The 60,948-nt window shown below is 45.6% G+C and overlaps 1 protein-coding gene across 4 annotated transcripts; it reads right to left on the reverse strand.

The window, feature by feature from the left end:
- Window positions 1-19,403: 19,403 nt before the first annotated feature.
- On the reverse strand, window positions 19,404-60,402 carry ARHGAP40 (Rho GTPase activating protein 40). 4 transcript variants are annotated; one of them, XM_062589003.1, is made up of 15 exons: window positions 60,330-60,402; window positions 36,532-36,734; window positions 32,374-32,594; window positions 29,288-29,363; window positions 28,155-28,306; window positions 27,387-27,552; window positions 26,942-27,033; window positions 26,741-26,818; window positions 26,324-26,483; window positions 25,470-25,552; window positions 24,845-25,051; window positions 24,625-24,765; window positions 22,733-22,893; window positions 21,624-21,679; window positions 19,404-20,699 (listed from the first exon to the last, which is right to left on the reverse strand). In XM_062589003.1, exons 2-15 carry the CDS (start codon window positions 36,710-36,712, stop codon window positions 20,593-20,595), a joined length of 1,881 nt encoding a protein of 626 aa, XP_062444987.1. In that variant the 5' UTR covers window positions 36,713-36,734; window positions 60,330-60,402; the 3' UTR covers window positions 19,404-20,592. The 4 variants fall into 4 exon arrangements, with proteins under 4 accessions (XP_062444987.1, XP_062444988.1, XP_062444986.1 ...); XM_062589004.1 differs by lacking the exon at window positions 60,330-60,402 and adding an exon at window positions 60,186-60,260; XM_062589002.1 differs by lacking the exon at window positions 60,330-60,402 and adding an exon at window positions 45,910-46,159 and having other exon boundaries at window positions 28,155-28,303.
- Between the last annotated feature and the right edge of the window lie 546 nt (window positions 60,403-60,948).

Raw genomic sequence — 60,948 nt, forward strand, 5'->3', positions numbered from 1 at the left:
TAATAACCTCAATTACAGCCCAGGCTCTCTGGGGGGAAAAGATGATGCCTTTGTTTATCTGAATCCCAACGTGAAAGCAAAGGTTGTTTTCTGTCCGCAGGGGCGTACGTTGTACAGGCAGCAGAGAAATAAGCAGTCCACGTAAGGGAGAGAAAGGGCAACCGTAATTTTTTTTTTCCCCAAATCCACCTTAGATGCTGGCAGCTTTAAGGTTCAGTAGATTCAGGCTCCTTTAAGCTCCTGATCATTTTAATTTGTCTGTCAGAAGAAAACACGTTGCCTGAAAGGCGACTGCAAGTATTTTGGTGCTCTGCCTGCCCCAGGCTCGGCTCCCGGGCCCTCACTGCAAAAATGGGTCTTCTGGCTTTTTAAAGAAGGTTGGAGCTATTCTGTATTAATGTGTGGGGCCTGGTTATCAAAATATTTGTTTTCTAGATATATTACTTACACAGAGATGTTTGGAAGAAATGGGCAGAAAGAAAAAAAAACAGTTCAGCAGAGCCATATCTCAGGGAATATCTGAGACTTAATCAACGGTATTGGACTTCTTGCAATTTTCCACTTCAGTCACCAAGCTAAAACTACATGTGGATGCGATTGGGAAGACTCCTGAAAACACAAAGGGAATCTGGAAGGATCCATTGGATAAACTGCTGCCTTTTTCATCAGACAAATTATGCAGGGGCCAGAAAAATAGAAGACGTGCAGAAGTGAGGTCTGTCTACATCACCATGAAAAAAAAAAAAAACTACAATAGACCTCACAGAAGACGACTGCTATTATAAAATCCTGTGTCACATTTTAAGCACTGTTCCTGCTGATGAAATGAGCAGTGCTTCTGTTTCCGCTTGGTTTACCTCTGTGTGTCACTGGACACGGAGCCCTGCAGGCTCTGCAATTCAGACAGATCTGCCAGATGGTCCATAAAGATGGGCCCACACTGTAGTTTTTATGGCGGTGGCTTCCTTTGCCACAGCTTCACTTTCTTTTTATATGAGACACCGTATAAATAAGACTTCTAAGGTATATAAATTCCCTTACGGAGTAGAGGCAATCAGTCAGCACTTACGACATATCACAAGTCAAGATATGCACCATATATACACAGATGAGAAACAAAAGTCAAGATATGCACTGTACACATACAGATGAGAAACAAAAATCTTGCTCATCTACAGGGGAATAAATCTGAAAAGATTTCTAATAATTCCCAGTTCCCACTCGCCAGATACAGTGAGGAGCGTATATACCTGCAGATGCAGGTATATACACAGCTTCTTCCCGGCATAAGTCAACAGAAACATACAGTGCAGCATATTTTTGGCAGCTTAACATGCAAAGGGTTATGGAACATGTTACCCACGTGCATTAGATCACATCTACACAAATTGACCAAAATCTGTCACTCCTCGCAGAAAACAAGTATACCGAGGTTATGTTGTCAGTGTGTTTTGTCTACGGAAAAAACAGAATCTAACAAGCAATATAACAGCTCAAGCTAGATATCCCTGCCTCAAATCTCTTCTTGGCTAAGAAAGCTGTGCAATTTAACCTTTGCCTGATTTTACACATGACTGGCTCTTAAAAAAATTACAGCAAAAGAATTGTGAAAAAAAAGGAGCAAGGAGTTATTGTAGCTTTGACCTTGCTTGCTTGCATTAAGTAACAAGACATGAAAGCGTAGAAGCTGGGGTCCAGCACAGCCACTAAACCTCACCTTGGGTAGACACTGATTTTTACTAGCCATAAAGGCACATTGGAAACATCCTGGGAAGCAGCTGCACCGGACCAATACGAGAAGGTAGGTGCCATTGCCTCACCTTCCTGCAGAAATGAACACTACCCAGCCCTAGGTCCTGACTACATGGCTCGGCGCTGCATTTCACACGGTGCCTGGCGTCCTCATAGCCAAGCACGAGGACTTACAGCTGGAGGTTGCGCCTGCATGTATTGCCTGATTTTTCAGTTGACCTTCACGGAAACATCAAACAGACACCTGGATTTATCAGACAAACCCTCCCTAGACACCTTCTCCCAACCCAGGACCCAAGCCCTCTTCAGCATTCACAGAATGTCCGGCAGGAACATTTGCCATTTCTACTGCTTTCGGCATGGTGATGACAAGCGTAATATTAATGGCCAAGCAGCAGAAGAAACGGAATGATGAGCGGCAGCAGAAAGGGTAAAAGACAAGCTGAGTTTTTTTGGTTTTTTTTTTTTTTTTTCTCCTGAGTTACTGAACTGAAACTTTTGAGTTGGCTTAAACGCAGGGTCAGTTTATAGGCAATCCAAGGAAACGTCAAGGCTGACACAGGCATGGAGAGTAGTGCTTCTGGCACATGTTAGCTACTCCAAAATAGCTATGCAGGTGATAGGCCAAATAAGAATTTTGACTATATTCCTGCAGAAGATACAATTCTCACCAAAGTACCTTTAGTCTTGCCCTTTGTTGAGGAATCACCCCTTGCTGAGAAAGAGCTGACCAAAGCCTGGAAAACTATGTCCCCCCATAACTCTGAATTTAAATCGTTCTGCCTTAAAAATCAAGTTGAGCTGAATGTCAATGAAATGACTCTATGAGCATATTAAAACTCTGCTTCATTTTTTTTTAAGCTTAGGGAAATTACAGACAGTAAAGGATTTTTTTTTCTATAAGACGAGGAGAAAAGAAATAAGAGGGAGCAATGTGGCTGCTGTTGATGTTTCTCAGAGATCTGTGGCTTGGGGTTGATTAGCAATTGACAGTGTCATTTCTGTGTCAGGAAAGATAAGCCAGGAGCAGAACACTGCAGGCAACTGATAGCAGCAATTCCCAGATCAAGGCTTGGGGGTCTCGAGATGGGGAGCATCTTAGGAAAGATTTCCTGGAGAAAATGCCTTGTGCCACCAAAGTGGCCTGAAATTTGTGAAAGGTGCTTTAAGACTACTAAATAAAAACGCTTTGTAAAAGTTTTGTCATCACCTCTACAGAAAACAATTATGTTTTAAACGGAAAGCAGTATTTTAAGTTCAAAAAATTAATTTTCAAATTTAATTTATGTTTGCCAAATAACAGCAGCAGCAACAATTGCTTTAGTGTGAAGTTTTAAAGTAAAATTAGGTAATTTATTTGTACATTCACAGTATTTTCTTTGCATGCAAGACTACTAGTGATTAGACTCCAGTAAGGCATCTCCTTTCTGGCCCTTTCAGGGTTCAGTGCATGGCACCCCGAAGTACCCAAGTCACCCAGGGGAAGTAAGGAATCACCTTGACCTGTTGCAAGCGAGGTATCACCATTTCCTTAGGGGGCCAGAGTACAGGCAGATGGTCACCAGATAAGTATGGTCAGGCCCCTATATCTTTTTGAGTTTCTTTCAAAGGGATTTGTACGTGTTATTTTATTACAGTCTATAGAATTCAACAAGTTTTGATGCCCCTTTGTACACTCCCACAAAGATTGTATAATTGGAACAGACCAAAAGATGCAAAAGAAATATTATTAACCTATTTTATACACAGTATCAGAGATGCTGAGAGAGTCAGTGACACATTCAAGGCTGTAACTCATTTACGATAAAACGAAACAAACTCATAACTCCTCCGTGTCAGACCTACCCCTGAGGCTCTCTGCCCCCTTGCTCTGTGGCCCCTTTCTACTGGGCCCAAGATACGGAGAAGCTCATGGTATCCTGGAGCTATTTCCAGATTAGGTTTCTTTCTCTTCCTTTGCCTTGGTATTTTTGAGCTTTTCAAGGAAAGAAGCAGTGCCAAAAATACTCCAGAACTAGCTCCAGAGCAGAGGCCCCAACCCAGTGTCACAGACCTGCAAACCAGGGTAACTCAGAGAGGGAGGACCAGCCGCAGGACGTGCAGCTCTCCTCCTGGGCACCACCAGCAAAGAGACCAGGGCAGGAACCCAAGCAGCTTCTCTGTCCTGCAAAGTGCTACAAAACCTTAATCATCAATGAAAACCACGGGACAGAGAGTTTTCAAGCACCAAGCAGGACCAATTTCCCCCAGCAAGCTGGACACTGGAGGAGCTTTGCACTTTAGGCAGAGCACCAAGCCCATTTCTGTGTAATAACCTTATGATTTAGATATCTAGCCTAGGCCAATGAGGGAACAGCAGCAGCAATCACTGCATTTTCACCCATCCAACCTCGCATAGAAACCCTTCTGTAATTCCCCTTTCCTAGCACATTATCTTTAATCACAGGCATAATAGAGATTCAATTTGAGCCCTCAGCTGCATTTTGTTCCCCGTTATTCACAGTGCTGTATTTTCCTCAGCAATAAACAATTTTCCCCTGCTCCATTTTGCATTGATCTTGCCTCAATGTTCAAAGAGAGTCTTTTAAGGTTTTTAAAGCCCTACATGGAAGCTCCTGGACGGTAATGAAGACTGAAACCCAGGGCTTTTACCCAGAAAATTGGATTGCACAAAGCAACTGCCAGGAGAGCACCCACTTTCTTTGTTCCCTTTCAGATAACATCCCTGGAAATTTGACAATTTTGCCAACACTGTTTTCATCCAAAAGCCCAGATCTCACCATCAAGGGCAGCTCCCACATGTGCACTGGCTGTTTGGTCAGATGTCCAGTCTATTCCACTTCCAGAGGAGAGTGTTCACTAAAACATTTCATTACCAGGTCTGTGCTTTACCTCTGTCCTCTGATACCTTCTCCTGTACCTTCTGAACAAATTTTCTCTTTAAGCAGTTTCAGTAGTTTCAAATAGTTAAAAAGAGAGTTACCAAAACATGAAATTAATTCTGCCTATGTAAATACACAGCCTTCCCTTAATTGACTCTTTAAATGCACCTGTGTCGAGGCAGGCACCACAGTGATGTATCAGCTTGAAAGACTGAAAGGTCTGTTCCCCCCTAGAGGCATCTGGGCTAACATTTCATAAATTACAATCATGTTTTCCTTTTCTGTTAATATTTTCATTCCAAAGGTCATTTAAACACACAGACACAAAACAGAGGAATGCAATGGAAGCTGTTTGCTTCCAAATCTTGGAAATCAGAGTCACTGCGTTAGCAATAAGAATACCAAATTCTACTACGATGATATATCTGACTAGCAGCCAGTGCACTCACCTGCGAAAAGCTTCAGTCTTCAGATATGTGCATGTGTGAACATTGAGGTCATGGAAGCAGGTGCAAGTCACTGCTCTACATGTTCATTTGTCTACTGAAAACACCAGATGATCTTTTTTTTTGAACCTGGCAACTTCAGTTCAACACCTTCATCCTACACTAAGGCAAGTGACCTTCAAAGAGTGGCCTGTGAAAGCCAGTACCTGCAGTCGCTGCAGCTCCTGCGGGTCACACAGCCATCTCCTCTTCCCTGGCGAGAGGAAAGACTAGGTGAAACAGTGGCCTCAGGGCAGGGCCAAAACAAGGACCAAAAGTTAGGGAGATCCCAATTTGCTTTACTGCCCCCATACAAACTGGTGTCTCCAACAAGGGATGATGGATCTCAAGCCAGCAAAACCAGGCATTCCCTAAGTAGAATCTGGATGAAGAGAATGTTATTTGTACGCACATCTGAAAGCTTTGGGAGAGGGATCCATGAATGGTTAATTCTCTTTCTTAAATGTGTAAGGAACATAACATTATGTCTTCCTAATATCATATTAGGCTGAGAAGGTTTATGTGCCCCATCCTAGAGGGTGTCAGGGACTTAATATTAATTAAATAGAAAATTTAAGGTTATTGCTCATAATCACAGCTGCGATCTGAATTATTGCTTGGTGATATTCCACTTTTGCTCGCTTGCTGCTTTTGATTGATTATTTGCATTTGCTGCTTTATAACGTGCATGTATTGCTTCCAACAGTGGCCTCTTTTTTGATTCTAACCACATTACACTCCCTGGTCAGATGATGGATTGGACTTCTGAGCATACCATAAACACCAGGCCATTCTTGCTAGCATGATATGTATCTATATTCCATATTCACTCTTCAGTGTATCCTGTATTCAATCATCCCTATATTCATTTCTCCTGATATTATTATTATTAGCCTTGGGGAACTTGTTTTATAGGCTATTTAGTTTGAATTAAGCATGTATGTCAGTCATTTCTTGTTTCTAGAAGAACACAGATGATAAATGATAGGGTTTATGCCTAGATTCAGCCTTTGGACTAGTTTACGTCTTTACCTACATGTAAGTATTATTACTATTAATAAAACAACTGCTAATTTCTTTCTCAAAACCTTCCATGTACACATTTTCGCAGGCTTTTTGATAGCCCATTTGGAAATTGCTTTATTATTTCTAGCAACTTTCTTGTTTAATCATCTTAAAAGGAAAAGGTCTTTTGCCATTTTTTGCCCTGGAGTACTCATCACCTCCCACCTCTTAAAAATAAATCCTAGGATTAACCAAGACGTTGATTATACTTTAGTCGTGTTCCACCTTCATTTCAAGCTGTCTATATATTGAGAACTTCTTGATATAAATATATTTTTTAATTAACATTAAAAAATATATGGTCATCTGTGAATAAGTGAATGTGTATACACTTATCCTGGATAAATGTCCTGCCATTCTTTCATCTGTCTTGAACAAAATCAAATTCATGTAGTGTTAATGCAAACTGACGTGCACACAGAGCCAAATGATCACATGTGCAAGTTATGACCAATTTGGCTGTTACTATCTTTGGAAACAGGCATGTTCCTGAACCAAGGAAAATCAGGAGTAAACATACTGCTTTAAGTGACAGGACATCAGACCCACGTTGACTGGGCATTACCTTACTGCTAAATACCTTTAGATTACAAACTCTTTCTTAGTAGACATGCCAAGGCCAAACTAACCAATTTCTCATGTAGAGCTGCATTTTTCTCCAGTTTCAGAAAGGTTTGCCCCCAGGTTTCTGATTCACAAGCATTGCATTGAGTATTTCACTGATAGATTGCATGCAGGAGTGGCGGACACTAAGAGCTTCAGCAGAAAACAAGGCTTCTACCTTACCTGGGCACAACAAAAGGAATACGTCTAGCTCAAATTTAAAATAGACAGATACCAAAAGTTACACCAGAAATCCGTAGCAAGATTTTTTGGTCTGTTGTTAAACAACCAGGAGTTCATTTCACCTGCAAGCGGCTCTTGAACAGTTAAGATAGCTTTTCAAAACACAGTCTGAATCTTGCAGACATTACCCCATTCTCTTCTTGAAGCAGCTTTTTTAGGTTTAAATGCTTTATCCTTTCCCTACCAAAGGAAACTTGGTACCAAGTTTGGTACCAAAAAGTGGATCTCAGATGACATGATACTCAAATCATTCCCCATCATCTCCACTCGTTTACCTCCCACAGAAGACTCATAAAATGTCTCTGGGGTTGTCTTAAGTAAGTGGCATCCTTTGTGACCGAGGCAAACACGCTATTGCCAGCCTTCCCCCCCCTTTGGAGGAAGGGTGAGTCACCAATTGCTATTTTTGGCTTGAAGACTACAGATTCCTCTAATACTGAAAGCAGAAGGGTCACGTTGCAGGCAAGTAGCGTGGGGAAAATCACCCCTCTGCTCTTACCGTGCTGACTGCTCTGAACTCAGAGATTTCTCTTCATTGTGATTCATACAAAGTTTTCCAAAGCGCTACGCACGCTTTTTTGTGGGGCTTTCTGCTTTGAATTTCCAACTCATACTAAAACCACAGTGACGCATTCACAGCACACCCACTTTTGAGAGGCATTTACTGCAATATGACAGTCCTCTGACTTAACGCAGTCCAAGTCTGCTTGCTTTTGCGACACACAACTGGAGAAAGCTGCACATCACCCAGCCACCGCTCTGCAGAAATAGAAGTGAGCAGCCTAATGCCAAAAAGCTGATTACGAAACTATTTTGACCCATCTGCACTGAAAGATTAGAAGCTGCCAAATGATTATCATCATGGAAATGGGTTCTCTAGCAAGGTAAAGACTAGAAACAGCTGGGACTAAGACATAAGAGATAAGAGCTATTAAAACTGGCAGACTATCTGCTTTCTGTCCCATTTTGCATAACTCTCTATTCTATCTACCTGCCCAGAGATTCTGCTTTTCAGGGAAGGAAGACTGAAATGAGATACAAATTTTCAGGTAAAAGTTGTCTTCAATATTCAGTATGCAGTAGGCAAGCTAGTTGGGAAGGAAAAGCAGACAAAGAAATCTCATCCCTCCAAATCTGTGTTGAAAGCAAAACACCTGCGAGCCAAAATATGAACAGAAAAGAAAAATAAAAGCACCCACAGCTGGAGGCTATGCTTGAAAACATTACAATCAATCTAGATGACTGTCCTTGTTCTCTGTGACCCTGTAAATAGCAGTATCTACAGACTTCTAAGCAGAATGAATCCAGACACGCTGGCAGTGTGCCTTTAAATCTAAGGAATTAGAAAAGAAGCTGTGAGCAATTCATGCTCCCGGCCACCTGATGTAAGAGTTGGAGGGTATCCCTTCACGGCACACTGCGATTCAACCCTTTGACTGTGCTGCAGACTCAGTCACTGCCCCTGCAGCCAAACTCATCAAGCGGTGACTCAGAGATGGCTTTGAGAGCTGAGACTTCCCCTATGGTAGAAGAGCCTCAGGACTAGGCATAACACCATCATTCCTGTTGATCCTTGCTAGCGCAAGTAAAAAAAAAAAAATAAAAATAAAATCCTTTAGCAACTGAAGAAGCAAAATTTGTCAGTGTGTATTCCACCTGTACCCTGCTGTAGGCGTTCATGCACATGCCTGTACCCCCACCCACAGACGGGTGCATGCACAACAGCATGCACCGAGCGGGAGCAACGGAGGCCGTGCAAGCTGTAGATGGATGATGTTCCCGTCTCATTAGCCTGCCAGCTGCAGCACTCTCTGATGGCACAGATATTGCCAAGAGTCCTGATTCACTCAGCCATAGAGGTCACATGCTTTAGGATGGGGAGAAGGAGGAGGAAGAGGCGGGTAAGGTATTATGTTTATGCCTGACCTCTCTTAGCAGGTCAGGGCTTAGGGGGTTGTTTCTTTACAGATCCAGGTCTCGATCTCAGAAACAGACTTACTGAGATGCTACAGCATGGAGAAATAACTATTTTTAGGTGCACAAGTCTACAGTGTAATCACATACCAAATGTCCCAGGCAGACGGCTGTCCAATAAACAAACCGTTACTTGTGATAACACAGATTAAAGGCATGAGCAGGCAGTGACGGACCTACATAGAATTCCTCGTTAGCTCTTTTGGACATACTTTTGGATTTGCTCGTACCATTATCCGTGTGACTACCAAAGAAAGCGCCTCCCCATCACTCCAGCGTCACCGCATCCACCACTGGAGCCTCTGTTTCAAGCAAAAAAGCCTAGACATAAGTTCATTAAGAGGCCCCAGATTTTGGTGCAGCCGTTTCTGTGAAGATGGGGAAGGGGAAGGTTTTCCTGGGAAGCCTGTTCAGAAACATGACCCAGCAGGGGGAGCACGTTCACAGGCCCTGTGCACCACCCACACGCATACACACTCACCCCCCCACCTCCCCACACACATGCACGGGGGTGTTTGAAGCTGCATGATGTGTTATGGAGCTTCTACAAAGCAAGTTTGTTCTCTCGGCACAGCCCGAGCAAGGAGCGGAGTGGTTAAGCACAAGGTCCAGAAGTACATCAGCTCTGGAAGAAAGTCATCCTTCCTCATCCTTCTCTGTGCCTATGGTTCCCTCCAGGTGGTACCGGTAGGTCTTAACGTCCACATATTCCTGAACCACCTCACGAGGATCTTCCCTGACACGCAGGCGGCTCTAACAGGCATGTTTGAATTCTCCGGAATTACTGGGATGTGATGAGTGTTGTCCTCAGGGCTGGGAAACACATCTACAGGGTACTGCCCAGGACCGGCAGGCTCCACTTACAGGCTTTATTTAAAGTACACAGAGACAGAAAACACCTCAGGAATTCCTGCAGATTCACAGTGTGAATTTTCTAATAAGGGAGCACTCAAAAATATTGTGGAAAAAGTTAGGACTCTTAAATAAATATTCATGCTGGGCACCTGATTTATAAATCCAAACAAAAAAGCAGGCGCAGAACCATCTCACCTCCCTGCCTAATCACAGCAAAATCTCTCAGCTGGGTTTGGAACAAATGACAGAGACAATCTACCCACTTAATTATCCACAGATGTTATCCAACAGATATGTCTTAAATATTAGCGAGGTAGATAGTATTTTAATTAAGCTTAATATTTTGATTAGGAAGGAACAATCTACAGTACTTCATACGCTGTACAGAAGAGGGGTGTTATCTTCCTTTACTAAGCAATAATTTGAAAGGAAATTTCATAAATGGAAGCCAGTTTCTCCATTCCTGCATACTAACGATAATCTGGCTGTTCCCATTTTGAATCTAATTTGCATTCTGAAACTGTTGTCCTAGACAGAGCAGACACAGAAGACAAGACCTTCCTGAGCTGGATGCCACAAAATTTCCATAAGCGATGCAGGATCCAAAGCAGAGGAATTCATCTTAGCACTTCAGCATCCCAGGCTTCAGGGAGATCATAAAAACACCAGCATCTGGGCTTGAATATCCATAGACGGAAGCAGAAGATAGGTGAATGTCGTTATGCGTTCCCAGCTGACCTGCTCAGTGTCCCACATGGCTTGTAAAAGGCATTTTCAAACAACGGTATTACTCACTTTGTTTCCTAAAAGATACTGATTTCCAATATTTTATTAAGTGCTTTGAAACACGCTGTGATTCATGTCTTTATTGCTTGAATGGGTCTTAGGTCTCAGGTGCAAAGGACTGCCTGGGGCTACATGCCTGTCTCTACAAGGAACACTATTAAAGGAAAAATCCAGACTAATGCTCAGAGGGACAATTCTACTGTTAAGGAAATACAAAACTATTTGGATGAGAGAGGAGCAGAATTTTCTCTTTTTTTCCATACACAGCTCAAAACTTGCACTTGCAACTGACAGTTCAGCAAGGAAATATTGATTATAAAAAGATTCAGTTCCTCAAATGAGTCATTAATTTGGTAGAGCTAAAGCCACACTACTCTCTGCACCCTGGATTGAACTGCATATGTTCTTTTCTTCAAAACAAGCTCTCTGCCATACAGAATCTACCACCCTAGCTTATTTATTATTGACCCATCACAGTTTGGAAACATAGCTTAAAATAAATGAGCCTGAATGACACTGGCTTCAGAGTTATTAAACTGCCTGGCATTGAGGAAATTGCTTTTCATAACCATCCTGAGCTCTTACGGTTTTTTCTTGAAGTATTTAATACAGTGAGAGTCCAAGTTAATCTGAATCAGTCTGAAAACTGAATTGCTAAAGAGAAGGGAAGATGTATTATTGTTCAATGTTGAAAGGCTAAAGTTAAAGGACAGAGTGGAGAAAAGAAAGGAGCTTCACAGTGTACAAATAATATTCTTCCTACTTACTGTCACTTGGAGAACTAGTTAGCCTATGAAGGAAAAGGCCTCTGTTCTTTTTCAGCAGGTGCGAATGCACAGAGGATGCTCGTTTCAGGTCTCTTCTACTTTGGCTCCAGAGAACCACTGCCAATACCAGCACCTTTCCGGTGGGATCTGCAGACACACGCAATACAAGTGTTAATAGCGGATCCTCCCACCAAAAAAGAGAGATAGTGATTTCCATGGGTTTTCATATTACCATACACAGCCTCTGAAGTACAATAAAGCCATGCAGTTGCTAATTCCCTGCTAAGTCTCTTCCCGTGGTTGCGCTCAGATGCCCCATTTCTGCACTAGCACTCTGCTCGGCACTCAGAAAAGATGCAGAGCAGGAGCCCCAAATCCACACATATTTAACAAGGATGCCCAAGTGCCAGGGAGAAGTTTCTTCTACCCCATAGCCACTATTAGCTGATGAAGCCTGAAAAAGCTCTCTGTGTGTGAAACAGCTACACAGCAGCAGTACAGGGAGGTGATGGGTTGGCCTGTCCTACCTGCACTCCTGGCAACCCTGCTTCCCAGTGTCGTGACTTGTTTTCACTGTGTAACCAGGCTCCTCAGAATAACCCTGGATGGTCTCTTTTTACCCAGAACCTCATGTTCTTGGATTCAAGAGAAATGGGTTGGTGAATCTATTTTGCCATCTGGGCCCCTGGGTCACATCTGATGCTCCTTAGCAGCCTCAGAGGTGCTGAGAGTTGGAAGGGGCTCTGAGGCCTGATCACTTCTGGTCACCCAGGCTGACACGGAGATGCGGCAGCAGAGCAAAACCCATCTGTGCTTTCGTCTCCAAGTGGAGAACAGAGGAGGAGGAGGGTGTCACACCGGTCACCCTCTGCACCGTAACGCTCAACGCAACGGAACCCAGCACATGCTTTTACATCAGGTTGGAAAGGAGAAACAAAATTTCCAATCCTCATCCCATACTGAGCCCCAGTAGGAGTGAGAGATCGAAACCAGTGGTTGAAAACACGAACAAAACCTAAATTGTCTCAAACTCATTTAAGTATCGAGAATGCACCAGCATGATGCTAAAAAGAGGCCAGCGCTCCCTGGCATCGCGTTTGGAAGTAAAACCTGAGTGCGCCTTGCATCAGTAACGGATCCTTATCTGCCATGGCTCCAAACTGAGGAAAGGGAGCATTTCTCTCTCCTGGCGGAGAGCAATCTGAGTTGCCGCACGACCCTGGCCGCATCGTGCTGGGGGCTTTATCTGCTGCCCACCTGGCGTGGCACAACGGGAAGTGACAGAGGGGATCAGGGAGGAGCGGCAGAGCATCCAGCAGGCAAGACTTCAGCAACGGAGGAGGGCTATGTGCCACGGGAGACGCCACGCTGCCGGCCCTGACGGACATCCTCCGGTGCCCGCTTATTCCTCACCCCTGTTACCCTTATTGCTCCACGATGGCTGGCCGTGGGGCTGTGGGATATAGAGAGAGCAAGAATAAATCTCTGAATCAGTGTCAGAAAAGAGGGATGGGGCAAATGTGATGCTTCAGGTTGAGCAGTCCCAGTTCCTCTCCCCTACTCTTGCAGAGTTTTTTTTTTTTTTTCTCCAAATCTGACCAAAATTTTCTTATGCAGCATTGTTAAACACATCCCTCTTCTACCAGATGACTACATACACCAAAGAGAAACAGCCCTGGCAAAGCAGCCCTGCTTTCTCCCATATACATCTTTGCCCTCCCATAAGGCAAGCAGAAAAGGCTGAGGCAGGCACGTTGTGTCACTGCCATGGGGTGCATCCCGTGGTCACTGCCAGAGCTGCTCTTCAAGGAGACATTCACGTGGACACTCCTCTTTCTCCAGGAGGGTGCTTGGTTGCCCTCCCCACCTTTGCATCGCTGCCTGGAGCCAGTTTCTTCTTCTGCAGCAGAGCCACTCTTTTCCAGACGGTTTGTTCTGCAGGAGAGCGGGACACAACAGAGTTGAGAGCGTCTCCTTGAGCCTCCTGTTTCTTGCCTCCTGTGAAGGGGTCACCTTAGTAATAGACGTGCATCTGCCACACAATCCTGCAATGACCAGCCATCAGGGACTGGCTGAGGTGAAGAGGCAATACGAGCTTGCCAAAGTACAGGAACTTGCCTCAAAAACTTAAATGGAGGCAAATCCCTCTAGCTGAAGGCTTTCTAGACAGCACAAGCATCTGTGGCTTTAAGCACTGGGTTTTGTTAGGAAACTACTAACTCAGAGCACATACTCAAAGCCCAGTGACTATTCCATGCCTATTTTCCATTTCAGCATGCTCACAACAGGTCCGATGCAGCTCAAGATGAGCCATCGTGAGGCAGGAGTCCACGCCGAAACCTGGCGCAGAGCTGTACCTCCAGAACAGTCACACCAACTCCTTTCCTGCAGGAGGAGCAGATTAAATAGGAAGGGAGCTCAGGTCAAAAGGGGTATGAAGAGCTGCAACTCAGGGGTGAGGAAGGACAGGGCGGGCAAATATAGAACAGCCATACGGCTTGGTCTTGCTGTCACCGAAGCCGAGCTCTGCAAACAGCCAGAGCTACAACAGAGCGCAGCACCCGAGGAACCCCACCCAGCAGGGCCTGAGGCTTCCGTCCTGCTACAATAACCCATCTGGCTGCTCACCAGCCCTAGCTCTGCTTTGCTTGGTTGAGCTGAAGCAATAACAGCACGAGTGCTCTTTGTTGGAGACAAAATTATCTAACAAGAGACAATTATGTGACATTACCATTAAAAGCAGTGCATGAAAAGCTTTAAGGCTGCATATCCCAGACTCTGCAAATCCCTTTCTCTACCTTTGCACTAAATAGGTCTCATTTAGCCCATTTGTTCTGTCCCAGGCAGGCAGAGGCAAAGCAGAGTTGATCGATTGGCTAATTACAGTAATTTTATCTTAAACACAGACAGCTGAGTGTTTGTCAAGTCACAGATTCGCCTGTTAGTGAGAGACCTCCCCCCAGCTAAATAATTAGGGATAATAGTAAGTGGCTCATAATAAATGCAACACACAAGAGCGCGCTCCACGAGCACAGCACAGGATCAGGAGGGCTGTTAGGGAACCCCCAGGTCTGTTTCTCCTTTCCAAGAAAACAGTGCAATACCTGTAATTGTCTCTCTTGAAATCAGGAGCCAGCTCTGCTGGTTTGTTATAAGCAAAATGCAATTATGCTACTTTTGGACTGCCTCTTATGTCCGGAGAATGGCTCACCACAGAGTCCTCAGCACAGGTGAGAGCAGCTTTCTCAGCTTGCTTTGACCAGACTCACACAAAGAGTGGAGATAAAGGTAGCACAGGGAGGTTATGTACACATAATCCCACTCCTCGCTCTTTCTAAAGCCCTAGGTAAACCTCAAAGTATCCTGTCCGGACAGGTACCTAGGGTCTTTCTCCTATATCCAACAATTTCTGATTACAATTCGGGGAAAAAAAAATCCCTCCCAAACTTCTCCTCCCCCCCCCCCCAAAAAAAAACCCATAAACCAGATTTAATTTGCATATGCTTAGATTAGATCTTAGCTAGACCAGATTACAGCCTGACTGCCACAGTCTGCAGCTGTACTACTGCTTACACAGTGAGAGCTGGGCCCAGAATTTAAATCTGCTCATACAGACAAAGGTTTTCTCCTATGAATAATCCCTGTGTTAGTCTACATACAACCTTGTCTGGGATTGACCTAAATCATCTACAGCAGAGAAGTAGGTTCTCTTCACCTTCATCAGAAAGATAAAGACCCTGCGCCAACAAGACAACATCAGTCCTTGGGGCTCCCAGCACCCACCCTGTGCACCAGAGATGCTGGGCTACCAGTGCTGCAGGTGCTTCCTCGCCTTAATCTAAGTACACGTGAGATTTTTGGTTCCCATCACATGGAGCAACACCAAGCACACACAGGCCTGAAGGCTTACATCCTCACTGCACAGGAAGGGCAGGATGGGGAAAGCTAAAGGCTACGGAAAACAGCTCTTGGTTTTTAATCAGGAAAGGAAACGGAACTGCTGTAACACATCATTGTAGCCTGCTGAGAACAGGACTTGGGAGAAGTGAGGAGAGGACAGAGAGCCCACGGACACCCTCATACCTTTCCTATTCTGCTAGGATTAATCTGCCTTTAGCAGGTGAGGTCACCTGCCTTCCCCTAGATGCTGAGGACCAGGAGAGGGACAGTTAGCACAAAGCAGGTTCAAGAGAGGGAAAACTTTTTGTCAGTGTAACAAGGATATAAAAAAAAAATCAGTTTGTAGGATGATGGCTAGGGAAACTATGGGAACTGTGGCCAAAGCAGTCAGTGCAGCTGTGCATTTTTTTTTTTCCCACCCTCTACTAAGAGACCATAGTTCAAGAGCTGAAATTACATTATTCTTTCCCCAAGTAGAAAGGAAGCTGGGAAGCAAATAAACCCTTATGGTAGAAAGGATGTGCCTGTAGAGTTTTCCCTCAGCCCCATACTTTCACAGAAGGCCATCAGGACACCAGAGATCTGTGCAGGGGGGAGAGGTGGAGGCACACATCCACCCTCGTCATGGTCCTGCTAGAAATGCATGATGCTCCTAGGAGATCTAGGGAGACTAAGGTGGGCTTTTTGGTGGAAGAAGCCAAACTGCATTTACGTATATTCATGTTGGACGTGACCTTGCACACTGCTCGCCCAGCCTCAGCAGGGCTGCACCTGCAGCCGTCACCTCTAAGAGCAACCAGCCTTGCACAGAACCAGAGACTGCCATTCCCAGAGATCTCAGCGAGCAGGCAGAAACACGCATGTCATTTGCCTTATTTTCCGATAGATAAATAGAGGGTACGCTAGGGGAAAGAAACAATTTTAAGTCAAATGCAACATTTGTTTGTTTGCAACAGCACCGAGTCATTTACTCGCTCTGCTCTAGGAAGCGTGTTTAGTTGTTTTCCTGTTGTGCCTCGCTCCAAGTACTGAAGTATCATCTCTCTTCCTTTAAAGACCTCATATTTCCGTACAGACTTTTCCTGAAGCAAATTATTTGTTTTTAAACTACGTGCTATTTAAGGCAGTGTCACTTCATCCCCAAATGTGTTTAACCAGCATCTGCAATATTCTTTTATGCTATTTCCTGTTATCACAGCACAACTGACTTGAAGTTTATACAGAATAAATACTGGCTTTGGCTCTGAGCAGAGGAGATAGCAGTATAATGATCAATCAAAAAAAGCCCTGGGGGATGGAAGAGATTAGCACTTTGATACTGCCGAAGATGAATGGGTGCAATGAGTTTGATAAGCTGGTGTTTTCCTCTGATAATTGCTCCGAAAAGCTTTCCAAGGCCCCTTGGATCCTCCCCCTGCTTCCCTTTTGTTTCAGGATAGGGCAGCAAGTTCAGCATCACAATCCTGGATAGGCTGCTACTGCTTTTAAATAAATAGCGGTGGATTTATGCCATATTTCATCACCTAGTATTGAACAATAAATCAGTCATTTAGCTACAGTTTCAGACTGGATTCCTGTTATTCTTCGACAACAGTAGTCCTTCTAGCTGTATGCAACCCCAAGCTGTGCTTGGAGTGAACAAGGGTGGACTGCTTAAGGGACTAGGACATCCTCTTTTCCTTAAGCTGGTATCTTTAACGTACCCTCTTTATCCTTCAGCAGTCACTAGCCCTTGGGTGCCCTCGATCAGACCCTTTCCCATCAGCAGAGACTCGTGGGAAAAAACAGGACCTAAAACCAGCTCCCCCGATCTTCCTTCGGGCTTCCTAAACCAGCCCCTAACCTCCTGCTCTTCCTTCTCCCCCGACATTGCTCTTTCATAGCTATCTTGCACGCTCGTCCAACGGGGACTTTCACTGGAGCCATAATTTCACTGGAGCCATAACATGAAATGCCGTTGTCAGGTTCACTTAGACTCCAGGAACATCCCCCTCCTCAGACCTAAGGAGACAAATCCTGCAGGCCTGTGGTCCTGGATGCCACGCTGTTCACGGTCCCGCCCGTCCTCAGCCAACAACAACACAGGAGCCAAGAGCTTTCATTGTATTTTTTATTGTTTCATTGATTAAATGGATTTTAAATACAGCATTAAAAATCTGTAAAAAATAGTTATTAAAAGCCAGCATTCAAAAGCAGGTTGCACATCAGTGACACTGTTCCAAATTCATCCTTGCATTTTGGTACAAAGTTAGGAAAGATAAAAATTTTTAAAAAAGCATATTCACCTTCTGGACAGAGATGATTGTTTTACCTTTCCTTTCAAAAGGGAGAACAGATACTTGTCTCAGAAGATTCTCCCACCAGCATTGTTTTTCACAGCACTGATTCACATTGTTTGGTGCTCTAAAAAAACCCCTCAGGTCTGTTGTTCACAGAAGCAGTGATGTAGCGTTTCCCCCTCATATGTACTGAGGTCAATGTACTTAAAAATAAAATTTAAAATTTTATTTTTAAAACAATTTCAATATCATGTAACTTGCATTTCATCCCTACAAAACTAAAAAAAAGAAAAAGCATCTTTGAGCAGGAACAGCTCCTTCTTTCTCTCCCACTGATTTTTTTTCTAATGATACTCTTGTATATTTAAAAAAAAAAAAAAAAAAAAAAAAAAAAAAAAAAAACTAAGTATCCCATTTCTGGCATTCACTCTTTGCTAAGCTCCATCACTGCAACAAAGATTTTCAGGAGTGATTAGTGAATAGGTACCTTCAATTTTTAATGCCCAATTTTAGAGCAGCTTGATCTTTAGAGAGACACAGCACACGCATCCTCAACAAAAACAGTCAGGCCCTTTTTGGCACTGTTTAAGCCCTATAAAACAGAGGCATGCCAGCAAGTCTTGACATTGGGGTTCTGGATTAGCTGTTCAGTTTTTTTTTTTTTTTTTTTTCTCCCTTCAAGTTGCTATCATGCCCCTGAAAAAGACAGCTGTGAAGATGACCCCTTGCATCAGTGCATCTGCACCATCACAGTCAAACCGGAGACAGGCTGTAACACGCACAACGTTTCCAGACATGAGCGTCACACTCGCCGTATTCACAACGGGTTAGAAAGAACACAGATGGCCACCTGCTTCTCAAGGACCTTAGGCACCCAGGGCTGAACCACACGGACGGACACGGAGAGCTACGTATCAGCCGGGGGAAGACGGGAAAAAACAACAAAAACCCCCCAAAACACAGAGAAGACAGTTCAGACTGCAGTGGAAACAAGTTCAGTCAAACAAAAGAAATAATACTGGCGATTGCCACTAGTTCAGCTAGGACTCGGCAAATGAAATACTTTGAATACACGCGTGTGGGGCCGCCCTGCTTCCGCCACGTGACGACAAGCATCCGACGGCGTTCAGAAACGCCTCCAGGGACGCCGCCCCCCGGCCGCGCCGCGGGACCCTCGCGCGAGCCGTCACGGCGCGGCCACGGAGGGGAGCGGGGCTCCCGCGCCGCCCCTTGGGCCGCGCCGCGGGACCCTCGCGCGAGCCGTCACGGCGCGGCCACGGAGGGGAGCGGGGCTCCCGTGCCGCCCCCCGGCCGCGCCGCGGGACCCTCGCGCGAGCCGTCACGGCGCGGCCACGGAGGGGAGCGGGGCTCCCGTGCCGCCCCTTGGGCCGCGCCGCGGGACCCTCGCGCGAGCCGTCACGGCGCGGCCACGGAGGGGAGCGGGGCTCCCGTGCCGCCCCCCGGCCGCACTGCGGGACCCTCGCGCGAGCCGTCACGGCGCGGCCACGGAGGGGAGCGGGGCTCCCGTGCCGCCCCTTGGGCCGCGCCGCGGGACCCTCGCACGAGCCGTCACGGTGCGGCCACGGAGGGGAGCGGGGCTCCCGTGCCGCCCCCCGGCCGCGCCGCGGGACCCTCGCGCGAGCCGTCACGGCGCGGCCACGGAGGGGAGCGGGGCTCCCGTGCCGCCCCCCGGCCGCGCCGCGGGACCCTCGCGCGAGCCGTCACGGCGCGGCCACGGAGGGGAGCGGGGCTCCCGCGCCGCCCCCCGGCCGCACCGCGGGACCCTCGCGCGAGCCGTCACGGCGCGGCCACGGAGGGGAGCGGGGCTCCCGTGCCGCCCCTTGGGCCGCGCCGCGGGACCCTCGCGCGAGCCGTCACGGCGCGGCCACGGAGGGGAGCGGGGCTCCCGTGCCGTCCCTTGGGCCGCGCCGCGGGACCCTCGCGCGAGCCGTCACGGCGCGGCCACGGAGGGGAGCGGGGCTCCCGTGCCGCCCCTTGGGCCGCGCCGCGGGACCCTCGCGCGAGCCGTCACGGCGCGGCCACGGAGGGGAGCGGGGCTCCCGCGCTGCCCCTTGGGCCGCGCCGCGGGACCCTCGCGCGAGCGCGCGGCTCGGCACCCGCCGCCGCGAGCCGCCGCACACGCTCCCGCGCGCCGACCTCCTCGTTTCGGCCGGACGCGGCTCGGTGTTTGTTCTGGTCGATGTTTTTAATCGGACGCTTTCACACAGAGCCCTCCGGAAAGGAGTTTCGTTCGTGTGGCCAGGTCTGACTAGCAACCTCCGATTAGAGTCTTTCCTCAGTTATCCCTTCTTACATTGGTTTTGTAAAAATAATCGCCAGCAAAAAGCACGCTTGCCTCGCCCTCATCGACGGTAAGCCGGGCGGCCGCGCGTCGCCAGCGGCACTGCACGGGACAGGCCCCGCTTTTCAAACGCCGCGTTTGAAAGAAGGCGGAGGCGGCTTCCCTCCATCACGGACAGCAAAACTGTTTTTGCTGGACACTGTGTGTGTTGCGCGGGCGTATTTGACTGCCCCCATTAATTACAGGATGCCAGCTTCGCACCACATCCGGCCTCTTACACGCATCCTCCTTCATTCTTCAGAGGAAACTGCAGTATCTGAAGAGCAAAACTCACAGCTTACTCTGGTGATGCACAGCAGTCAGCAGAGGATCTTACCGAGGACGCCTTCAGTACCGCTTCGGCGTTCGACTGTCTCTCCTCCAAAACACGGATGAAAGGGCAAATCCAGAAGGAACAGATGTGTTCTACGATTTTCAAGTTTCTCCTCTCACCTTCCATCCTTATTGCCCAATTCCTGCAGCTTTGTTTGCAGTTTTTTAGTTTTTTTTTTTCTTTTTAAATAATCACACCCTTCGCAAATTCTGCCACGTAATGATAATTTTTGCTGGTTACCAACTCTGCTCTTAACACGCAGGCAAGTCTCTGTAGCGTCTCTTTTGCCTTCCAAATCCAAACGCTTTGTTTCGCTCATGCTTCCCTTAAAACATCCGAGGATAAGATGGGTTTTGCTTAATTATCCATTCAGCATGGGGATTGACATGGTACAGGTCTAAGAGGTAAGTGTCTGGGTCCAGGCAGTGCTCACCTATCAAAACAGAAATTCAGACTGAGGATAAAAGAAACACTGTTTTTCCTCACAGTTTTTCCTAAAACTGGTATTTGTTCACATCCATTTCAATATTACCATCATTCAGACATTTTTCTGCCAATCTGAAAAAAAAATGTCAAAATAAACGTTTTTAAGATCATAAGATCAAACTTTGACCTTTGTAAAATAAAAAATTTAAAAAACACTTTAATACCTAATAACTTTAACCCAGAAACTTTAGCACTCAAAGACAGTTATGGCATATGTTAGTGTTCAAAACCAGTAGAAGAGAGTGAACTGTTTCCATTCAGAAGGACATTTTCTTCTGTTGATACTATGAGAAATACCAAGAGGCATCCAAACTGCTCAAGTTGCTGATGGTTTACAGCCACAGCAGGGCATAAGGATTCATTTCCATTTTCAGACCCCCTGCTCCATTCTGGTGCTACGATCATATAACTTCAGCCTCCTCCTCATTTGATGGCATTACCTTACTTCACAAGAGGAAAGTAGTGACTAATTAAGATCATCTTGTTTGACCAGATGGTTTAAGAAATTTCCACCCACCAAAAAGCATTATATGTCTCTGATCAAGAATTTGGGACGCTGAAGTTTCCACCCTCCTTGAGAGGCTTCTTCTGAATACAATCCAAAAGTGTGCAACACTAATGCAAGTTCAAGCTTCAACCTTCCCACACATTTGCCCTATAAAAGCTTTGCAGTGATGGCAGACTACATGGACAGCACACAGGTGGTTTGGCAGATGCTGTTCACTGTGGGTGAGGTTAACCCAAGCTTTTTGATTTTTCTTCTAATTTTCAGGATTCCCTCCAAATCTGAACCTCCTTATAATTCCCTAACATGAATTAGACAAAAGTACTGGACAGTAAATTCTTTATATCTGTTATCACCTAGCCTTACCAATGTTGCCTCCCACTTCATACAGGAACAGGTTTGTAGACTCCACAGAGTTGTTGCTGCAGAAAGAAAACACATTAAAGCTGACAGATCTGTCAGAGGGAGGTCTGGCGGTTTTGTCACTTGCTTCTAAAGAAGTCACTCATGGTTTGGAGGCCAGCAGTAGTCAAGGAAGCTACAGGCTACAGCACAGCAACCTTGCTGATCCTCCTGCACAGGAAAACTGTTGGAACCGCCACCAAAATTGCAGGGGGCAGGGGAGGAAGCAAGGCAGATATTCCTCACTACTAGTGAGGTGCACACTGTATGTGGACACTAACTTCTCAGCAAGAAGACAAATGGCACAAATATCATATACCAAAGTAAATACCAAAGTCCATTGAAAGCCCCTTTCCTCCGGGCTGATGCCTGCTCAGGTGAAGCTCATCTGCAGGAAGAGCTCAGCAGCTGTAGCGGCCTGTCAGTGGGATGCTAGCTCCCAGCTGACCCACATTCAGCCAACTGCACATCCTCCCTCCACCTCTGAGCATCTCCCACATTCAGCAGAGGCATTAACACCCCATCTACTGAATACCTACATGTATGCAAAGGGGTAGGGGGAGAGAGTTTTTTTCAGTTTGAGGGGGTTTTATTGTTGTTTTGAGGGTTTTTTTTCCCCAAGTAAACATTGGGCAGAGGAGCTAACTTGGGAACCCCCTACTTTACACAGGCATGTTGGAAATGCTGCTCCAGGAAAGTAGTTTGTACAGGTAGTGATGTTTTCCCTCTAGGAGGGGGAGGAAGACTTTGTTTTCCAGGGCAGTGTTATTTCACTTTCCCTTCCCTTCAGGAAGGCTTTGGGCTTACTGCTAGAGTTCACCTGTCTTCCAGCAGACCAGAGACTAGCAAATTCCTGACAGCCTGGGTACAAGGATGGAGCTGCTCAGCTGAGCTAGTGTTTCCTTGCTCCACCCAATGCGCTGTTTCCAAAGTTGCAAACAGAGAGGTGGAGGACTGCCTCCTCCTTGCTCCCTGTGCCACCACCTCAGCTCCGCCACAACACAGAAAACACACAGCAGCAACACCGTTTTGTGGGTTGTCTGCCTGTTTTAATAGCAGGGAGAACCACTTACCACTTGAGGAGGCTGACGGTATTGACAATGTTCCAACCGTTCTGGCAGAGGTTCTTCTGAAACTGCCTCAGGACATCAGCAACTCTGGTTGCGTTGTTCAAATGCACCTCGAGCGAGTCCTTCAGGAGGAGAGAAGCGTGGACTTTCACGATCTTGGAAGGCTGAGCAAGAAAGGCAAAGCGGCAAAAAGGACAACGCGCTTAAATTTAGACAGACTCCCTGGTATCAACTAAAATATCACATTTCAAATTAGATTGGAGAGCGTAAAGAACCAAACTGCTGCTCAGAGACTTGTGTTTGTTTCTTACTCCACACATGCTACGCGGTGGAAGGGTTATAAAAGCATCAGGGTGAACATTATAAACAAATCAAGTGTGCCTCAGCACTGTGCTTGGGGCGAAAAGCACCGATCTTCACCAGAGCGTGCGTTGGTGCTCCCTGCTGTTCACACGCGGCACTGGCACTAGGAAGAGGAACACAAGCTTCAAGGAAACCAGGATTTGTCAAAATAAATTTCAACACACTGTTTTTGCACAAGTCTGACCAGCGCTTCCAGAATTCATTTAAAGAACATAAGAAATTTAGACAGTTAAATTGTATTATACACACTACCAAAAATTTTAGAACCAGAGGTCGTTTTGAAATGGAAGAACTGGAATATTAGAGAACAGAGTTCCAGTACTGTTTGTCAAAACTATTTTCATTAACCCTAAAAGGACACTTTCAGAATTCTTGTGAAGAATTTGAACTAATTTACTCCAAACTGGAACAAGTCAATTTTGCAAACCCAAATCCTCTGCAACAAAACGGCGCTCAGCCCCACCGAGACTGTTCGAACAGGGCTACCAGTGCCTCACAACTACTGAGGCATCTATTCCACTGCATAAGCGGCAACTGTCCTCTCCAAAACGACAGCACCTCCTCAAGTGTAACATGCAGCCTCAATGAGGCAAGGTTTAGGCAGGCATCACCTCAGTAGCCCAGCCTGCACGGGAAGGAGGGGAACACACTGGCTCGTGAGAACTTAGACTGCAGACCTGAAGAAGAGTCTAAGTCCTCAATGTATTACTTCTGCCTGCAGATTTCTTCTTGCTCATATCCCTGGATCATCCCAGCTGCACCACCACCGTTATATCCTACTTTAAACTCAGTACTGTATAACATACCCTAGCCACTACAAACCTTCACCAATTCAGTTAAAAGCAAACTGAAAAAAGCAAATAAATCAGAATGACCCCAAGAATATTCTCCCAGCTTTAACCCTCAAACAAATCTGGTACTAGCTGCTGTTAAACATCTGTTAGCACCAATATGAAAAAGATGGAATAGCACTTTTTCATTTATTAGGGAAGTTATTTAACTCATATTGAGTGAGGAGAACCTTGTTCTCAAACCCTCCCACACAGATCAGCAGCATTATGGAGGGAAGAAAAAAAAAAAAAAAAAAAACACCACCTTTTACACTACTGTAAGTCTAAAATATCTCTTTGGAGTTCCTGCTGAAAGCAAGTCTGCCTTTATCACAGCAGACACATCTGTCCAAATACACCAGACATCTACAGTCATGCAAAATCCACCCTTAGCACAAGGTGATGACATGCATTTCTGGTCCTGTTTCCCTCCCTTTCCTCCCACAAGCATGCGGCATCTTAACCACATATTCTGCTGTCTGAAAAGTATTTAGTGCACTGGGTGTTGGGATCAATTTTTTTTTTGCCACAAACTAGCAAGAGGAGTTTGGGAAGCTTCCTCTCGTGGTTCTGTAGACGTTCTGCCTCTTGCTTTATAAGAGGTAACACTGCTTGGACTTTCAAGTTCTCACGAAGGGACTTATAAGGAGAAAGTGCTCGACCCTGCTATGAGAGGGCCCAGTGTTTCAAGCCCTAACTTACCTCTGCCTGGTTCTTTTCCACCTTGTCTTTATCAGCATGAATCTTCCGCAACAAATTTTTTATTCGCTTGTCACAGAACTGGTACCTTTTGCTATTGCTCTCATTCAGTTTTCTGACTTGAGCTACCAAAAAGGAGGAGACCTGGACAAGGGAGAAAATAGAAATTAAAACAAATTGGGCAGAAATGAGTACCATACAACAAAACCCCTGTGCAACTCACCGTCCAGAGCAGATCCTGGTAATGGATCATCATCCGCACGACATCAGCTGCCCCCTCCGCCAGCTGTTTCTCCTTCCCCTCCGGGATCTTGTTCGGCAGCCCCTTGTGCATGAACAGGTTCGGGGCCATGACTGTGGAAACGTTCCAGAGGTTCATCTTGTTGTTGTTCTCCCTGGCAACCACTTTGCTGAGAAATTCAAGTAGAGCCTAAGGTGGAGGAAGAGATTGGACTTTAAGATATTCATTACCAGTAATACTCAGAAAAACTAGCGCGGTATTTACTGGAGAGACCACCTGATTAGCATCATTTCTAGATATCGAGGAGCAAATCCTGTATTCCAGTCAGGAAGTGCTGTGGTCAAGTTCTAATCTCATAAGGACAGCCAGCGCTTACAGCTCACACTCACTGCCCAGGCTTGGGATTTGCCTACTCCCCCTATAATGAGTTTCCATTCTGAAGTCAGTAAAAAAGGAAAAAAAACTCCACAAAACAAAAAAACCCCACCACAAATAACACGATTTACATTAATTATACCTCTCTTTACAAAAGCCATTAAGAGTTCCTTGAATAAAACCATGGAAGGATACTGTGTTTTTCTAGTTAATCAAAAATAGGTACAATTACCTTTAAAGTGTTTCTGTTGGGCTCTGGCAGAATCAGAATAAGGAGGTTTAGGGCTTGCAATCTTTGCTTCAGGTCTGGAATATCTATCAAGAAAGAACATGACAGAGGGTTGAAACCTCCGATGCTGCTCTTGGAGAATGGGACTCGCATTCCCAAGTCACGTATATTGCGAGCAGGGGGAAAGGCGATAGGTTATTGTAGTGTTTGTCATCTAAGATTTGAGACCTTGCTTTATAGAAGTAGCCAAGCTCATAGACATCTTCTGATGCCTGTTACATGTGTTTCAGAAGACTGATTTGTTTTAGTGAACACAGTCTACCAGCAAGTTTGGTGCCCTTGAAGGGCATTGAGAGATTCCCATCACATTTCTTGCACAAAGAGCTGTGGGCTCAAACAATTAGCTTAACACATTCAAAGCCATCGATTGAGACACAAGCCTCAAAATAAAGCGTCTGCAGAACGCTACATCACCTGGGACGGGCTGAGACCACAAACCCTGGCAACATGCCACAGCTCAGCATGCACGTGGTTATTTATCAAACCGTCCAGTTCATGGTGGCAACCGTGCAGCCAAATGACAGAATATATAATTCAAGACTCCAGGACAGTGTTTCTATACCGTTTTTTTTTTTTTTTTTAAATATAACCTATTCTTGGAGACTAAGACTCAGATTGGTGCACTACAGCATTTATTACACTCAGCACAGCCAGTCTGACCTGCTAAAATTTGTATCTTGCTCTGTATTCCCATCAGATCACAACACACCTAGACAGGAGAACCCAAAACCAGCAGAACTTTTTAAGAAAAGCATAAACCAGGCAACTGATACTAAGCAGCCAAAACAGGGACTCACTTTGTACAGCAGCAAAAGCAGGAAGATACTCTGCTGTCAGCAACGGAGCAGGCAGCTCTCTTATGAATCTTTTCAGTAGCCCAGATACATCATTCTGATGAACTTCATCCCAGCGAAAAAGACCAGTATAGAAGTCACTTTCCAGTTTCCGCTCTAGACTCTATGTTAAAAAAGAAATTTATTATGTTTTAAGGAGAAAATACACTGGGAATTCTATAGCTGAGTATTAGAGAGCAAACCATCAAGTGAAAAGATTGCAGAGTCTCTCCCAGATCCTCTGACTTCCCAGCAATGGACATTTCTAATTGTACTGGGAAAGCAGACAAGATAATTCAGTTTAAACCCAGTCTAGGTACTGGATCAGCAACACGCTCACTGCCTCCGACGATTTTTTTAACACTACCAGAGAGCTCATACCTTGATTCTGGTCTGGGACCCAGAAACTCTCAAAATGCCCTCAGTTTCAAGTCCTCTCTTTTCCAGACATGACAGCAACTATTAAAAGGGCAAAAAGAATTTAGATATCCTGATCAGAAGTCAGCCCTTCCTTATCACAGCCTCCAAAGCCTTCCCGGCTTTGAGGATCAGAAGTGCAAATAAAATCATTAGGGAACTTACTGCCTGGAGTAACAGAGGGACCTTGGTGCTGGGGAGCAGTTTTTGGTCATTTTCCAACAGAGTGTTGAGTGGAACTCCAAAGAGTCTTTTCTCTGCAACAGAAATAACATATGCTCTAAGTCTGTACCACCATTTATGCAGGTGTCAGGGATATCTCCACCACTACAGCCTAAGACTGCACTTTTTGTAAGCACAGACACTGCAGAAAGAGGAAGAGATGCTCCTACGACAGTTAGGAGGACAAGTACACTTCATAGCTGGACATAAATGTGGCACTAGGTCTTGACGTTACAACCCAGTAACTTCTACATTAAGTTCTGATTAAGGAAAAACACCTGTCACAAGGTTTCTTACAGACCTTCTCTGTTCCTACATTTTAAGTTCAGACCTACGAGAATGTCACAATTTAAAAAAGGCACGAAAATTACAACGATGCACAACAAACCTGTTGTTTTCAGTTTTACTGCCTTGTTTCTCTTCAGCTCAAATCCTAGAACATCACAGAGAGCCGTTAGTTCAATAAGGGCCAATGTGGGAATCTTCTTCATGTCCTGAGCAGATAGATCTCCAATCCTGGTCACTCCTAGTCTGCCCTTGGAAATCTTAAATTTCTAAAGAAAAACACACAAAAAGTTTTTGTGCAAGTAACACTACTGACCCTTTTCTTTCTCAAGCTAATTTGCATCCTTATCACTCCTTGCCACTACCCAGGCATCTGTTCATTCTCCTGTTTCAGCAGGAAACAAATGCCCAAACTATTCCTACTCCTACCCAATTCACAGTTGGAGAAATGTACCCTGCTTCCAACATTACTTTTGTAGTCATATCAAGACTCTTAAGTTAAAGACAGTCAGATGTCCACCTTAATCTATTTGAACTTTAGAAGTCCCAGCACATTTGTGGAGAAAACCATCAGCATCACAAGTCCAGTTATTCTCCTCTTTTCAGTGGAAATTGCCCAGATATTAGAATCACTAGTTTCCTACAGAAATACTTGCTCTCTTCTATCCTCAGTTATCCTTGCTCATCACTGCACTGAAAACAGCTTTGCCTGTCTAAAAATATCTGCCTCCTATAGACCTGTTGTGACACTATCCAGAGAGGATCTCAAGTTTCCAGGATTTGGATACGTAACTGAATCAAACTTCCACTTCTCCTCTAGACAAGAGGGGAGCCAGTAGGCTTGAATCGGAAAAATTCCTTCTGAGCTTACAGTTAGGGCATTTCCATCCTTTATCCTCCTAGATTCAGACAGGAACGATCCTTTGAGCAGAATAGCTGCCTGCTCCGAGTAGGCAACGTCCATGTTGAATGCTTCCTCTTTCCCAGGGTTTCGAACCATACAGGAGTAATCCTGGGTTTCTGCTACACAGGAAAAAAACATCTCTAAGTTTAAGAAGCCAGAAAGAACGAAGCATAGAAAATAAGCAAGCTAAAAGAACAGTTGTGATACAAATTGGAGGACCACCATTTTAAAAGAGATCACATTAACATGTGAGAGGGTTGTTGTCATAGCACAGTCCTGTAGCTGAACAACAGGGTAAGATTAACTCAAAGTTGTAATGCTACAGCTCCTGTCACCAAGATCAGTAGTAAGATGTGTACAGCCTCTAATTTAAGGGCATACCTATGGCTAACTTCTCTCTATACAGCTGCTTAAGGTGTTTACATGATTTCACTGTGCTTTGTCAGTGATTTATTTGCATCTTCTAATCGCTTTCCTGAAGAGGTATGTGAGTGGCAACTCCTAACACTACTAGACACAGGAAAAAGTCTACTGAACCTACAGCTGAGGATACGCATGTATTTAAAATCCACAAGCAAGGCCTTCCCTGACAGCAGCACCATACCACATGTTACATCACGGTAACGCAGTCTTTGCAGAGCCTTTAATACCGGTGCTGGAGCTGTTCGAGCTCAGAGCCTGGATTAGCAGAGCTCCCTTCTGCGCTCCAGTCCTGCTTCACGACCGCCGGGTTGAGAAATCACTGCAAGGCCTTTATTTGTGTGCTTATCGTTTCATGTAACGCAATAAAGCAGGCTTTCAAATGCACCTCAGAGTCAACAACTGAAGTATAAACATGCACTGCCCTCTTCCCTCTGGATTAAAGATCCATTATATCATGAACGACCCTATGTGTTCCTCTTAAACATGCATCGCCCTTCCAACTAGCTTCTAATCCCCTGCAGAATTGTCATATGGAAAATGATGCAGGTATTAATGTTGTCGCAGTAAGTGTAGGCTTGTGTGCAGACCATGAAAATGTGGTAAGATGCTCTTTCTTAGAGTATGCTTCTTTCCTTAATCTAAGAGGAACCCACTGTACATTAAAACTTCCTGCTTACGTTTCTGCACATTTGCAGTCTGTAGATTGTGCCATAACTGATCTGGTCTGGAGTCCTCTTTCTTTGCCACTGTTTCCTGAAAAATAAACCAGGACACATTTAGCTACACAGAGCAAAACAAAAGTTACTGCAAGCCAACCTGATTTTGGCAGAAGAACACACCTGAGAACATTGGCTGTTAGCACAAGAAAACACTGCTCAAGTTCAGGGCTACACGACTGCTCCAGAGTCACAAATCATTGAAAGAATCATAACTGGAGAACGTGGTAGGCATAGGGAAAACGCATGACTATTTCATAGACACTATTTAGGATAACCTCCATATCATTAAACCAATTGCTAGTTCTTGTTTTCACACAATCAGCACCCAATCCCCCCCTTATTTCAGGCATGGAGGGGCTAACAATCACTGTGCACCAGTCACACTGCATGGGCTCTCCCCACTGCCCAAGCTCACGAGTCATCTTTGCCATTTGGACACACGAGAAAGTGCACAGTGAATAGACTTCTGCACCCAAAAGCTTCCCTTCACCAGCTTTATAGCAACCTAATCTCTTCAGGTCTAGCAAGTGAAGAAGTATAAGGAGACATTCAGCAGCCAAGCATGCCAATAAGAACTTCTTTTTTTTTTTTTTTTGCTAGAACTAATAGAATATGCTTTCCTATGTTCTAATTACAAGAAGTTGGCAACTTTCTGACAACCTGCTCATGACACTGAATTGGGACCTGTGAACTAGAAGTTAAAACAGACCTATACAAAGTCATTGCAACCAGATAACACAGTTAATCTGTACAAAAGCGCCACTCTACATTTAAAGTGGGTGTACAACTGTCAAGCTTTCCAAGAAAGCAGAAAATTCATTTAGCACCTGCAGCTCCATTGTATACAGCATAAACCAAACACCATCAGAGTCTCAGCCCCAACACAGAAAGCTTCTGGTAGAAGCTCCAACAGCTTCATGCCTGACCACGGACATCGCAAGTGCTTCCATTCAAGTCACGGCTGAACCGAACTAGCTTTAAGCTAATTTGCTTATTACAGTTTTCTCCACAGGCAGACTCCGTTTGTAGTAAAAGCAGCATTAAAAGCAGAAGGGAATATGTATGAGAACTACAGGAACATTTAACATTCTGATCCCTGGGCACAGAGATAGGAAGTCAGTTGCAGGAATCATGCAAAATTTAATTTAATAGTTAAGGAACAGCTATCAGGTCTGGGTTCCAGGTCAGGAATTTCCAAGACCAGAGAAAAAACACTTTACCTTTCCATACCCATTTTCTCCGTCATGAACATCCTTTTGTGTGACAAGAGATTTCAAGGCAGGGAGCAAAACGTGCCAGGCATCACAGAAACACCTGTTTTCTCAAATGGTTATGGAAGGTGTTTGGAACTGGTGGGGGAAATGCAAACCACTCTGGAAAGTTATCCTAAAAGCCTGCTTCCCTCTGGGCTTGCTTTGGGAATTACTCAAGGGTAAAAGACCTTGACTCGTTGCCTGTTGCCCTGCTCTAACATGCCAGAGCATTCCCAGTTTAAATAGAAAACACTCATCATTTGCCTAAGCTGAGCATCCAACACTTTCCCTGAAATAAAGAGGGCAAACACCACCTTCCATGAGCTGGGAAAGACTAGCAAGGAATAGGGAGGTTAAGCTGATAACCATTCAGCAAAGAAGCAACTGGTAATCAGAGAGATCCCTTTAAAACATATTTTCTTGCCGCCTTTAATTAAAAAGGAGCAAGTACAAGCGTGAAAAAATTGCCTTTTTGGTTCAGTGCCTTCTGCTAACAACAGAAGATCTCAGCAGCAACTGCAAAGCTTTTAAGTAATACTGAGCCAAAGAAAATATGAATAAATCCAACAGATCTCGAGTTATTGGAAAGGAGTCCAATGATCTTGCCCGAAGCCAGAGAAAGACAGAAAATGTTCAATTTCTGATCAAATTAAGGTTATTCAAACAGGCAGTTTTAGTATCTTTATATACGCCTTCATCATACTGAAATGTCATTCTAAAACATCAGCTAGGATCTCAGTTGCCTGGATTATCAAATGCAAATATTAGCAACCTAGTGAGTGAGCACATAAGATTAAGAGCTCAAAAACCTCCATTTCTACACAATAGGAAGTTGAGTCATTTCAAGAGATACAACAGGCTAAGACTTAATCTGCAAGTATAAAAACACTGAATTTCAACTGAGGAATTTAAAACAACCTTGCAGCGTTCCTATTTTTAGAAACATCATCCTTCTGTCACCCATTCAAGCAGGAATGTGAATAATGCCCTGCAAAAGCAAATCAACCATGTCTCAGTCTTGGTGCAACTCACAGTAAGGGAGGGAGTAATCTACACCTCCACAGTGGGGAGTTACAGAAAGTACAACCGCACCAGTTTACAGATTGCTAATCTCATTCCCTTAACACATTTAAGGGATTGTTTGACCAGTATAATTCATCTCATTATAGTGAGAGACATTTCAAAGAGGCTCCAACTGAGTAAAAGGAGTCTTCAGTTCTGGTTAAGAGTGGAAGTCTCATGCTACTGCAAACATGAGATCTTAGTTAAGCTCAACATCTTCCTATCGGATACCTGACCAAAAGCAAAAGTCACAAGGACTGCTAACTGGAATAACGAATTATGGATACTCGAACTGCGAGCCACAAAGAGGAGCAGTGCCACAAGAAAGTAGCTGCAAAGCTAACGGTTACGTTTTTGGCAGCAAAAAAAGGCATTGGCTGTCCTTCGCCCAGAATTACGGACTGTATAAATACAGTTTACCAGAACTGACCTTATCAAGTTTTCTTTCTCTCTTTATTTATTTTTTTAATAATGATATCGGGTGTCACTAGAATAAAGAAAACATGAGAGGGCTTCAAAGGACATTGACAGTCCACTAGGCTGTAGCACTAGAGGTGCTACAAAAAATCCTTCCATCAGTCTCCAGAAAGCTTACAGATTTGCAGATTTTGCATCCTTTCTCAATGCTGCAGCCTGGATGCAGAATTTCTGCAATCTCAGCTTCGTTTCAGCTCAAAAGACCAAGCCATCTATTTGGAAACAACAACAACCCTAGAACCAGAAACGTACCCCAGCACTGACTACTCCAAAAATGTCTCGGACATCCCGAACAGGATGCTTGTTCTTCCTCCTCCGAGACCGGGAGTAGGTGTCCAGCCTTCGCTGCACAGCCGCCGCCTGGGTCTTTGTCAGGGTGGAGAGCAGCACGATGTTGTCGTTTTCTGAGGTCCGGTCCCCAAGGAGGTCGGAAAGGCCGGCATCCTGCAGCCACTCGGCCTCAGCGTCTCCCTCTGCGGGCAGGGCACAGGGAGGGTGGGAGGAAGAAGAGGAGACCGCAGTGAGAAGACAGAGGATAACAGCAATCAGAGCACGGCAGGGCTAGAGAACCAGAAGCCTGGCGGTGGCAACGGGGCATCACTGCAAAGGAGCTGCCTCTTTGGTAGGACACCAAGGGTGTTCTTGACATCTCAGCCCCGGAAGCACAGGGGAGTACATGCTTTAGGTAGCTATCACTGTCCATACTCCTTTCTCCCCCGCAACGTGAGGAAGAGGAGAGCGGGGGGAAAAAGCGAAAGAACTGCGGCGTGCACATATTGTCTGCTGCCCCGGCAGAAGGGGAGCACACGTGCGGCCCCGCGCGGGATTTAACGCGGGGACGGCAGCAGGGGCTGAACGCGCCGGGGGCTCTCCCGGAGGGGCACGGCATGAAGCGCAGTCGCTCCCGTGTAAATCTGCCTCCACGCGGGCTTCTCTGCAAAGGGGAGCCCCAGCAGCGGCAAAAGCACGTGGTAAGTTCAGAACGAACGACGCTACCTCTCTGGAGCCCGCGCGGGCTCCGACAGCTTCGGGAGCGCAGACCAAAGCTCTCTGAGAAGGCGCAACGTACAACACTGTACGTAGGGCTTTTGCACTCGCCTCAATCATCCGGCTGTTCCTTTAGCTGTCTTTATCTATGTGCAAGCCTAGGTATCAACCAAGAGCTTTCTGGGGCTTTTTTTGTTTGTTTTTAAATATCCAGACGCTGATCTGGTGGATTCAATATATTTTATTCAGTGTACTTATATGCAGAATTATTTGTAGGTATTGCCACTATTTTACTTTTTTTGGGGGGAGGAGATTCATACCCATACAGTCATTCTGCAAAAGCAAAAATGTTATAAAGCAATGCACAGGTTAAGAATATCTACACCCATTCGAAACACCACTAAAATTAAAGACTGTTCCAGCTGCAAAACAAAGCACGAGAAGCCTGGAGACAGTAACAGCAGCATAATTCAAACAAGCTCAATTTCACACCATTCTTCAATATACATAACACTGCACTTCAAACATGTATCAGTTTTTCCCTAGATGTCCTTTCTGCAAGTTGTGAAGTGCCCTGAGCAAGGCAGCTACCTGAAAAATAAGGATAAAAGTAGTTATTTAACAGGTGGCTTCAGCTTTACAGTGAATGCCACATGGCCTTCAGCTTCTCAGTTCTGGGTACTCATTTACTGCAGGCAGCTCCAGCACAGCTTTCTCTAAGGACATAGTGGAAAAAATGACAGCTGATCCGATTGAAACCAAATAATTTGTTCCTACTCTTCCTTTCCAATGCAAACTGCTATTTCCTCAATTATCACAGCTGCGCAGGCAAGTTTCTATTATTGTAGTATCAATAGTTTAAGAAAAACCATGCATCTCTTATGAGATGAAATAATCTTTTTTCCTGAAAAAACCACTATTTCATTATAGCACTTAAGAACACAGAACACACTATAAAGCCTGAAAAGACTTAATGAAGTCGCAATATCTTTGTGATTTACGTGAAAACAGAACTTTTTCAGCATCACACTACAAGCAGCGGAACTGGACTTAAAGTCATTGCTTCCTTTCAGAAATCTTCTGGGAAACCAGCCGATATTCCTACAGTGTTTTAGATTTTGGTCATTCCTCATGACCAGTTGTACAAAGCGACCACGTAAGAGCGTCTCCAGCGATGTGCTCACTTGTTTACGGTTACTCTTGCTTTTGCAGCCTCTGTTCTTAGTCCAATTTAAGTATTCTCACTGGACATGTATTTTATTATGCATCTGCAATTTCACATAAGCACGGAGTGCAAAAGCCTTCTGCTATTTATTGTGTCTTCAGGAGCTAAAGGAAGTTAATTGCTTGCAAATTTTGAAAATATCCAGTTCCAGACATAACAGGAAACTAATCTAACACACAACAGTAAAGAAGGATGTCTGATTTATTGTTTGTTAGGCCTACAGCCCCATCTGATGCCAAAGCACCTCAGATTATTCTGATTTTTCTATTTAATATTTTTGGCCCAATTATGTTTACTTAGTAACACAAAAGGACAGCAGTAAAACAGGGTATTTACAGGGGAAAAGGTGGTGGTGGGGGGATCACAGTCAGAACAGAAGTTCAGCGGTTTAGCTGCCAGTTTAAATTTGGGGAGCTGTTAATATTTGCCTTTAAATTCTGGACAAGCAATATTTCTGGAAAAGCATCACAATTGGGAACAAAACAGGCAGAAGTAGAGAATACCACTTGCAAAACCTACTTGAACTGCGAGCTAACTAAAACCACATTCACAACTAATTGCGCTCCATTCCCAAAAAGTTAAAGGACAGATAAATATCCTGCAAACACGCAGCTTCAGATGAAGCATTCAGCAAAACTTTCCAGACATTAAAAAATAAAACAAATAAGTAAATAAATCCTTCTCTGCAGACCCTCCTCGGACACGGCCCCGAGCGGCTAGCGGTGGGGCTGCTAGCAGGAACATTGTTAACGGCGCTACCAGGCTCGCGCCTGCGCTGTGGCCGTGCTGCACAGCAGGCAGCTAAAGACAAGGACTACGCTTCTGGCATCGCGGGAAAAACGCTCCTTCCTCCCCACTTCTGCTGCTGTGGCTGCCGGCAAGCACCAGTAGCTCTGTGCTGACCCAGTTCTCCCGCAGAGTTGCATACTGGCTGCCCACTAGCTCCGGACGGGGCTGCGAACTGCTGCCCGGGCGCAGCTTCCCGGGCTCCGCGCAGACGGCGCCGGAGCCTCCGGGGCTGGGGCGCCTCGCGGCCACCTCGCCGCGCGGGAAAGCCCGAGGGCTCCAGCTCCCGCACGCACCCCCGTCCCCAAGCTGCTCCTTGCACGGTGTGCTCAAAGTGCAAGCAGCATTTGACTAAGCCACTTTCCAGAAGGCCCCAGCAGAGCTTTTCCTTCCAGAGCCTGGTACAAAGGCTCCAACGCTTGCAGCATCATTTCAAGTTCGTCCGGTTTCAGCTGCCAGTTAAGCAGTTAGCTCTCACCCACCAGATCAAGACACAGCGTTAAGGGAAACTTCTCCTTGTGGTCGGGCTCACACACAGTAATCAAAGTGCCTCTAGCACAGCAGCCTTCGGGGTATCCCAGACAGCCTGTCATCTCACAGCACGGCCTTTTCCAGAGACTCCTCCCCATGCTCATCTTCTGCATCACTTTGGTGTCCCTTCTAGTTCTAAAAAACAAACTTACGTCCTTTACGTAGGGACCCTAACAGCAGCCCTCCGTATTTACCATGTCGCACCTTTTAGTGCGGATAATAATCTTCCCGTCTCTACTCTCCGAAACCCACCTTTAAGCATCCAGGATACCTATTTACCCTACCCTGCCTTAGCATCACGCTAGGACTTTCCCTCAGATGTTTCTCCATTACACACATGGATCCTTCTCAATACGAGGCCAGAATAACAGCCGGAAGCCATGCAGGCTGCAGTCCCGACCAGTCAAGCGAGCGTCCGACATGCCCACACGCGTGGCTCAAAATGAGGAGCTCGTGTTTGCTCTGTTCCTCTGTGGGGCTGCGTGGTCCTTCTCGGTATTTATCATTCCCCAACATCCCAGGATTTTGTACCCTCACGTCAAAATGCAATTGGTCCAAGTCCCCAAAATTGATTACTAATAAATAAATAAATAAATAAGAATATCCCCCTCCACACCCTTGAATGTACTGCTGACTGACCTTCAGTCAGCTTTGCTTCAGAAGGTGCAATAGTCCAGACTAGCACCCCCACGTAGGGAATTATCCACCATCCAAAGCAAGGGAGGAACAAACACACACACACACACAGTGTTACCAAATATTGGTAATATCCCAGTCATAACGCAATATGCTTCCAAATCATTCAGATGCATAAGAAAAAATTATCTCTAAGATGTTCATCTGTCTTCCCTCCCTCACTCCCAACAGTTTTGGCAACCTACCCTCTTGTGTTTTGACATCTGCAAGGCTGCATTCTTCTTGCTCGCTTTCACTGCTCTGTTTAATGTTCTCTACTTCCAGCCAAAAACTGTCCATTGACAAGTGGTCCAAAGAATCCAGCCTGGAGTTGATGTGCGCTGACAACGGGGATGCCAAAGGACTCTTCGGAGCAATCTGGCTCATTTTGCAGGAGCAATTTCTGGTACTGAGAGAGAAAGAGATAAGGAGAGACAGATTAAGCTACACATATTCAGTTATGACATTCCCAGTACAGTCTTCAGTGATTAATGACTGCAATAAAAGCCAAACAGAGGTAAGTGCTAAACTTCCTTTTGCTAGTGTTTAGCAATAACAGGCAAAATTGGACCGAAGTCCAATAGAGCAGGAGAAAAAAATACTGTCCAAGTGATGTGAGAGGAGGCAGCATGAACACATCTTGCTTCACTGTCCTTCCAGCGACCTCTTAGACACCTCCTATTCCCACGTTTACTACCAAGACTCCCCCTGCAAGCAGGCACAGATGCTCTCTACATCCACAGACAGCAGGATGTTTCAAGCTCTGTGCACATACGCACAGGCGATCTGTGCATGCACAGCGAGTCTGATGACGCCCAACCAGGGCGGACTTGTCCTCCGCACGGAAGACGCATGGACACGGCTGTTGTATAGCCTGTATTTTAGTTGGCACAAGCAGCTCCCATGTTTGAGACTCTTTTTTCCTGCCCAGACCAGATTCTTCAGATTTGTGAAATACCAGAAGTGTCCTGGGAAACCCAAACACGCAGAAGTTTTTAACACCCTGCCAATTACTTCATGAGCAGCCAAAGTCTCAGACTAGTCCAGCACAGCTGAGCTTTCAACCTCTCCAAAGAAAGGTGCAAGATCCTAACCACTTCATAAAATAACACTGCTCCTAAAATGAAATTTAATTCTCTTCAAAGGCTTGTAAGCCTTTTAAACTTCGCTCTATACCTTTTTCAAAGGCTTAAAATAAACAGGGATAAATTTAACCTACTTATTAAAAAAGCCTCAATGGTTCAAGTTACACACACACAACTTAAGAGATTCTGCACTACGCTTACTCTGGATAGTCTGGAAAGGGTTATCAAGGACACATAGAAAGAGTCATCACTACAAAACAAAGGTTAGAATTATTTTCTAGGCACGATACAAGAAGTAGATCAAGCCTTATGCCTGAGAAACATGAACCAAACATAGCCACCAAATTTAGTTTAGCCATCCAGCTCTGGAAAGGCCTAGGAACTAATATTTGCCAGCTATTTTGCCATAAATAACCTACTCTCATTCTAACAAGCCACAACTAGCATTTTTGGCACTCTCTTGCTTCTGTTACAAGAAGCATTTCAAGTCTTAAAGGAATAAGTTTGAGGATCTAGCAATTACAGGCATATGTTATGGGATATTCTGTACTTACATTTACACACTTACACATTCTGCACATTCCCTCTTCTAATATGCATGCAGGCAGCCCTCTTCTTCTAAAGGTCAAAACTAAAGTGATAACCATCATTTTGAGAACACCTGGAGCCAGCAATAGCACTGAGAACAGGAACAACAAGTTCTCGTTCTTTTTTTGCTTTTCTTTTCAGTTCAATGCAAACAGGAATACAGAAGTTAAAAATTGAAGAGAGCTATTATGCCATCCAGCCCACCTCTGACAAGTTAAGAGGTGTCCTATTTGTTACTCTTTTTTTTTTTTTTTTTTTTTTTTTCCCTCATGTTCTTACACTTGGGCTTCCAAACAACAGGGCTCTTAAAAGGCCACTTCACAGCCTGGTAGAACATCTAAATGTTTAAGATTTTTTTTTCCCCCCTTTCATAGTTCATATTGATTTCTCTCAATTCTACTATAGCTACCATACCAAATCATTATTTTCCCTTTCTCCTTTTTACTTATGTCTTTATGCATCGAGGTTATGAATTTAGATCACTTCCCTCATACCAGTTCTTCAGCTTAAATACTCCTCCTGCCCCATTTCCTTGCATTTGCTGACAAACTTCTCGTGAGAGGATTAAACACAGTCACCGCGCTACTACCAAAAGACTATTCCCTCTCCTGCCAGGATATCCCACCAGAATGCTTTCATATGACAATCAGCAGAAGCCACCACTTGGGACATAAGAATAGCTGGAGGTTATAAGACATCTTCAGGGACTTTGTTTTGGCCAGCATCAGCTCCAGAAACACTGTGGCAGCCAAAACTACGCTACAGCACAGCCTCTCAGTGTGTAACGCTACTCAGGCTAAGAAACCATCTCATAAGCTTTCCTACTTGCTCTAGGAACGCACTCAGCAGGCACAACTACTCTTGCCACAAGTTACCGTACTGTACTGCTGTGGGATCTAGGTTATACAGACAGAGCAGCTCTAAACTATAAAATTCCCTCATGTTCCACCTCAGACTCATCTAGCACCTGAGAAGTCTCCTTCGGTTCACACTGGGATAGAAGCTGTATCTAGCTCTGCAGATCCAGCAGAACCTAACCCTCGAAGCCAAGGGCAGCTCGCACAGAGTGCGCACATCCCATGGCGAGCCTGCTTTACCGTAGCTATGGCAATCCTTCCCACACCTGACCCAGGCCTGCCCAAAAAGCAAACAATCTTCAAGACAACACAAGCAGAGCATTCAGCTCTTTCAGAAGTGTGGCTATTGCCTTGTATGTTCTGCATGACTTACCAGAGACTAGATTCTGGATGCAAGCTTTAATCCAAGAGATGCTATGATTAAGTGGACTAACTCTTATCCATAAGATTAGAGCAGGTCCCTTGTACCTATCTGAGAAGGGTCACAACGTCCCTCTCAGAATACCTTTGCGAACAGCCATTTCTGATCTACCAGCACCTCCGCTCCATATCATGACTGCACAACACTGGTACAAGGATGGAGTACTGTTGGAAACTACACCGAACTGTGTAAGTACTCCTATCCCACTCTGACTGTTGCTTTTGTACCATCCCTAGCCATCTTGCTTCCTCCCACAGCTGGGTACTCAGATGCACCAAAAAGCTACACTCCTAGTCACACTACACGTCTGTGTTAGGAGCGCCATACCAAACTACTTGTGGGTCAAACCACCTCAAAGCCATTTTTATCTCTCAACAGCCCCATAGGCCACTGCGCTAACTCATTTCACCAAGGTGGAAAGATGCATGCACACACACCGCTGGCGGGAGCCAACACCCAGCTCTGCAGCTCCTATCTCACAGAACCAAGCCAAGGCAAAAGTCGGGTCTTAAAATTAAGGCCAGAGAGCAAGACATTTTAATTTTTTTCTGTCTCCCCTTGAGCACATTGCTTTACATATCCAACTGGCCAGGTGGAAAGTTAATTTCAGATTCTGGGCTCTTTTGAGATTGCCCTCCTTTGATTTACAAATGCAATGAGCAAGAACAACCTATGACATATACGAGTAGTAATAGTCCAGATTTAACATGTAGATTATTAATCAGCTCGATTGCAACTAGGCAAAGAGTAAGTGGAATAATCAAGTTCACTCAGATGCACTGTAAACATAAAAAGCCTAATGCTTTAAAGTTTTAACAACTAACCCAACAGTAAGCAAACTGGCCAGAAAGATCTAGTTAAGGGTGACCATAAAGGAATGATTTTGTGGTAAGATTGGCCATATTAATGCAAGCTTTTCCTCTTGTTTAAGAGGAGAGCTAGTTTCAGTGGGCTTGAGATCCATCCACTTGACCTCCCTCCCCCCAATAACCTCAGTGTGACTCTAGGTCAACATTATCAACAGCACGGTTATGAGAAGTTAAACAGACTGGCATGAACCTTGTAAGGCTCAACTTATTACTTCTCCTGCAGGCCACCTCTGTGCAGAGCACCTGGTAGCCCTAATACAATCTGCAAGCCTGCATGGCACAGGCAGGGAGCACTGGTGGCTCACCAGCCCTGGACTAAGGTATGAAGTCTCCGAGCAGTTTTTGATCTGTTCCTAGATACTGTCAACACATAACAAATGCATTGTAAACACTCATGCAACTCTCTGCCCTCTTGAATATATTCAGCTAAACACTGTTGCTATATGTTTGTTCCTTCCAGGGCTGAATCACTCTAGTCAGCTTCTTGCAGAATTTGTGGCTGCCTGGGCTACTCCACGGCTCGCTCAACATCCTTTCCTCACTGAGCATACCTCTCCAGCAGACAGGCAAAGAGATCCCTTCCCCATGCATTTCGGGCAGAACAGGTGGTGACATGCACGAGCCAAGGAATTGCAACTCCTTTAATACTGCTTCTAGAAAAACTAAGATGAGAAAAAAGCAACAAAACCAGACGAATTCAGTTATACAAGACAGGCCTACCACACACAAGCACCTAGCTGCAGGGACGTTTCCAAAAATCTGGGCCAAACACAAGGAAACACAGAAAAGAAAGAAACGGGTGGCGAGAGGCTGAATTAACCTCAAGAGAAGCACAGCAAGTCACAGAATAGATCAAGAATCAAGATCATTTACCATCTGGCAGCAGTGTTTCCCACAGGTAAATACACTAAGTCAGAGGAAGGAAAAATATGCATGTCTTACCAGCTTTCAATTTATTTCAGGGTCAAAAACCAGTTGATTGGCACAAGATTAAAGGAAACAAAAGGTTCATACAGGAAAAGCTCCTCTTTAATTTGCTTTCAGGTTCCTATCATGAGGAAGCAGTTTAAATCTGATCGCAGAACTGTACGGTTAATTCTGAAGAGTGAGAAATACCTAAAGCTCAGTCAATCACAGCTTGCAGCAGGCTGGATTCTCTTGTTTAAAATAAAGGCATCATAAAACAGGAGTATTTGAAAAGCTAGAGAAAGTCTTGAAGTATTACATCAGGTAAGGAAAAAAGTTCTTGAATGTAATTACTAAAAGAATTTAAAATTTAAACCTTAATCACCCTTTCAAAAATATTACTACTAGAAAAGATCGCTGTATAATAGAAGTCAGTCTACTTATTACTAAATTTTTAAATAAAATACGCATAATCAGGTGTTTCATTTAGGCATACAGAATTACGTAAAACACTTCGCAATACACAGAGAGCAGATTGCCATCAAGCAATGCCTTGGGGACATAAACGCCACGCACTTCCTACAAACAGAGCAGAATCAGTTCATGGGAAGCCAACCAAAGGCCTCAAACCAGAGAAAGTTCTGCCACAAGCTTTTAAAGCCCAGGTTTGTTCTCCTTGCATTCCCCTAACCTCAGTACACTGAAAGCAGTTGCAAAGATATCCCACCTCTCAAGGAAGAAAAAGGGCAATACTTACGTTTACTCGTAGGTGACAGAATGAAAAATGTACAACTGGTTCAAGCATCTTGGACTAGACCATAAGCGTAAGGATAGACTAATTATCAAATTACCATGGCAAGATACACAGTAACTTACCCAATATATGTTCTTCTAATGCACTTTATTTTCCCTGGCCTAACTAAACCAAAGTAGTTGAAGAACCAAAATTAAACTATAATTAAAGCAGTCTACCACTGTTGACTTGCATCTTCAGATAATTCCAACCATGAGGGATCTGCTCACTTACCTAGGAACTTCACTAACATATGGACTGTCTCATGGGCACCCCCCACAAAGAGGGGGACAGAGCCTCTAGACCACCCCGTTTTACAAAACACTGCTGCCAACCACAGCTCATGTTTCTACTAAGGGGGTTTAATCAAGGCCTTCCCATACTTACAGACTGCATACTTGAAGCTCTGTGTCTGTGGCAATAGCAAGAGTAGCCAAGACCTCGTTACTGGAGTTTGCTAACAAGATTACAGCTTGTTTTTGGTAACACAACAATCAGTTCATCAAGATCTGCCACTATGCAAGTGGCTCTGGCAGCAGCAGCATATTTAAGGTTGTTTTGAAGAAGCCTGTTCTGCAAGTGATGAGGAAGACACACCAAACAGTTCTGCATACGCTGAGCAACTCCTACTAGAGCCAGCTTCCCCCATCCCATCAACAGCAGAGGCATTCCCCAAGTCCCCACCTCCCATCCTGCTGTCCTGCTTCCAGCAGGAAGAGGAAATGACAGTGACTATTTGCCCAGGACTACATGGGGTGAAGAGCTCTTGAATCCTAATGCTTCTGTGTAATGTGCTGCTTTCCCATAGCACCTTCACCACTTTCTGTTCCAGTTTTGATCTCTTCAGATAACTTGTGCTTTATTTAAAACTTCCAGTGCTGTGGAGAAGACAACAGCTTACATGACAATAAGTTTTTACATCAAAGTATTCACAGCCAAAAAAATAAAAGAAAACCCCTATCTCAACACTCGCCTTTCACATCTACATTTAGAATAGGCTCATCTACACTGTCTGGTAAGGACCTAAATAAGCAAGCCAAGGAACAGCAAAATTTTTCTGTAATTGCTGATCTACCTAGAGGTCAGTCTCTTCCACAGAAGTTTAGAGTATCACTTAAGCACAGGACTGATAAGCACGTGTAGATGTAGCCAGTTCAGAAACATTCAGAGCTAAGCTTAGTTGGGCATCTGCCCCATCATGCAAGAGTTCACTTCATCCTCTGAAGACGTAAGCCATGCTCCATACATTCTCTTCTCACTGCAAGGTCAGCACAGACGAGCCCTTTGGTCACTTCTCAGCGTTAGCTGGTGAGGTAGACGGGGCCTCTCATCGACTCTGAAATCCTGCTGCCAGAAAGGAGGACATGGCCAAAGCAAAGTTGCAGGAGCACTGCAATATTGAATTCAACCTGGAATAAGACTGATGGATTACATGAGAATCATGAACTAGCAGAGGAAGCACCTCCATCCCTACTTTTGTTCTTGCATGCTCCTCGTCCATCTAACCAGCACAAGCAGTTTTGTCCTTCCAGTGGCAGCAAGGAGCACATCCCTCAGTCACTTTTCAGCTATCAGCAAGACATCGGTATGCCAAAACCCACAGACCAGTTAACAGCAGTTATTGCAGAGCGCTTGCTACATGCGGGCGCTTCCCCATCCCTGCCGCATTACCCCTTTCCAGTGCTGCGGGGACACTGCTGGCAGAGCGGGCGTGCAGGGCTCCCGCGCCAGCGGGCCACCGTGCGCTCGCGCCCTCGGTGCCTGGTTTATCACAGCACCGTCGTGCGCTGTCCAGGGATCCTGCCACGGCCAGAGTGAGTCAGAACCTCCTCGTTACTAAACCCATGCTCAGACTACCCATGCTACTGCTACGTCAGTGCAGATACCCTGATTTTCTTTCCACCGCCGCTCCACGACTTCAGGCAGGGTGCTTCACCTGCAGGCACCTCGGCTTTCACCCTAGGGGCAGGGGCAGTGACTGCATGGCTTTCAGGAAAACAGCCTATATTTGTACGTCCAGGAAAAAAAAAGTTAGTGTACTTTTGAATCCTTCATTAAAAAAAAAAAAGGAAGAAAAACCTGTAAACTTATTTTCTACGTAACCATTCACTAAAACAAAGACTTTCTGCAAGAGTGGAGACTCACATGTAGTGAATATTTGTCTGAAGTCATCAGCGAAACCATAAGTCAGGATGATGCAACTAATCCTTATTTCTTGTAGCCCTTTCTATGGGCTGTACCTGCATTAAAGCGGGGAACGAGCAACACGGTGGTTGTTTGGATGGGTGGGGAGCTGGCGAGCGCCCACCGAGCCGTGCCACGAGCACCCTGCTACGCGGCAGGAACGGGGCGCCCGGGAGACGCGCCGCAGACGGGAGCTACGCTTCGCACGCAGGAGGTGTAGGGACGCGGGCAGGATGGTTGCAAGCTCCTCGCTGGGATTCCTCAGACAGGAGCTATCCCGCACGAGACGCTGCTTGGCTATTACGCGGCCACCTAAAGCTCCGTGCGTTTAAGGTCTCTAAACAGGTCTCAACTCGGTGTCCTCTAACAAGGGGGATAAACTTTGCAGGAAGAAGAGCTTCCAAGAAGGGCCACCTTGAGGAACACCACCCAGGGCTCCAAGCGGGGCCGGCGGGACGGGCGACGCGCCGGCCCCGGCTCCCCGGCACGGCCGCAGAGGCCCGCGGGAGCCGCGAGCAGGGTTTCTCGGGCGCGCTTTGGAGGCGGGATAACAAGATCACCGAGTCGAGCGGTAAGTGCCTTAACGAGAACCCAATAAACAGCACACACTTACCACTGCAAAAACAAACAGCCGTGAATTAGAAGACCGGGATGCTTCCCGTCGCCTTTCGTAACGCCCGCGCTGCACAGACACGCTTCGGGTCTGTCCCGGGAGCTCGGATACGCAAGGGGAGCGCTTCGCCCGCCGGCCAGAGCGAACGAACGCGGGCCAGCTGCCGCTCGGGAGCCGCTGAAGGTCTCGGCCAGGTTTAGCGAGAAAGCGCGGCGTTCCTGCTGCGGCGGCTCCGCAGCTCTGCCCGCCCCGGCGCCCCGGCCGCTCTGACTCGTCCGACGAAACCCGAGGTTGTTACCGAGTGTTTCGATTTTTATCAAAGAAACCCTGCAGTAATCTTCTCCCAGGGTGACTGGATACTTAATTCTAGTCCATTTAAAAATAAGTAATTTTACCATATTACTCCTGTGCGAGTCTCCCTACTTCCCTAGATTTTCTTTTTTCCCCTCTTAATAAAGCCTCAAATTTTGACCCCCCATAAAAAAAAAAAAAAAAAAAGGCTCATTTTCTTGATGCTACCCACAAGGCCAAAACCAACTAGGAAAAGTGAGCAGTCGCACAGAAATCCAGGGTGGTGGGGGGAAAGGGTGGAGAGCTACCAATACAGAGCAGCTGCAACACCTTCACGCAAGAGGAACAAGATTACCTACAACAGGGAGATGTCTCAAAAACACATGCAATTTCTAAGCTGATGTAAATATAGGCTGATTAACAACGTTCAGCGAGCACACGAGCAGCACGAATTTTCTCGAGCGAAGCGGTCGAGTTTGTAGTTTGGCCCGTAGCGCGTGCGTTTGGCAGGGTATTTATAAACGAGCAGCTCTTACTCGAGTACAGCTTTACAAAGCATGGAAAAGCCCTCAAAACACACCATCGCCAAGACCCTTCCACCGCCGCGTGAGGAGACGCGTGGCCTTCGGATTCCCCCGGCAGCGCTTCCCTCCCAAACGCACGCTTGCAATATCCCCCTCCCGAACAGCATGGTGGACTGATCCCCACGAAAAAAAAATACCAAATTAGAAAGAAAGAAGGGAAAAAAAAAGGATTTTTATTGTATTTTCACCATCAAGGTGTTCAAAGCATGTTTTTAGCAAGCACGTTAAATCTTGTTTGCCCCTGGAAGTTTACTTTGTTTCTCCCCCTTCCTTGTGGCAAAAGGTTATTTTCTTACCTCTACACCTTGCCTTCTGGATGGAAGAAAAAAAAAAAAGGAAAAAAAAATAAAGCAGTCACCTAGCAAAACAGCACCCTCCAGTTCAAGCCCGTACCTGCGGCCGCTGCCGACGGGCTGCAGCACCACCCGGCGCCTGGGTTTCCCGAGCCGATCCATGCCGGGGCGCCGAGGGCGGCAGCCCTCACTCCACCCGCGCCGCTTCCAGCTCGGCTGCCCGTCGCCGCGGGGCCGCGCTTCCTCCTCCCACCCGGCCGCCGGAGCGCGAGCCGCCGTAACTACACCTGCGGCCCGAAGACCCGTCCGTCCTCGCCCGGACCGCGGGCTGGAAGCCACCGCAGAAGCGCCGCATCCGCCACCCGGAGGAATAAGTCAAATAAGGAGGAGGAACCTCCCTGAGCCCGTGCAAAAACATTAACTTCAGCCTCAGCCGCGGGAAAAAGCAGCTCCCACGAGCGACACCGGATAGAAGGAGTTAAACAGCATGCTTGCGCCTCAGCGTTGCATTTCTATTAAGTAAAAGAACATCCAGAAAAGCACAAAGCATCTGCCTGGGGATTAGGTGGGGTAGGGTGGGGAGGGAGGCAGAACATTTATTAAAAAAGCAGATTCAGCATATCGAGCCATAGTTCTGCAGTGAGTAAACTGCAGCTTTATGAAAGACATCGGTGTTGAAAGAGCAGCATAAACCCTTAACGCCCACAAAGTTCATTTTGCAAGATCTAGATCCTTCACCAAAAATTTCAGCAATTACCAAGACAAGAAAGAGTACAGGGATAAAACTATCTGATTCCCCGTCTCCCTATCTGCAACAGCTTTTCATGTTTATTTTCTGCCCCACCTTTCATTCTTCTTTTTCCTCCAAACCTCCATTCACAGTATTTTTGCAACTTCCCTTTCCTCTAACTTTTATTATTCCCAATCCCTAAGCTAAAGGGACAAATGAGTCAGCCGCTGAAAGCTTCCCTAAGGAAGACGTGCAAGGCGTCTTCAGCACAGCTAGCAGCTGCTCTCGCTGTTCCCAACCCTCCTGGCAAGACGGGACCTCAGCCCACGTTGCCAGCTAGGGCTTAAAAGGGCTGCAGCAGCTTTCTCAGGGAAACCATCCATCATAAAAGCACACAAAGAGGCCATCGCATACTAAAGTTTTGTGTCTTACCCATTAACACAGCCCTTTTCCCAGCCCCTGCTCTAGTCTAGATGTTCTCACCCCACCTTGCAAATGCGCACCTGATTTGTTGCAAAAGTCGCGCTCCGCCGCTGCCCGAATTCAGGACGCGCTCCACTTTCACACGCTCAGAGAGGCTCGCTTACGAAGGGGACTGCGCGCCGACTCTGCCCTGGCGAGCGTCCCCAGCGCAGCCACGTGCAGCAGCCCTGCCAACAGCCTGGTCCATGTCCCACCAAGCAGCACCAGGTCCATGTCCTCGGCGTCCCACCAAGCCGTGCCAGGGACTGACGCCCTTGGCTACCCCCGGCACAGCTTATTCACTGGGCACTGTGTTTTATGTGGGACTCCTACAACTTCTTGCACTGAAGTACACAAGAATCTTCTTGGATTTTTTTCCCCTTTCCCTTTCTTCTCCTCATCCACAATTTGCAAGTCTTTCTTACCTTTTTTTTTTTTTTTAAACTCTCCTCCCCTCCCCCAATTCCCACCTCCTATTTTGAACACTCGAAGCAGTGCAGGAGGACAGCCTTCCTTCCCGGAATGACAGTGCTGAACACGGACCTATCTCAAGGTATCAGGACAAGCATATGGAAAAGCTCGGTACGGCTGCAGCAAGCTTTTGCTAGCTCAGTCCTGCTTCCAGCGGACCCACAATCCTCGCTCATCCGCTTTGTGCTACGTGCCTTATTTAGCTTATTCACTACAACAAGCAGTCCTAATGAGTGCTCTGAGGGATGAAATTCAAAACTCAGAAACATTCCTCTCCCTTTTTTGTCATTCAAACCATCTGTATAGCTTCTCCCATGTCAGCACTGAACTCGGATGAACCCCGAAACGCATCAGCCTGGAAGAGTCTTGGGAGACCACAAGCTGGAGAAATTCAGTCAACACGAAAGCCCACCAGCGAGCTACAGCTTTCACAGCAGCACCAACTTTAACATAAGCAGCATATTACAAAAATAAATGCAACACTAAAGACTTACCAACATGCCAAAAGCAATCAAAACGCCGCCCCTGGTTTTGCTCTGGTACAAGACGATGGCTGCTCCAAAGGCATGCTGGATAGAGGTGCAAACCACAGCGTGCGACTACACAAGCTTCCCGGGTTTCTGAGGCACAGGCGAGGAGAGCAAGTCCACTTCTGAGAGGGGATTTGACTGCTCTAAGCTGTGATGTTTTTACCAAGCTCAAGAAAGCATTATTTCTACTATTTTCTACACAGGACTCAGCCTTTCCAAAAGGCTTTACCCTAAACTCACCTTGCCCTAAAACATGGGTTTCCTGTTTTAGGACATTCATTCTCATAGACACAAAAGCGCATATAAGCTGCCAACGCTGAAAGGAGATGGGCATGACAACCCGTAACTACTTTTATCTCTCATCCATGTTCCTTCTTAATACATTTCTTTTAACAATCTCAGCCAGCTGCTTTTATTTTTTTTGACAGCTTCTCAGACAGACAAGCTAAATAAGTTACTCATACGAGCTGGCTTCATTGTCCTGGGTTTCTAAAGCAACAGAAACCAGCAACAAATCAGCCAGGCTTGTTGCAAAACTGGGAAGTATTTAAAGCGTGCAGAATGAAAAAAAAATCCTTCACCAGTACATTCAACCTCATTTATTGCTACAAAGCAGCACAGAAGAACTATTGGAAATTTAAGGTCTGCTTGGACAATGAAGCACAGCCGTACAGCCATTTTCAGTCTTTCACATATTCACTTCTTTCTGAGCACTGACTATTGCTGGTATTCGAGAAGGATAATTAGCAAGTTTATTGCCAAATTTGTGAGAAAGGAGGCGGAGAAACAGGACGCAGAGACAAATCAAGTCTGGACTGAGGAAGGACTGAATCTGTACAAATATTCCAACTCTAGTTTTGAGTTTACCTGCACGTCTCACCTGCAGTCTTACTTACGTCACGCGATACATGCCAAGCTCGCTAGGACAAGATCATCTGGATCCCAGGAGCTGAATCTTAATCAAATATGGAGACAAAGAGACATACCAAGGCTCTCAGCATTCCATTAATGTGAATGAATCACTGGTACAGGCCCAGTGCTGTTAACGTCGCAGCTTTAGTGCATGAGTTATTTCTGAAGGTATCTATGAGCCCTGCCAAATCCATGTGACTTGGCTTGTTCAGTAAAGACCCAGTCTTTTTCAGAGCCAAAGAGATGGGGGAAAAAATATTCAAAATATTTTTGGATGGCCAGGAATTTCAGCTGGGCAGATCATGTAAATCCTGTATGCTTTAGATCACTAGAAGTCTCCCAAGGGGCCTCAGGGTCTCCCTATGTCTGAGCGCGCTGCATCGGGACACTGCCTTCAAGTCTGTTTTCACGCAAAGCTCATGAGCTGCATCACAACGTATCAAGCCAGCATTTCATTTTCCTGTCATCCCCAAAGTCTTAAAAAAAAAAAAGAAAATCAAATGCAAGTGAAAGACACTGATACCTGAAGCAGAGTGAAAACCTTAACATAGCCAAAATTCCTTACACTATGTTTTTTCTCCAGGAAAGAAAGTTCCTTTTTACAGTATGTAACACTGGAAAAACAAAGAAATAATTATCCTCCCCTGCACTTTCATCAAATCCTCAGTGTTACCATCACATTAAGAGATTACTCTAGTTTCTAGAGACACTCAGGTGCTGAGCTTGCTCGCAGCTCACCACAGTGGCAGAGTTCGAGCTGTGTCCCAGCACAGGCTGCTCCGCACCAGCCCAGTCTGTGCAGTGAGAACTGGTTACTCCACTGGATAAGATTTAGCATGTCATCGCGCTGGGACAGATCCCCCAACTCTCATGGTAACACCTGTATCAGGTGAGCACAGGCAAGGAAGCGAGGCTCTGCCATCCTGGAGCCCCAGCTCAGCCCCCACCATGACCTTCCATGCTCCATCCACACCACCCTAACGCCTAACCTGTAGCCACCAGCTATGTGCCAGAGCACATAATCTGCTTTACTGCACCTACAAGTTGTAGCAGAGGGTTAGCGCTTCAGGCAGTGAACAAACAGCACGAGCAGACGACTCCCGAGCAGAGACTGTTTGCATGCGGGTGGTTATCATCTTGCATGCAAGAATAAAGCAGAGGGCAAAGGAACCACTGGCACCTGGTGGGAGGCCATGTTGCATTAGAGGGGGCCAGTGACCAAAGCCAGAGCCACTTCATCACGTCTGATCGGACGCAGCAGCCCTGACCTGCGACCTCCGCCCAGCAAGGCTGAACACACGGTCGCCTTCAGCTGTCCGCCCCGCCGCCTCGCCAGGGCTACTACCCATCGCAGGCACGAAGGGACTGTGCCATGCCCTCCTCAGCTGCTGTCGCTCAGAGCCGGACACAGCTGTCCAAGCCATCCTTAACGCGAGTTGTTTTCACATATCAGGCCATCAGCTGCAGCATTGCTAACTTCTAAAAGAGGGGCAGGATGAAGCCAGATTTCAATCAGCGATGAAATGCAAGGCTTGCACATCGGAGGGCATCACGCAACGAGGAATACAGTGCTCAGCATCAGGAGAACGAAAGGAACAGAAAGCTTGCCCAAGAAGGAAAGAGAGAAGTAGTCAGCAAGAAGAGACAAGACAGTGATTTGCAACCCAGTTCTCCTTTTGCCCCCACCATAGATCTGAGCTGGTACACAGGGGATTAGTTGAGAGGAACAGAAACAGGGAAGCCATTAATGAAAGTTCAGCATTAAGATCGATTTAGGACAAACACCAATTCCCCAAAGATTATTTACACGCATTTTAGTACCTTGCCTTGAGGCTAGGGGCCACTGGACAAGGACACAAGGCTAATGGAAACCAGTGTTCTGGAGACCAACGGATAGTGCCAGGGCTTGGGGAGGGAGGGAAGAGGGAAAACATAACACCGTTCAGACATAGATGTATGCTTACATAACTGAACTGCAAAGTTGCTTAGAACTAGTTACTACTGTAAATAATGTAATTTAAACCACGCAAAACACTTCCACTGCTCAAGGAAGAGCTGTAACAATAGGAGGAAGTCCTAAGACACAGCAGCTATTCTTAATAACAAAAACACTTACTCTGATGAACAATCAAAAGTTATTTTCTAATCTAAACTGAGTATGTTATTCCTCCTGGGCATTTTAAGACTGGATAAAATTAGGTACTTTAGCAGGTTTCTGAGGATGCCCTTGTTTACCTTCCTGTTCAAACACATGCCTGACTTCTGCTGGAGGTTGGGCCTTGCAGAATCTGCATCACTCTCACTGCACCCTAAAGGCAGAAAGAAGTGACAGATACCAGAACCACCAGCACATTAACCACCAAGCTGCTTGCTCACTTCCTTTAAACACACGGACTTATTATCACTGCTGCCAGCTGACAAAGTCCTACCCATCACTTTTAAGGTGTAACAGGAAAGGCAGAAGGGACAAAGAATTAGCAGTCAGTTACTCCTTTGGCTGTAGTGAGTAACGAGTGTCGTAGATCTGTAGAGACGCGTCAGTCTGGTTCACACGGGGCTGGATCCCGCACTGCGGACCTCAGCCCGACACCACCCTCACATCTGAGGGAGGCTGCGCCACGGGCACTTGTGCCTCCCCAATTCTCATAGGAAAAAAAAAAAAAAAAAAAAAAGCAAGAGCTCAAATGTCAAAGCTCGCAACTCAGCATATGTCACAAACCTCATTTTGATTTTTGCAAGCTGGGTTTTCGTCTCCCTTTTGAGAAACAGATGGGGCAGCATTTCCAGTGGGAAGAGTATCAGAAAGGAGCCATCTCGTTCTGTCGCCCCAGTTCTCAGGCCAGAGATGTGAGAGATCAGGTCGTCATCTTGGTTATTTCCTGCACCAGGATCACGAGCAGCAATTCCCAGCGATGGGATTGCTTCCATGGACTGAACTCACCATGAGTCAGGATGTTTTTGAACAACCCACAGGAGCTGCTGCCCAAAGAATGCCAAACATTTACTCCTGAAAGAACAGAAGTCATACAAGTGGCACAGCTCCATGATCAGCGCAGAAGCAAGTGGTGGAGAACTACCAAGGTTATGAGACAGCTAAACAACAGCTACTGATAGCTGACTCGACTCAAATAAGCTAGAGTTAGAGGAAGATTGGGAAAAGGGGAGGAAAAAAGTAGGAGTGACCTGATCATAGCTACAGAATTAAGTGTTTTAATAAGACTAAAATGAAATACATAAAGGTCAGAGTCTGGACAAAATACAAATGCATTTTTCAAAGTAATTTTTGTTTGTTTTGAGATACTAAAATCCATCCAAACTTTAAAAAGGAATCTGGGAGTTTTTATACTGGTTCATTTCAGCTGAAACTACTTCAGAGATTAGGCTGGGACCATCATTATAGAAGTTTGTCCTGTTGAATAATTATAATAAAATCTGAATCGACTTACCTGGACACTACCCGTTATTTCAGTACCCAGAGGAAAAGCAGCTACCAAACAGGTGCCTACACATTGTCACGAGGGAGGTTATCTGCAGCTTGCAGTACTTTTGGTATAAGACATTTACTCTGAAATCAAATGCCACCGGGCTCATCTATGAGTAGGATGTCAATCAGATGGATGTAACTCAATCATCTGAGAACCTGATGAATCAGACTGCTCTCAGATGAGCAAAGAACTCGCGCTAATGCTGTCAGGGAAGTCCGAGGTACTGAAATGCAGTTAGAATGCAACTCGCAGCCAGCCTGGCTATTATCCACCTCTCGCTTGGGTTTCCAAAGCCCTACACGGTCCCATCACCAAGCCTCCTTCCACAAGGGGAGAGACTGCAGACGTTGCAGAGCAATGGAGACTCTCACCCTTGCCAGTAGATCGAGGGGACAGAAGGATACTCTCCTCTCCAAGCAAATAGCATTTTTATAGATCTCAGATGCTCATTTGATTATTTCTAAAATAAAAATAAAACCATCTGTTCTTAGGCTGTATTAAATTAGCAGGCAGGAGCTAGTAAATGCCAATTATTCCACTCATAAGCAACAACTGCACTTGTACTTCAAAATGCCATCATTCCTCTTAGGCTCCTGGTTCAGCTTTGTCATCTCCTTAGCAGCAACAGGTCCACCAAGAGGAATTCACACTTTTCTGTGCAGGAGGAGATCATGAGTATCCCGTGATTTACATTTATGGCCATTCTTCTCGTTTGTCCTTTAGGTGAGAGAGAGTGGGGACAAAAACAGAATTGGCCCAATCCTTTCAAGGGCTCAGAAGTTAAAAACTCAGCTGTCACCCTTTCTGCTACGCTGGCTCTTCGCCCTAAAGCCGCCACACACAGCTTGTTTGCACTGGTTTCATCTACAAACAATGCAACAGCTGGAACAAAACTTGTTGAGAAGGCTGAAACCGATTTCACAACACAACTCGCACCTCTTACAGAGCTGTTAGTAGTTAAGACTTGGTTACCTCGTTAGGAGCAGGTTTATTTTTTCCAAAATACTCACAATTTAATTCCATGGGTCTTCATGAAAACCGGAATTTGAGGACTGCAGATACCATTCAGGATTTAGGGGCCAGTGAGGAGAAATGAAAAATGTTTACTACAAACATTTTCAAGGGACTTTATAGTGCGGGATTTAAAGGCAGAAGAGCCAGGGCAAGCGAGGTGAGCTGTGTAAGATCATCTTAAAGGTCGGCAAGAGGCTGGATTGGTATTTGCAAATCCCTCCTGCTGTTTACTCTTGGATAAAAAAAAAAAAAATCTACTCTTCCAACTATGGGGCAGAAGAGAGGACAGGACATAGGAAGTCTCATATCTTTATCAACTGGTGTTGCAAGAGAGCTTTTTATTTTTCCACTTGACAGCTAGTGTGTAAGTTCAGAATAAGACAGTACTATCTCCAAGGGAAAAAAACAAATTGCAAAGGTCACCCGTTGAGTGAGAGCTGCATCAAATCCAACAAGATGCAGAAACCCAGTTCGGACTTGCAGCTGAGCTGTTTTATGTTTTAAATCTAAAAGCGCATTCACAAGCAGATGAACTACAGCAGTTAACTACAGCTCTAGTAAGTCTGATGAACTCTTATAATCAAACTGTAATTCAAGAAATTATAACCAGCCTGGTCTAAACAACAGAACACTTGTGTACAACGGATATTTTCTGACACATGCATCACTTTATCTACTATTTCTTTTTCAGAAATCACACTCATATATGGTTAAGTGATATTCATAGACACCCCAGCTGGCAACCAAGTGCAGCTTCTTGACCTTACAAAGACTAGCTTTTCTTTGCCATCCGCTTTGTTCGCATTGAGAACAAAGTAAAGCTAATCCACTACAAAACTGTACCGACCTCACCAGCCGAGTTCACAGGAAAGCCTTAAAGCAGCAAGTCCGCAGTCCTACTTCTTGACTTGCCCTCTCGTTAAGGTTTTTCCTGCTAACATATTGTTGCAGCTAGCATTAGTTTTGCACAAAGCCATTCTCCAAAAAAGCTTTTTGCACAATGCGTGGTGGTATTTAAATAAAACCTCGAATTCTCTCAACTGACCTTGCAGCTCTATGCCTGCTCAGATCTCTTCCTGGCCTGGAAACATCCGGCAGCTTCACGCCTGCTTTACGCTAGCCAGGAGTGCATAGGAAGCACTAAGTGAACAAACTCTCAAATACTTGGATGAGGGATATCAGAGTGACTGCTCCCAGAAGGTATCCTGCCTCTCCTGCTAGGCAGAGGAAATAGCTGCATCTAAATACAGCCGTTACCTTTATCTACTTTTACCCTTAAGCACAAGCTGGAGCGAGTCCAGGATTCTGGAGCATTTGACCAAAACAGCGGTATCTCAAATCAGCTGCAGGGATGTATATGCTACCGCCTCATGTCTACCTTCCGCTACGAGGCATGCAAGGATTTCCTTCCACTGTGTGAGCCCTGCTGTCTGCAAACATTAACATTGTTTGAGCTTTACCTTGACCAAGAAAAACAACTTTCATCAGCAGTTGTACTTATTTGTTGCCTAAAGAGGATATCCTTCCAGTTCCATTATATATCGACCACCTGCTATGGACGGACCTAGCAAGAGTTACAGACTACTGTTCACTCGAGAGCTTCTTTATTACCTTCCCCTGCACTACAAGGGAGCTCGACAAAGAGCAGGTAGCTTCTTCACAGCCCTGTGTATAACCTGCTCATAAAATTTATTCTAAATTAATAGAAACCAATGACAAAGTAAGATCTAGAGTTTAAGCTGCATGAGCTTAGCCAGCAGCAAGTTTTTAATTACCTATCATACCTAGCCTTCTTCCTCACCACTGAAAGATGGTTTAATAGTTTGTATATTTGCTAAAAGGTAACCCCTGTTACAGGTTATACTGTGTAGTCATTTAAGGGAACTAAATACCCACTGCTTGTGAATGCCCAGACATAGGGATTTTCCTTTGCCTTAGGTCAAGGGACAATAAACTAACAGACACTGAGGAAACCCAACACTTATTTTCCCTGACCTTCTTCTTGGGGTTTAATGGAGGCACCAAGACAGCAGTGCTCTCCAGCAAGCTCGTAGCCTGGCAAACAACTCATCCAAGCATGCACATTGAAGACATCAACTTCATGAGCAGGCATGAATCTACTCTATGGCATGATTAAGAAGTCCACAAATGAGACTCCTCACATTCAGAGCACACGCAACGTGTACGTGCAGTCCTGTTTCTCTCTAAGATTCAAATGGCACCCTCAAGAACCACTGCTTTCACTTCCACGGACAGTTGCTTGGTTAGGGTAGTCAGGAAGGAAATCAGAGAGAAATGAGGGTCCAAGGCCTGACAGAATACTCCAGAGCGTAAACACAGAGACACTAAGAGATCTGAAGACTTTCCAGCCTAACAGCAGAACAGTCAATTTGGCAGCAGTAGCAGCAAAAAAGCTTGCTAAGTTGACAGCAGCTGAATGGCAGCCACCACCAGCAAGCCAGCCTTATGCACAAACTGTAGAGGTGTCTTGCAAAGTTGTCTTTCTTCCTCACATCAGCAGTGCTACAGTCCTGTAAATACTTCAGCACCCAGCTGTGCAGACTCCCCTTCTTTGAAAGGCTCTCCACATCGAACACCAGTACACCCAGTGGAGGATCATCAAGGGCTGCAGATTAAGGAAAAAGACATTTGTATAACTATCCCACCACCTCCTCCAGAAAAGGACACTGAAGTGACACTGGCTTCAACTAATTCAGAAACCAAGTTCCCTCTCAAGGCGAGAAGCTGCAGATATGGTAAAGCCTCTCGCACATGGGAGTGAAGAGTACAAATGGCAAAATCCTATGGCAAAATAGGATCAAGTGATAAGCAAAACCAACAAACAGGAATTCATATGCTAAAAACATGCTCAGGGCTCAGCCAAGTTGTTTACTGAAATGCTGAGGTCTCAACTGTGTGATGTGTTCAGTGTCATTTCTTAGGTTCAGGCTCCACCATATGCTGGGAGCTTGCATGTTCACAAGGACATCTCACAGGACGTAAGCCACAAAATCCACTTCTAGTAGCCAAGGACCTGGCAAGTTATCACAGACGGACAGCATTTCACATTAGAGAAAACTGAGTAACTCTCAGACAACTAGGTTAATATTAATGTTTACCAGACATCATACAAGACTCAAGGATCCCCCAAACTTCTCCCTCTAAATCTTTGAGAAGGACATGAAAGAGAGATCAGGATGCCACCTATCTTAAAAGTCCTGGATGTTTGTACAGAGTGGGGGCCCCCTTAGTCTTCTGCATAACAAAGTTCCCTTCCTTCATAGCCAGCCCAGGATTTAATGGAAAGACTCCCATTTTTACAAGAGCACATCAAATTTTGCACACTGCTCAACGGTCCCAGCACAAGCAGCTTAGGGATTGGAGTACGCTATGCAGATGGAAATAATTATTTAGGAGGGGAGGAAGTCTTGCACACACGGAGCAACGTTTCACTCGAACTGAAGCCTCCCACCACCAACACATTCCAGACTCTTAGAGTAATCTACTTTGGGGAATATGCTTTCAGCTACATCAGTTTTTGTATTTCTTTCTCCAAATTTCTTTGCAATCACAGAACATGCTCGCCTACAAGCTGTCCTAATGGGAAAGGATCCTCTTACCAAGAAGCAACAAATACCAGAAAGTACTATAAACAACTGAATCTAAAATCTCCTTACAGAGCTAACTTTTCAAGCAACAGGCTCTAATTTCAGACAAGCTTTTCACTAAGCAACACACCTGGAGGGACTTACCCACATAGTTAACTGTTGCTACGAATGACTTCTAGCTAAAGCCTGTGGTATAAAATAATGAATGAACCATACAAACTATACTTGATATTTAGATGGCTTTAAGTAACCATTTTCTTGTTTATATTTAATATCTTATTGCCAAATAGAACTTACATTCCTGTCTGGCAGTGCTTGACTTAGAGTAGTAAATTTAGCCTCAAGTTAAATGCCTTATAAACTCAAATCTATGTTTCTTAGAAAGGTAAAACATCAACATAACAGAAATTAATACTACTGATCAATTAGAAATATCTAATTAAGGGCATCCTTTCAAGTCAGCTACATAAAGACATAAGCAGCATATTACGTATAACACATTGCAGGACAAAAAAATAACTCCAGCAGGTCTCAATTAAGAAATCATGCCATAGGGATTTTACATTTGCAGCAGGAAGGCTCAAGAACCATATCATAACTAAGACATTTTTATGGCTCCAACTGAAAGCGCTTAAAGTGCTGAGAGTAGAAGCACATGTGCTATAACATCCCCAGTTAAGCAGAAGGGTTTTTTTGCCAAGTTCAGTGCCCCAAAAACATAAGAAGTTAAAATATATTGTATATTTGGTCATGCTTTCTAGCCTACAGTTTTGAAAGAAAGATGCTATGAGCTGCAAAATAACATTTATGGGGTCCTTCCCTCTTACAGCAACCAAAAAATCCCGAAACATTTCTTGATCAGTCTGAGAGCTGTTGGCGCTGCGCCCTCTTGGGGCGCGAGAAACAACAAGCCAGGTCTTGCACACTGTTTTTCTGCACGCAGCTGAACCTACGAACCCCAGCTCCTCTTTACTAAAAACAGATGCTGGACCAATTAAATCATCCCATGACTCCTCTGGGAGAGGGATGTAAAAAGCCACAGCAAACCACACGGCAGCTGTTAGCAAAAGAGGCCCTGCTGACAAGTCCAATATCGCAACACGCTGCGACACCTTATCCCCAGATTCTCTGACACGTTGCCTTTTGGACATTTATCACTTCATTCCATCAAAACAGATTAGGTCACTTGAGTTTATATTGAAGTAGAGCTTAGACTTTTTTTTTTTAAATCACTTTTTTCCAGAATTTGAGCTAAGAAGGCAGGGGGCAACTACCCACATTTGAATTTTCTAACCTACAATTCTTCCCAGCAGAGTCTTAAGAACACAAGCCATCCCCACCCTCAGAACATGCCTCCAAAACAAATGTGTTATAGGTAAGAGAGGGAGAGAAGGGGAGGGGGAAAAAAAGAGAAAAAAAAAATCAAATGATGTGCAAAAGGTCATAAAACATCTGTGGCACAGTTAGGTATATAGAAATACAGGCTGCTATTTCCCAGGAGGCTTAATCTCAGGCAAAAGAAAATACTAAACTACAGCTGAAAGCAGAAACCTTCAGTGAGAAGAAAATACAACTAATGCTGCGCTCCAGACTCCTCAGCCCAGCTTTTGGTATCAAACTTTTTCAGCAAAGGAAACAACATATTTGCTACAATATAGACAGACCCTGGGGCAGCAGCTGCTAGGTGAGTATGAGAAGTGAGTGTCTCGCCCTAGGTGAACACCACACTTCACAGGTGAATTAGACCCAAAATCAGAGAAAAGCCTTCATTTTTAAAGAAGCTTCTACATACAATCACTGCAAACAAACTATCGCATTGGAAGAAGCTTTACAAAAATGCCTGGAAGCCGTAGTGCTCTGTTGATGCAGCTTTTGCAATAGCAAAAGGAATGTAACAGCAAAGAGAAATTAAAGTGCAAGTCCACCGATGCTACTTGGATATTTGCAGACTACAAGGAAGCTGCAAGGCCGTGCTACGTTCATGCTGTGGATTCCAAGTACGCAGCAAAGCAAGGCATCAGAGTTGCCTTTAGAGCCAAATTCCAGAGATTTTTTAAACTTAATATACAGTGCACAGACAAAGGATTAAAAAGCACTGATTTTTCATTTTAATACAAAAAAATGGAGGTGAACCACAACATCATGCCCTTCGAGGTTCTGCAGGGATTAAACCAAGTCCCTGTGCCTGTAGGTCTGTGCCCAACCTCCAGGTCGGGTTCACGCATAATCAACCTTCTGCAAGAAGGGAGGACCCAGAGCAGAGCCAAAGCAGCCCCACCATACTTTCCACAGCAGAGCCTGCACAGAAAACCTTTATCCTTAACAGTCAAATATTTAGTCGCGAAGTATTTCTCATAGCCCAAGGACAGGAAAGCAAGGCGATGCTCTCAGCATAGCTGTGGCCCTGGGGAACTCAGCATGAGCTACTCAAACCTCAAACCCACTCAAAGTTAGGTTTCTCAAACAGGTTTTGCATGCTGGCACCAGCCTCCCCGCTATTACAGGGACACTGCAAGCGATAGCCAGCCCAGGCAAGTTAAAGCTATTCCCAGAGTATTTACACGAGCTAAAAATTGCCCTAAACATATACTTGAGCACCACCAGGCTTTAAAACACTACCATTCAATACATAAAGCAGTTACATCCTCGCAGACCTTGAGATAGCTTACCTATCCCTCTCAGGTTGTTTACTTCTTCGTAAGGAAGACTACAGCAAAGCATATTTTGCGCAAACTACGGTGGCTTGGCAACTGCCAAAAGCCATTACAGCTTCTTAGTGCACCGAGACTGACAGCAAGCCCAACACCATCAAGCAGTCCAAAACAAGTGAGACCCTGTAGAGTCAGGAGCCATCCCCCGTGATTCCTCTGCAAGATTGAGTCCTTGCTGACACCTTTTAAGGAGCATGTAAATTACACGGAAAAGAGAAAAACCCCGAGGCTACCAATAAGCACTCTTCTTGCTAGCCCGGGAGGACAACTTTGGGATGTCAGCAGGCAACTTCAGTTTCAGCCACAGCTCTGCTGCCCAGGAGGACAAGGGGAGAAAAGGTCTGCGAGAAAGGCAGGGATTTAGCACGGAGCGCCACGGCGCGTCAGGCAACAGAGAACCCGCGTTTCGGGCCGCGGCCAGAGTCTCCCCAACACCGTCCAGCGTAAACCCACCGGATTAGACAAGGTCTGCGAACAGCGGCTCAGCCTGGAGCGAAACAGAGAGAGAGAGACAGCAGGGAGACGAAGGGCCGGCGGAGGCGGCACCGCGGTGCGGGAGCCCGGCGCCCCCCGCCGCGGCGGCCGAGCCCCCGGTACCTGCGCGGCCCGCCGAGGGCTCCGCGGCGGCGGGCAGAGGCGCGGGCGGGAAGCGCGGAGCGTGGGAATAGCGGCCGCCCGCCGCCGCCTACCTGCGCGGGGAGCCGCGGCGGCGCTCGCCGGGGAGGCGAAGGCGGAGCGGGGCCGGGGCCGCCCCCGCCCGGGCGGAGCTCGCCGCCGGCGCCCCGCGCTGCCTCCGCGCAGCCCGTTCCCTTTGCGCTACCGGCCGCGTTAAAAATAGCCGCGAGCAGCGCCTCCGGCCGCCTTAAATATCCCCCTGCCCGCCCGAGGGTGCCGTTCGCCTGGGCAAAGCAGGGAGAAACGGGCTGCTCCCACCTGAGGAATATCCCAGCTCAGAGGTTTCTCCTGTGGGGACAGGGAGCTGGTGAGTTCCTCAGCAAACAGTTGAGGAATGGCAAATATATTTGGTTTTTCTCCTAAATAAAGAACTTGCAAAAATAAAGGAATGGACAAACAAGTTTTTATTTAAAAGAATACTGTTTTGGACAAATATTTGAACACACAGACTTCAGGAGATGGGGAGGCAAATATAAGTAAACACCACCAAGACATGCTTCATACTAACCTGTGCTAATTATAACTCACACAGACTTTCCAC

The sequence above is a fragment of the Rhea pennata genome, chromosome 16 (genome assembly GCF_028389875.1).
Source record: "Rhea pennata isolate bPtePen1 chromosome 16, bPtePen1.pri, whole genome shotgun sequence".
NCBI lineage: Eukaryota > Metazoa > Chordata > Aves > Rheiformes > Rheidae > Rhea > Rhea pennata.

Bases quoted from the DNA above. Each gene is read 5' to 3' on its own strand.
- ARHGAP40 (XM_062589001.1), bottom strand. From the start codon at position 45,971: ATGGATCGGCTCGGGAAACCCAGGCGCCGGGTGGTGCTGCAGCCCGTC. The intron at 21,680-22,732 runs GTAAGTGGTTCT...TTCTTTCTGCAG, and splicing joins ACCGTCAGCCTCCTCAAGTG to CAACAACTCTGTGGAGTCTA. The intron at 20,700-21,623 runs GTAAGGCTAGGT...CTGTTTTGATAG, and splicing joins TGAAGTGGGAGGCAACATTG to GTGAGCACTGCCTGGACCCA.